Source organism: Salmo salar, chromosome 15 (assembly GCF_965601325.2).
Source record: "Salmo salar chromosome 15, fSalSal1, whole genome shotgun sequence".
In the NCBI taxonomy this organism is placed as follows: domain Eukaryota; kingdom Metazoa; phylum Chordata; class Actinopteri; order Salmoniformes; family Salmonidae; genus Salmo; species Salmo salar.
In genome coordinates this window covers 31,126,142-31,198,230 of record NC_138305.1, presented here as the reverse complement: position 1 = coordinate 31,198,230, position 72,089 = coordinate 31,126,142, and the positions used below count along the sequence as shown (strand labels likewise).

Here is a 72,089-nt window from a genome sequence, read left to right as displayed (position 1 = left end):
TGCAGAGCATTCGATTTGCATGCTGGGGGACAAGGAGTCCCCCAGCTCCACTAAAACCATAAACAACTGCATGCCGTTTTCAAAAGATTGTTAAAAGAATTGTACAAGCAGCTATGGTTGTAACACGATCAACCCTTGAAGAGTAGTCACAACTACTAATTTACGATTATTTCATTTAGCTCTATCAACAGAGTTATTCAGCAACTAACGGCATGCTTTTAATGATCAGTAAACATCAATTGATCATGTATTTTCAGATATATGAGTGTAGCCTATCCATTTGGCATGTAGCTAACTAGCTAAGCAAAGACTTTTTGTTTTTTATCCAAGCTTCATCAGAGATTAGGTTTTTGGAAAGAGCTTGACATCAGCAAATATGTCAAAACTCATCCTGGTAAAGCTGTCTGTCTGACTACTGTCATCACCCCTATATATGGCAAGAAACTTGTTAACTAGCCAAATTGACGTGATCTGTCATTAGCTAGCTAGCTAGCCAATTTGATGTGGTCCTCCAATTAATGCAACCATTTACATGTCTTTCAAACACTCTAAAATTATGTTTAAAGCTATGGTTCTGTCGGTAGCTAGAAACTTTGTACAGTTGGCTAAACATAGTGTGTCCCTTTTTCTCCAACAAACGTACCTAAGTTAGCTAACATTATCCCCTTTTTGTGAGTTGAGACAACTTTTAGATTGGAAGCCATGTTAGCGCCTTTGAGCATTGCATTTATCCATTCATCAAGAGAATTTGGAATCTTGTGCATATCATTGTTTAATATTCAAAAGATTCTGTGAACTGCTATTGGTCAATATTGACCATGGGGAGCTAACATGGCATGTCATGTAAATGCATCATAATGCAGAAACCTCAAAGTTCTAAATCTCTAAATATATGGCTCTAGCTACCGGTAGCTTGCAAAAATGATCAGCTTGCTAGATATTACATGGGCAAATGTTTACTACCATTTTATTTGGGCATTTTTATTGTTCAGAAATGTGGTGGGTACTCTCTTCGTTTGCAGGACTTTATCCTGCTAACTGTTCCAAATGTTCGAACTGAATTTGGTAAAAGGGCTTTTATGTACTCTGCGCCATCGGCTTGGAACGCCTTACAAAATACTTTTAAACTGGAAGAACTTGTCCCAATTGGTGTTTTTAAATCATTGATGAAGGATTTTGAGGCTGATTCCCTGACCTGTCTGTTTTTAATTTATGATTTTGTTATACTCTTGTGAATTCTGTTTTTTTTTACTAGATTACCTGTAGTTTTTCATGTTGTCTGTCTGTAATTGTGTAATGACTTGGTGCTGCCTATCTTGGACAGGACACTGTTGAAAAAATAGATTTCAAGTCTCAATAAGCCCTTCTTTAAATAAATATTAAATAAATCAATAAAAATGGGCAAATGCGTTCTTATGCTGCCTGACAGGCAGAACTTATAAAGGATGGAAAATGAACCTAAATCACACATACTTTTTCAGGTACAGGACATTTCATTTTATATCACAAATATCCAAATAATGGTGGCCAACATTAAGAGACGGTGTAATCTAGTTGTGTTTCTGGGCTGTAATGTCTGCCCTCCAGCTGGGAATGAAATGTTTGAAATGGAACAAAACGTGACATTGTTGATAACAACATATTAGGTCAAACATAACCCAAAACAAACTGTAAATACATCCACAGAGTTTGCAGAGTCACAGGCTTGATGTAGTTATTGTGTGCTAGAAATATGGGACCAAATACTCAACTTTTGAGTAATTGAATACTGAATATTGTGTAAATACGTAGGACTTTTTCACTAGATATATAAAGTGCTTTGCTAAACGAATAAACAGTTATGTATGAAAATACCCTCAAATAAAATGTGACATTTTGTACTGTCACCTAATATGAAACATTTTTATCTCAAATCCAGAAGGCTGGAGTATAGAGCCAAATTAAAAAATGTAACTTCACTGTACAAATACATTTGGAGGGGAGTGTACATACCTACACAGGCATGGAAGGTTTGGGTGTACGCATGCGTGCTCTCTAACACTCTCACTCTCTCGTTCTCTCGCTCTCTCCCTTTCTCACTCCCTCACCCAACCACTCACAAGTTTCATTCATGCCATCTTCTGTCTCTATACACAGATAGATCCTCTCTCTACTGACCATATCTCAGTCACATGGGTATCATGAGGCCCATCTCCTAACGAGAGAGGACACACACACACACACACACTCACAGACACACACACACACACACACTCACACTCACGTTGTGCAATATTCATGGCCATTGCGCTGCAGGGCTCATACTCACAAAGCGTCTCAGAGTCGGAGTGCTAATCTAGGATCAGTTTAAATCATATTGAATAAGGGGAGCCTGTGTGAACACACACACACAGTACAGTCAAAGATGAGTGCAAAACCAGAAACACATAACAGTGTGGGAGAGATGTGTCGTGGGAAAGACGTGTAAATTAGTTTCCGGGCAGCATGTATTTCCTTTACCTCACTTCACACATGCAGACGGAGGCTCGATGAAAGCTACACAGCCTAAACTCTCATAAACATTTTGACAGCGTGAACACTTCAGTGACGCAGACACAGACACAGACACAGACTCAGGCAGACGCAGATGCAGAGACAGACACAGATGCAGACACAGACGCAGAGACAGACACAGACACGGAGACAGACACAGACGCAGGCACAGACGCAGACACAGACACAGACAGATGCAGACGCAGAGACAGACACAGACACAGGCACAGACACAGACACAGACGCAGGCACAGAAACAGACACAGGCACAGACACAGACGCAGGCGCAGGCGCAGAGACAGACTCAGGCAGACGCAGACGCAGAGACAGATGCAGACACAGACGCAGAGACAGACACAGACACAGACACGGAGACAGACACAGACGCAGGCACAGACGCAGACACAGACACAGACAGATGCAGAGACAGACACAGACACAGGCACAGACACAGACACAGGCACAGACGCAGGCACAGAAACAGACACAGGCACAGACACAGACACAGACACAGACTCAGGCAGACGCAGATGCAGAGACAGACACAGACTCAGACACAGACTCAGGCAGACGCAGACGCAGACACAGACACAGATGCAGACACAGACGCAGAGACAGACACAGACAGATGCAGACGCAGAGACAGACACAGACACAGACACGGAGACAGACACAGACGCAGGCACAGACGCAGACACAGACACAGACACAGACTCAGGCAGACGCAGACGCAGAGACAGACACAGACACAGACTCAGACACAGACTCAGACACAGACTCAGGCAGACGCAGATGCAGAGACAGACACAGATGCAGACACAGACGCAGAGACAGGCACAGACACAGACACGGAGACAGACACAGACGCAGGCACAGACGCAGACACAGACACAGACACAGACACAGACTCAGGCAGACGCAGACGCAGAGACAGACACAGATGCAGACACAGACGCAGAGACAGACACAGACGCAGGCACAGATGCAGACACAGACACAGACACAGACAGATGCAGACGCAGAGACAGACACAGACACAGGCACAGACGCAGGCACAGAAACAGACACAGGCACAGACACAGACGCAGGCGCAGAGACAGACTCAGGCAGACGCAGACGCAGAGACAGACACAGATGCAGACACAGACGCAGAGACAGACACAGACACAGACACGGAGACAGACACAGACGCAGGCACAGACGCAGGCACAGAAACAGACACAGGCACAGACACAGACACAGACACAGACTCAGGCAGACGCAGATGCAGAGACAGACACAGACTCAGACACAGACTCAGGCAGACGCAGAGACAGACACAGATGCAGACACAGACGCAGAGACAGACACAGAGACAGACACAGGCACAGACGCAGGCGCAGAGACAGACACAGATGCAGACACAGACGCAGAGACAGACACGGAGACAGACACAGGCACAGACGCAGGCGCAGAGACAGACTCAGGCAGACGCAGACGCAGAGACAGACACAGATGCAGACACAGACGCAGAGACAGACACAGACACGGAGACAGACACAGACGCAGGCACAGACGCAGACACAGACACAGACACAGACAGATGCAGAGACAGACACAGACACAGGCACAGACACAGACACAGGCACAGAAACAGACACAGACACAGGCACAGACGCAGGCACAGAAACAGACACAGGCACAGACACAGACGCAGAGACAGACACAGAAACAGAGAGTGGCACAGACTCAGACACAGACTCAGGCAGACGCAGACACAGACGCAGACACAGATGCAGACACAGATGCGGAGACAGACACAGACGCAGGCACAGACGCAGACACAGACACAGACACAGACAGATGCAGACGCAGAGACAGACGCAGGCACAGACGCAGACACAGACACAGGCACAGACGCAGACGCAGAGACAGACACAGACGCAGAGACAGACACAGAAACAGAGAGTGGCACAGACACAGACACAGGCACAGGAGCAGGCACAGACACAGACACAGACGCAGGCACAGACGCAGACACAGAGACAGACACAGGCGTAGGCACAGACACAGACACAGACACAGACACAGACGCAGACGCAGAGACAGACACAGAAACAGAGAGTGGCACAGACACAGGCAGGCGCAGACTCAGGCGCAGACACAGACACAGACACAGGCAGGCGCAGACGCAGGCACAGACACAGACGCAGGCACAGACGCAGAGACAGACACAGACACAGACACGGAGACAGACACAGACGCAGACACAGACAGATGCAGACGCAGAGACAGACACAGACACAGGCACAGACACAGGCACAGACACAGACACAGGCACAGACACAGACACAGACGCAGAGACAGACACAGAAACAGAGAGTGGCACAGACACAGACACAGGCACAGACACAGACACAGACACAGACGCAGAGACAGACACAGGCACAGACACAGGCACAGACACAGAGACAGACACAGACACAGACACAGACACAGAGACAGACACAGACACAGACACAGACACAGACACAGACAGACGCAGACGCAGAGGTTCTGAGAACAATTTACTCTGGTTCCTTGAAAGTTTTCCTGGGACGTTTTCTAAATGTTCTGAGAACAGAAGTGAACATTTTGTCTGTTCTGGGAACATTTATATTTAGGTTGCAGGGAGGTTCTGAGAACAATTTACTCTGGTTCCTTGAAAGTTTTCCTGGGACGTTTTCTAAATGTTCTGAGAACAGAAGTGAACATTTTGTCTGTTCTGGGAACATTTATATTTAGGTTGCAGGGAGGTTCTGAGAACAATTTACTCTGGTTCCTTGAAAGTTTTGCTGGGAGGTTTTATTAACGCTCTGAGAACGGAAATGAGAGGTTATTTGGAGGTTTTTGTAAAACTTCACTTCCACTGAATGTTTCATTAACACTGCTCACTTATTTTGGGTTAACTGTCTTGAACTCCAAGCACAGATAAGAAATGAATTTATTTTCTCTATCCATGGACTTTGTCCACTGCACCACCATGATGGAGCTAGCGTGCCATGTTTTTTTACTCATACAAACCCGTTCATTTTAGTCTATTCTAACAGACCCCATTTCAAAGGAAACAAGCACTCATCACATGCTGTTTCTTAATGTTCGTGGAACAATTTGAAAACAGGACTTTAAACAGAACCATGAGGAAACTTGTAGGAAATGTTATGCAGAGGTACTGAAATTCCCACAGAAGAGTGTTTCTTAATGTTCTCTGAATTATTTGAGAACATTCCCAATGTCAAAACAGTTGGAGAACATTTCTAGAACATTACCAAAATTAAATTAAATGTAACCATGTTTGAACTTTTAGGAAACGTTCTGTTAAAGTAATAAAATACAAAGAAAATAATGTTTTTTTTCTCAAGTTCCTTATTAAATGTGCCGTGAGTGTTCCAAAGCCAAGACATTATCCAGAACGTTTTGGGAAGGTTGCATGCAAAATAACCATAGGACAACCACACTCTCACCAAGCTCTAGGAAACATATGGTTCTCAGAACATTATGTGCTAGCTGGGTGACTACTGCAGCATGTGTTTCCCTTACTTCACTTGAAGCAGACAGGACATGAGATCAAGGGAATGGGTCAAGAGCCAAAGAATGAGCATTCAGTCCATCTGCCAATCAAAATCAATGTAGCACTAAAAATAACATAAGTTAGGACAAAAACACACGAGAAGTAAAAATAAGAAGAGCACGATGAAGTAAGAAGCTATATACAGGGTAAGTTCCAGTACCATATTTACAATGTGCAGAGATACTGGAGTGATATAGGTAGATATGTATAGGGGTATGGTGACTAGGCATCAGAATATTTTATAGACAGTTTAGCAGCAGCATAAATGATGATTGTATGTGAGTGTGTGTGTAGAGTCAGTATAAATGTGTGTGCATGTTATGTGTGTGTTGGAGTGTCAGTGTGCGTGAGTCTGCATAGAGAATTTTAACAAAATAATAAAAACATACAAAGGTCAACTCAGTCCTTGTAGCCACTCTGTTAGCTATTTATCAGTCTTGTGGCTTGGCGATAGAAGCTGTTCAGGAGCCTGCTGGTGTCAGACATGACGCTCCAGTACCGCCTGCCGTACTGAAGCAGAGAGAACAGTCTATGACTTGGGTGGTTGGAGTCTAACGATTTTCCGGGCCTTATTTTCACACAGTATGATACAGAGGTCATCTCTGCCTTTCTCTCTCTCTCTGCCCCTCTCTCTCAGACCCACTCTCTCTCTGCCCCCCTCTCTTTCTCGCGCTCTCTCTCTCTGCCCCTCTCTCTCGCTCTCTCTCTCTCTCTCTGTTTCCCTCTCCCTGTCTCTCTCTCCCTCTCCATGTCTGTCTCTCTCTGTCTCTCTTTCCCTCTCCCTGTCTCCGTCTCGCTCTCTCTCCCTCTCCCTGTCTCTCTCTCTGTCTCTCCCTCTCCCTGTCTCTCTCTCTGTCTCTCTCCCTCTCCCTGTCTGTCTCCCTGTGTCCTCTCTATTCATTTGTTGATGGATGTACATGTGACAAGTGTGAGGATATGATCCAAGGGGATTCCCGTTTCCCTGAGGCCTTTGAGAGGACGAGGCAGGAGAGAGAACCACCACTACGTAAACAAAGCGACCTGCACTTCCTGCTCTGTAAAGTGTGTGTGTGTGTGAATCCTCCTGCAATGTGAGATTGCTCCATTAGGCCTGGCTGCTAGACAGGGGGGAAGGGGACGGGGTGTGTGTGTGTGTGTGTGTGTGTGTGTGTGTGTGTGTGTGTGTGTGTGTGTGTGTGTGTGTGTGTGTGTGTGTGTGTGTGTGTGTGTGTGTGTGTGTGTGTGTGTGTGTGTGTACAGTATGTGAATGGAAAATATTTTAGAGACAAAACATGAAGAAATGTAGAGGAGGACATGGAAAGGCAGGGGGGGGGTGGAGGATGGAGGAAGAGCCCTTTCCCTCTCAGCTGCGCCTCCACTTCCTGTACGGACAGGAAGTCCCTCGTTGGACCACTGATCTCATTCTTGGCTGCGAGCCTTTTCCGTCCGGTGTGGGGCGGCCACTTTGAACCCAACAACCAGAGGATGAGTGTGGAGTGGTAACACACACACACACACACACACACACACACACACACACACACACACACACACACACACACACACACACACACACACACACACACACACACACACACACACATACACACGCACACACTCCCTCACTCACATGTACGCTCACAGTGCACACATATAAATCACACACACACACACACACACACACCCTTCCAACCACCCACTCATCCACTGCTTTCCCCTTCACGACCCAAGTTCGGACACGTTTTTCTGTACAACCCCTCCCCCTCCTTAAATCCTACCCGCTATTTGAAATACATTAGGCTTAAATTGCCTCTCTCTTCCTTGCACCCATCATGTTGACAGACAGGCCAACAGTTACCGTTTTCCCTCTCTAATCTGTAGTAGTAATACAGTAGAACTAGCTAGCAGTACCAAAGGGGCCAAGGAAGTCTGCTCAAGGAGGCCATGGCTGCTTAATTTACGGAACCATTACAGTTAAGAGATGGCAGGAACAGAGCTACCATTATGTCCAAGTTCACTTCCCAGTCACAAGCTGTATGTGCCAATCAGGGGGATGCAAAGAGGGGACTTTTTATAGAATCTAGGGTTAGGGGTTAGGGTTATGGTTAGATAGGCATCTGACATTACCTGAAACGTGGAAAAGATAGAGGAAGGCGAGATCAACACTCAATGGGTCAACTGTTAGAAATTTCCTAAATGCATTTTTTTTTTTATATAGATGTTTTGGGCCTCAAGTACACTATGTTCCGACCAATTCTATGTCTATGATTCCTATATAGATGCACATAGATGCCTGTGGCCTCTGTCTTTCTCTCTCTCTCGCTCTTTCTCTCTCTTCACCAGGAAGTGTCTGTCCTTATCTAAGCAAACAATCCCACTGGACAGGCCTGTCTGTGAAGGGTCAACCCTGGGTAAACTTTGTCTCTAACTTTGAAAACAATTTTTTTTGTACCCGTTGCTTGATTTATGAAGGTCAACAACCATTTGTCTCTTTTCGTTTGTGAGTTCCTTGCCTTTTCCCATGGTGATGGATGACATATTACCTTATTACCTCATTTTGTACCCCAGTGAAACAGGAAGCCATGGAAGGCCACAATACAATTGCTTAAAATGAGATTAACTTAATTTTGTTTGATTTTATTTATCTTTATTTATCTTAATAATTGTTTATATTTTTGAGAACAAAATATTCATTGTTAAACAAAATCTTTTTCTCTGACCAATTGTATTAGTATAAAATAATATATACACTGCTCAAAAAAATAAAGGGAACACTTCAACAACACAATGTAACTCCAAGTCAATCACACTTCTGTGAAATCAAACTGTCCACTTAGGAAGCAACACTGATTGACAATAAATTTCACATGCTGTTGTGCAAATGGAATAGGCAACAGGTGGAAATTATAGGCAATTAGCAAGACACCCCCAATAAAGGAGTGGTTCTGCAGGTGGGGACCACAGACCACTTCTCAGTTCCTATGCTTCCTGGCTGATGTTTTGGTCACTTTTGAATGCTGGCGGTGCTTCACTCTAGTGGTAGCATGAGACGGAGTCTACAACCCACACAAGTGGCTCAGGGAGTGCAGCTCATCTAGGATGGCACATCAATGCGAGCTGTGGCAAGAAGGTTTGCTGTGTCTGTCAGCGTAGTGTCCAGAGCATGGAGGTGCTACCAGGAGACAGGCCAGTACATCAGGAGACATGGAGGAGGCCGTAGGAGGGCAACAACCCAGCAGCAGGACCGCTACCTCTGCCTTTGTGCAAGGAGGAGCAGGTGAAGCACTGCCAGAGCCCTGCAAAATGACCTCCAGCAGGCCACAAATGTGCATGTGTCTGCTCAAACGGTCAGAAACAGACTCCATGAGGGTGGTATGAGGGCCCGACGTCCACAGGTGGGGGTTGTGCTTACAACCCAACACCGTGCAGGACTTTTGGCATTTGCCAGAGAACACCAAGATTGGCAAATTCGCCACTGGCGCCCTGTGCTCTTCACAGATGAAAGCAGGTTCACACTGAGCATGTGACAGACATGACAACGTCTGGAGACGCCGTGGAGAACGTTCTGCTGCCTGCAACATCCTCCAGCATGACCGGTTTGGCGGTGGGTCAGTCATGGTGTGGGGTGGCATTTCTTTGGGGGGCCACACAGCCCTCCATGTGCTCGCCAGAGGTAGCCTGACTGCCATTAGGTACCGAGATGAGATCCTCAGACCCCTTGTGAGACCATATGCTGGTGCGGTTGGCCCTGGGTTCCTCCTAATGCAAGACAATGCTAGACCTCATGTGGCTGGAGTGTGTCAGCAGTTCCTGCAAGAGGAAGGCATTGATGCTATGGACTGGCCCGCCCGTTCCCCAGACCTGAATCCAATTGAGCACATCTGGGACATCATGTCTCGCTCCATCCACCAACGCCACGTTGCACCACAGACTGTCCAGGAGTTGGCGGATGCTTTAGTCCAGGTCTGGGAGGAGATCCCTCAGGAGACCATCCGCCACCTCATCAGGAGCATGCCCAGGCGTTGTAGGGAGGTCATATAGGCACGTGGAGGCCACACACACTACTGAGCCTCAATTTGACTTGTTTTAAGTTCAGTACATCAAAGTTGGATCAGCCTGTAGTATGGTTTTCCACTTTAATTTTGAGTGTGACTCCAAATCCAGACCTCCATGGGTTGATAAATTGGATTTCCATTGATTATTTTTGTGTGATTTTGTTGTCAGCACATTCAACTATGTAAAGAAAAAAGTATTTAATAAGATTATTTCTTTCATTCAGATCTAGGATGTGTTGTTTAAGTGTTCCCTTTATTTTTTTGAGCAGTATATAAAAGATTACATATAAAATAATATATATAAAATAATATATATACAAAAGTATATATAAAAGAATACATATAAAATAATATATATAAAATAATATATATACAATAATATATATAAAATATATTAAATATTACATATAAAATAATATATATAATAATATATATATAAAATAATACATATAATATATATAAAAGATTACATATAAAATAATATATATAAAATAATGAATACAACATAGCTCAGTATTTGTATTGTTTATTTTATACAGTATTTTTTTGCTCACCTTTATCAATGCTGACAATACTTTTGGATGTGACTGTATGTTCTCTTCTGGTCAATCCATTAACTCTGGTCAATGGAAATATACAATGTAGCGCAATAAAAAGAGTTCCTGTTTTTTAATGTATATTCTGTTCTGCTCTGTGTTTCCCAGGAGGAGCTATTTCTATGTGACGCAGCCCTCGGTCTCTGTGATTGTGAACCAGCTGAACTCTCCAAGGGGTAGATCTTCTGCCTGTCCCCATTTCTAAATTTTTACCATATCATTTGATTGAAATATCTGGACTTTCAAGACATCACAGTTGACCTATTCATCTCTCTCTCTATCACTGTATGACTCTCTTTCTCTCTCTCTCTTTCTCTCTTTCTCTCTCTTTCTCTCCCTCCGTCAGACTAATTGTCTGTCTGTCTGTCTGTCTGTCTGTCTGTCTGTCTGTCTGTCTGTCTGTCTGTCTGTCTGTCTGTCTGTCTGTCTGTCTGTCTGTCTGTCTGTCTGTCTGTCTGTCTGTCTGTCTGTCTGTCTGTCTGTCTGTCTGCCTGTCTGTCTGCCTGTCTGTCTGTCTGTTTCTGTGTTTGCCTGTCTGATTCTGTGTCTGCCTGCCTGTCTCTGTGTCTGTCTCTGTGTCTGCCTGTCTGTCTGATTCTGTGTCTGCCTGCCTGTCTCTGTGTCTGCCTGCCTGTCTCTGTGTCTGCCTGTCTGTCTGTTTCTGTGTCTGCCTGCCTGCCTGCCTGCCTGTCTGTCTGTCTGTCTGTCTGTCTGTCTGTCTGTCTGTCTGTCTGTCTGTCTGTCTGTCTGTCTGTCTGTCTGTCTGTCTGTCTGTCTGTCTGTCTGTCTGTCTGTCTGTCTTTGTCTCTCTGCCTGTCTGCATGCCTCTATGTATGCCTGCCTGCCTCTCTCTATCCCCTTCCCTCTCTCCCTCCGTCCATACCTACATCCCTGTAGTTGGAGCGTGTATACAGATGTAGGATCTTCTTGCACAGCAGGAAATGCAAACGTGTAGTATATTCAAGTTTTAAAAAGTCTTCTGAAGTTTGTAATTTCCTGCTAACGAAAAATGTATCAACTTCTAAAAAACATGTCCATTAATTATAATCCACATAATAACTCACATTTCCTGTTGCTGCAGGATTATTGTCTTGCTTTAGCAAACTGACTCAAATTAAGATCCTACATCTGTAGGCCAGGTCAGCAGCAGGCAGCAGCAGCCTGGGTGGCAGGTCTGAGGGGCTGGCGGTCTGGGTCTGCTGTGGCTCTGTGGCTGGAGGAGCTAGCCCAGGCTAATCACGTTGATTGTTTGCGATTACAGACCATTTCCCCCCAGAGTTGCGCTCCGCTCCTACTTACAGCCCCCTGTGCTCTGTACAGGAAGTCCTGGTCGCCATGGGCGATCTGTCTTCCTGTCCTGCTCTGTTCGCCTCCTCGTGGTGGTGGTGGGGGTGGGGGGGTGGGGGGGTCTCAGGGGTCATGCTCCGCTCAAACACAATTGGTCCCCAAGGTAACCAGGGAAAAGTTTCCTCATCCAGTTGCTGCACAAGTCACGACATAAAACTGATCTGCCATTGAAACTCAGTATGTCTGTAGCTACAGTTTACAGTATGCTATACTCTAAACACAATGCATGGACGCGTGCACACACACACACACACACACACACACACACACACACACACACACACACACACACACACACACAGGTGTTTATCATGTTGTTATCTCCATGCTGTTGCTTCTAGCCACATACATTAGGCTACGTTGCCTTATCTTACATTAGCAGAAACAAGGGCCAGATAAGTAACTCGTTTATTCCCTGTGTGGGCCTGATACCCTCTTAGCCCCCCAACTTTAAATGTAGTGCACTGATAGCTGAGGGGGATTACCAGTGTGATTATGTAAATCATACAGGACACACACATAGATGCATGTGTGCATACACACAAACACAGGTGTTTCTTCAAACCTCTCCTCGCCTCTCTCCCTCCGCCACTTCACCTGCTATTCCGATACACCTGATTTAACCGTTCAACTAATCGTCAAGCCCTTGATTAGTTGAATCAGGTCTGCTTGTAATATAAAGAGGATTGCTCAAACAAGAGGAATGGTTATAGGTACTCAAGGAGATATTGTTGGTTCTTGAATTGAAACAATCCCAATCTCTCATAGGGCATCGCCATGGGAACCCCGAGACCCCCCCCCCCCCCACGGGATCAGACTTCAAAGGTCTGAACCCAACCCCCGCACTCCCTCTCCTCCCTCATCCCTGCCTCAGTCATTTACATGTCATTAGGGATAGAGGGATTAGGAGGAGGGGGAGGAAGAGGAGGGGGGCCCAGCAGCCTTTTAACAGCGAGGTGTTACATACACACTTTCGTCCACTCAATCACACACACTCATGGACGTGTGGTTCTGTGCTAATGGAGAATGGCATGTACAAAAGGTATTATGCATTCCATTCAGTAACGGCTTCCCTAAAACACACTCAGTTTCTTTAACACACACATGTAGAAGCATGAGCACACAAAGCACAATTAAGGTCACACATGCAGTGTGTGTTCAAGATGTGACACACCATAAGGGCTAAAATTATGACCGGAAGTGCAGTCCTTCAGGCTGTGAATACCAACCACACTGAGAGGTGTAGAACAGGAGGAAGGGATCAGTCAACACACAGACAAATGGATCCCCTGACCAGCGATGATAACTTAGGGCACAATGGCCGGCCATTTTGGCTTTTTACTGCCTCACCACTTCCTGTTTAGGCCAGGGTGCAGCCAATCAACAGAGATACCATTCAAACGGTGCCAACAGCACTCCATCCTGTCAACTGAAACATCCCCCTCGTTAATTTATTGACTTTCCTCTCACTCACTCTCTCTCTCTCGCACTCTCTCTCTCTCTCTCATTAATTATTTATTCTCTCTATCTCCCCCCCACTCTCTCTCTCTTTCATGATTTATTAATTATCTCTATCCCCCCTCTCTCTCTCTCTTTCTCTCGCGCTCTCTCTCTATCGTTTAATTTCTAACCTTTTCAAAAAAAATATCTTCTAACTGCACATTGATGATGTCATACTTGATTTATCGACCAGAAGGCTGGGAACAACCCAACCCTCTTTGTGAGGAATGCATGTTGAGTGCCACCACGCCATGTCTCACACACACACACAAGCATGCGTGAACGAACGAAAGCACACACGCACTACACACTAAAGGCTTTCCGGCCATGAGGGCCGGGGGCGGCAGGTAGCCTAGTGGTTAGAGCAGGTAGCCTAGTGGTTAGAGCGTTGAGCCAGTAACTGAAAGGTTGCTAGATCAAATCCCTGAGCTCTGTCGTTCTGCCCCTGAACAAGGCAGTTAACCCACTGTTCCCCAGTAGGCTGTCATTGTAAATAAGAATTTGTTCTTAACTGACTTGCCTATTTAAATGAGGTATCGAAATGCCAGTTGAGAGTAACAGTTCTCTTCTTTCACTGTCGGCCTGCAGGGACAAGGGGACTGACAAATGGATGTGTTGAAACATATTAACCATCTCCCCCTTTGTGAGCAAACATTTAGATGGGCTAATGATCCCAGAGGACCAAAATAAACACACAGAGATAAAGGTGGGGGAGGGAGGGCCCATTGACCTCTCTGAGGGCTACCTAGGGTTCACAAAGGGTCAAAGGGTGGTGTGTGGAAGGGTGGTGTGTGCGTGTACAGTGCCTTCAGAAAGTATTCACACATTTGAGTTGTGTTACAGCCTGAATTTAAAATGAATTATATTCAGATTTTTTTGTCACTGGCCTACAGACAATACACCATAATGTCAGAGTAGAATTATGCATTTCACATTTTGTTCAAGTTAATTAAAGACTAAAAGCTGAAACGTCTTGAGTCAGTAAGTATTCAACCCCTTTGTTATGGCAAGCCTTAATACGTTCAGCAGTAAAAATGTGCTGAACAAGTCACATAATAAGTTGCATGGACTCACTCTAAAAAGATTGGGGGGGGGCTGTTTTGTTAAACTTCAGTGCGCCTTTTGACATTATCGAGCATAGTCTGCTGATGGAAAAAATTTTGTGTTATTTTAACCAGTCAAGTCAGTTAAGAACAAATTCTTATTTACAATGACGGCCTACACCAGCCAAATCCAGATAATGCTAAGCCAATTGTGCGCCGCCCTATGGGACTCCCAATCACGGCCAGTTGTGATACAGCCTGGATTCAAACCAGGGTGTCTGTAATGATGCCCCTAGCACTGAGATGCAGTCCCTTAGACCACTGCGCCACTCTGGAGCCCACAATGGCTTTACACCCCCTGCTATACTGTGGATAAAGAGTTACCTGTCTAAGAGAAGAAGGTGTTCTTTAATGGAAGCCTCTCCAATATAATCCAGGTGTCTACTTTTCTCAATCTTTACTAATGACATGCCACTGGCTTTGAGTAAAGCCAGTGTGTCTACGTATGCGGATGACTCAACACTATACACGTCAGCTACTACAGTGAGTGAAATGACTGCAACACTTAACAAAGAGTTGCAATTAGTTTCAGAGTGGGTGACAAGGAATAAGTTAGTCCAAAATATTTCTAAAACTAAAAGCATGGTATTTGGGACAAATCATTCACTAAACCCTAAACTAAATATTGTAATAAATAATGTGGAAATTGAGCAAGTTGAGGAGACTAAACTGCTTGGAGTAACCCTGGATTATCAACTATCATGATAATCCAGGGTAGTTTTGTCGCACCTGGACTACTGTTCAGTCGTGTGGTCAGGTGCCACAAGAAAGGACTTGCAATTGGCCCAGAACAGAGCAGTACGGCTGGCCCTTAGATGTACACAGAGAGCTAATATTAATAATTTGCCTGTCAATCTCTCCTGGCTCAAAGTGGAGGAGAGATTGACTTTATCACTACTTGTATTTATGAGAGGTTGTTCCCTGTGGCTCAGTTGGTAGAGCATGGTGTTTGCTACGCCAGCATGGTGTGTGCAACGCCAGGGTTGTGGGTTAGATTCCTTGGGGGGCCAGTAGAATTTTATTTTTTTATAAAAAAAATAAAAATATGTATGAAATATATGCATTCACTACTGTAAGTCGCTCTGGATATGCACCGAGCTGTCTGTCTAAACTACTGGCACACAGCTCGTACACCCATGCATACCCCACAAGAAATGCCACAAGTGGTCTCTTCACAGTCCCCAAGTCCAGAACAGACTATGGGAGGTGCACAGTACTACATAGAGCCATGACTACATGGAACTAACTGATGCAAGCAGTAAAATTAGATTTAAAAAACAGATAAAAATACACCTTATGGAACAGCAGGGACTGTGAAGCAACACAAACATAGGCACACACACACGATAACATACGCACTATACACACACATACACCTGGATTTAGTACTGTAGATATGTTGTAGTAGAGTAGTGGCCTGAGGGCGCACAGTGTGTTGTGAAATCAGTGAATGTATTGTAATGTTTTCAAACTGAATTTAGCTGGACCCAGGAAGAGTAGCTGCTGCCTTAGCAGGAACTAATGGGAATGCATAATAAATACAAATACAAATACTCTGTGTGCAATAATAGTGTGTTTGAATGACTGTTTGAGCATGGTGAAGTGATTAATTACACTTTGGATGGAGTTTCAATACACCCAGTCACTACAAAGATACAGGCTTCCTTCCTAACTCCGTTGCCTGAGAGGAAGGAAACATCAAAAAAAATTCAACATGAGGCCAATGGTGATTTTAAAACAGTTACATAGCTTAATGATTGTGATATGAGAAAACTGAGGATGTATCCACAACATTGTAATTACTCCACAATACTAACCTAATTGACAGTGAAAAGAAGGAAGCCTACACAGAACAAAAATATTCTAAAACATGCATCCTATTTGCAACAAGGCACTGAAGTAATACTGCAAAAAATGTGACAAAGCAATTAACAGTTGGTCCTGAATACAAAGTGTTATGTTTGAAGTCAATCCAATATAACAAATTACTGAGTACCACTCTCCATATTATCAAGCATAGTGGTGGCTGCATCATGTTATGGTTATGGTTGTAATCGTTAAGGACTGGGGAGTTTTTCCGGATAAAAAAGAAACGGAATGGAGCTAAGCACAAGCAAAATCCTAGAGGAAAAAACTCCCCAGTACTTAACGATTACAAGCATACCCATAACACGATGCAACACGATGTGTGTCGTTGAAGAAAATGTGTGTGTGTGTGTCTGTCTACGCACACATGCATGTGTGTGTGTCAAACTGATATGCTGATTCATAGAGATATTTGGATACTGTGGAAAGTAGCTTATAGAAGACTCTCAGTATTCTGAATTCAAATAAAATTGTCTCCATCCCCCTCCAGGTGTCCCCGATCTTCCCCATTATCCCCTGTGTATTTATACCTGTGTTCTCTGTTTGTCCGTTGCCAGTTCGTCTTGCTTGTCAAGTCAACCAGCGTTTTTGTTATCAGCTCCTGCTTTTCCCAGTCTCTCTTTTTCTCACCCTCCTGGTTTTGACCCTTGCCTGTCCTGACTCTGAGCCCGCCTGCCTGACCACTCTGCCTGCACCTGACCCTGAGCCTGCCTGCCGACCTGTACCTTTACCTCACCTCTGGACTGTTGACCTCTGCCTACCCCGACCCTGAGCCTGCCTGCCGACCTGTACCTTTACCCCACCTCTGGTTTACTGACCCCTGCCTGCCTTGACCTGTCTATTGCCTGCCCCTGTTGGAATATTAAACCATTGTCATTTCGACCTGTCTGCATCTGGGTCTTACCTTGATTCCTGATACCCATACCTTAACCCTTACCTTCACCATTCAGAATGAGTGACTAAACTTAATGTTTTAACCCTATCCCAAACCTTAACCCTTACCTCCATTCAGAATGAGTGCCTAAACTTAACCCTTCACTTCTAAATTTGACGTTTGGAGAAAGTGGATGAACGTCTAGTTCTTCAGTGAGACTGTGAGACCTTGTTGACTAATAACCACCATCTGTGTACATTTTGATATTTTACTACAATTTAAGATTCATTGTTATTTTTTTGATTTTGAAGATGTTTTTTTGGGGGGGGGAATATTTATTTATGCTTATATATATTCATCCCATTAATTTGCTCAAGACTTCTCCGATTCCCTGAAGAGTGTGAGGTAATCGTGAGGTAATCGTGCAACTTTCCTGTTACTTGGATCACATTACATGTTATGGATCCGGTCTGTCTGGGAATCGAACATAAATCAATAGCAGTGGCCCTGAAGGTGAACGTCATTAGACCGCCCGGTCTACCATCTATAGGACATGAATAACTGTGATTGATTAACACCCCAGACAGGAGCAATCACCATCGGATACAGTTGTATCAGACCTTACCAGACGCTTCCGGATAATTTAGGATCACATTTATTCACCATGAAAGAGCCAGCCTCTCGATCAGCTTTTCACAAGTTGGCTAGTCTTAGTTAGACATCATATCACTGAGAAATATGTTAAACGTCCTTCTAACTGGAAGAAACATTTCAACTGATTGTTTAAACTGTTGCGTGTAAATACTGCATGGGAAGAGACAGTTTTACAAGCCTATTGTTGCCATTTATAAAACATTGAGACTTTGGTGAGTTTGTGGGGTCATGAATCAGGACGACGACAGCACGGTTGACGTGTGTGTGTGTGTGTGTGTGTGTGTGTGTGTGTGTGTGTGTGTGTGTGTGTGTGTGTGTGTGTGTGTGTGTGTGTGTGTGTGTGTGTGTGTGTGTGCGTGTGTGTGCGTGTGTGTGTGCGTGCATGCTATATGCGTGCGTGTGTGTGTTTGGGAGGTCACTAACTCAGACAGCAGTGCTGCCGGTGCCTGGTAAACACGCGCTAATGGACACATGCTGAAATGATCACCTCTGTGTGTGTTTCTTGGGGCTTAGTCATGTGTTTGTCCTCCGCAACACTTCACAGCAATGGAAAAGCAGAATGAAGTCTTCAACCCCGTTTTGCATCTTATCAGCAAAGTTGTTATGGAATGCACTAATTGACAAACAAACTCCAAAAGTCAGTCCTACATACATTTTAGACACACACACACACACACTCACAGAAACACACACACTGCAGCTGGCCCAGAACAGAGCGACATGTCTTGTTTTTTATTGTAATTAGAGGGCTAATATTAATACTATGCGTGCCAGTCTCTCTTGGCTAAGAGATGAGGAGAGACTGACTGCATCACTTCTGCTTTTTGTAAGAAATATTAAGGTGTTGACAATTCCAAATTGTTTGCATAATCAACTTATACACAGCTCTGACACACACACACACACACACACACACACACACACACACACACACACACACACACACACACACACACACACACACACACACACACACTTACCCCACCAGACATGCCACCATGTGTCTTTTCACAGTCCCCAAATTCAAGACAGAGTGTAGTATTATATACTCAGTGTACAAAATATGAAGGACACCTGCTCTTCCATGGTGTAGATGGCCAGGTGAAAGCTATGATCCCTTATTGATGTCACCTGTTAAATCCACTTCAATCAGTGCAGATGAAGGGGAGGAGACAGGTTATTAAAGAATTTTTAAGCCTTGAGACATTTGAGACATTGATTGTGTATGTGTGGCATTCAGAGGGTAAATGAGCAAGACAAAAGATTTAAGTTCCTTAGAACGGGGTATGGTAGTAGGTGCCAGCCGCACTGGTTTGTGTCAAGAACTGCAACGCTGATGGGATTTTCACGCTCAGCAGTTTCCAGTGTGTTTCAAGAATGGTCCACCACCCAAAGGACATTTAGCCAACTTGACACAACTGTGGGAAGCATTGGAGTCAACATGGGCCAGCATTCCTGTGGAACGCTTTTGACAACTTGTAGAGTCTATGCCCCGACAAATTGGGGCTGTTCTAAAGGGCAAAAGGGGGTGCAACTCAATATTTGGAAGCTGTACTTCCAAAAACCGGATAAAGCAAAACCTCAGTGCACAACGCCTCACCCCTTTTTGACCTATATATTTTGTGTGTATGTATTGATATGTAGGCTGTGTGTGCCGTTTTTAAAAGTATGTAGTTCTGTCCTTGAGCTGTTCTTGTCTATTAGTCTTCTGTATTATGTCGTGTTGTGTTTTGTGTGGACCCCAGGAAGAGTAGCTGCTGCTTTCACAATAGCTAATGGGGATCCTAATAAAATAAAAACACACACACACACACACACACACACACACTACTTGACCACTACTTGCCGGCCTGGTTTCTCACCAAGTGTATTCAGCCCAAAATACACTTGATTTGATGGGAAAATAACATCGCAAAATAAACTAGATGGGAAAGCAACATTTTTCAGCATCTATGATATCTATCAGGGGTTGAAACCGCTTCAAGGAACAGAACCGAAAACCGGAAAATATCATAATTATTTGAGGAACAGAACCCAAACTGAAAACTAAACTGATCTATAATGTTCCAGAACAGAAACGTTATTTTAAAATCATGGGAACCGGGTAATAACGTTATTTTATCTTCCAGGCATTTTTTTCTAGTCCCACAAAATGTGCAACAAAGCGCCTATGCAAAGCACTCACTCTGTCAGTCAGAAACTTATTCCATCATCTGCCTGCCAGCTGGAAATCTTTGCCAGTGTGTGCGCGTGTGTAGGCTACCAGCCCCTCCCCCTCTGAAGCATAGGTTACTGTAGCCCCTCCCCCTCTGAAGCATAGGTTACTGTAGCCTACTGACTATGTTACAAGCGTAATTCAGGAAATTAGGTGTTAGGTGTTAAATTAGAAAAGAATGGATTGACTTTTTCAATGCTAGTTAAGGATACTGTAGTTATCACTTTTCACACAGTCGTGTGTATTCATGGATGCCAAGGGAAGCCAGACTTGCCCAAATATTTGAACAATAAATACATGAAAAATATATTTTTTTAATTTAAAAAATCCCCAAGGGAGGCCAGCTTGGATTTGGCTTCAAACCAATGAAATCCCTTCCTTTGCAAAATGTAATTTTCAGAAAAATGTGTCTGTTTCTGGTCAGCTTGTGTTGATATCCTGCAGAAGCTAGCTTGCTAAATCGTCCCTTTCCTAAGCCATGGATGGAGATGGGGATTTTGTGGTTGTGGTTTTGACTTCATTCCCTGTACAGGCTAATGATTATGATGGTGATTCTGATCTAACCATGAATGAATATGTTATGCCAGTGGCCTGAGACGATTGAAGTTAAATATGTAGCATAGATGTGGCCTAGTAGCCTCACATTAACTAGCTAGCTAGCTGATTTACCTGGTTCATTGTTGCCCATGCGAGGAAGTCAGGCTAGCAAGAAAGAGAGGAGGATGGCATTGGTCTTCAACTAGTCTACAAGTACGGTGAGTCAACATTTTTTGTTTTACTTGCGCACACACACACACACACACACACACACACACACACACACACACACACACACACACACACACACACACACACACACACACACACACACACACACACACACACACACACACACACACACACACACACACACACACAAATCAGTACCATGGATAGTGACATGATATTTAGCAACATTGATTGAAGTAAATTGTTTTTGGTATCTTTAAGTTTGTTTTCAGTGTATTAAACCAAGCATATATACAGTGCATTCGGAAAGTATTCAGACTCCTTCCCTTTTTCCAAATGTTGTTACGTTACAGCCTTATTCTAAAATTGATTACATTTTCCCCATCAATCTACTCACAATATCCCATAATGACAAAGCGAAAACAGTTTTTAGAAATGTTTGCTACTTTATTAAAAATAAAAAACAGACATACCTTATTTACATAAGTATTCAGAACCTTTGCTATGAGACTCGAAATTCAGCTCAGGTGCATCCTATTTCCATTGATCATCCTTGAGATGTTTCTACAACTTGATTGCAGTCCACCTGTTGTAAATTCAATTGATTGGACATGACTTGGAAAGGCACACACCTGTCTATATAAGGTCCCACAGTTGACAGTGCATGTCAGAGCAAAAACCAAGCCATGAGGTTCAAGGAATTGTCCGTAGAGCTCTGAGACAGGATTGTGTCAAGGCACAGATCTGGGGAAGGGTACCAAAAAATCTGCAGCATTGAAAGTCCCCAAGAACACAGTGGCCTCCATCATTCTTACATGGAAGAAGTTAGGAACAACCAAGACTCTTCCTAGAGCTGGCCACCCGGCCAAACTGAGCAATTGTGGGAGAAGGGCTTTGGTCAGGGAGGTGACCAAGAACCCAATGATCACTCTGACAAAGCTCCAGAGTTCCTCTGTGGAGATGGGAGAACATTCCAGAAGGACAACCATCTCTGCAGCACTCCACCAATGAAGCCTTTATGGTAGAGTGGCCAGATGGAAGCCACTCCTCAGTAAAAGGTACTTGACAGCCCGCTTGGTGTTTGCCAAAAGGCACCTAAAGGACTCTCAGACAATGAGAAACAAGATTCTCTGGTCTGATGAAACCAAGATCGAACTCTTTGGCCTGAATGCCAAGCGTCACGTCTAGAGGAAACCTGGCACCATCCCTACAGTGAAGCATGGTGGTTGCAGCATCATGCTGTGGGAATGTTTTTCAGTGGCAGGGACTGGGAGACTAGTCAGGATCGAGGGAAAGATGAAAGGAGCAAAGTACAGAGAGATCCTTGATGAAAACCTGCTCCAGAGTGCTCAGGACCTCAGACTGGGGCGAAGGTTCACCTTCCAACAGGACAATGACCCTAAGCACACAGCCAAGACAACGTAGGAGTGGCTTCTGGATAAGTCTCTGAATGTCCTAAAGTGGCCCAACCAGAGCCCGGACTTGAACCCGATCGAACATCTCCGGAGAGACGTGAAAATATCTGTGCAGCGACACTCCCCATCCAACCTGACAGAGCTTGAGAGGATCTGCAGAGAATAATGGTAGAAACTCCCTAAATACAGGTGTGGCAAGCTTGTATCATCATACCCAAGAAGACTCAAGGCCGTAATCACTGACAAAGGTGCTTCAACAAAGTACTGAGTAAAGGGTCTGAATACTTATATAAATGTGCTATTGCATTTTTTTTTATATATATACACTACCGTTCAAAAGTTTGGGGTCACTTAGAAATGTCCTTGTTTTTGAAAGGAAAAAAAAATTCCCCCATTAAAATAACATCAAATTGATCAGAAATACAGTGTAGACATTGTTAATGTTGTAAATGACTATTGTAGCTGGATACAGCTTATTTTTAATGGAATATCTACATAGGTGTACAGAGGCCCGTTATCAGCAACTATCACTCCTAGAAACTGCCAAGAAACTGAAGATCTCGTACAACGCTGTGCACTACTCCCTTCACAGAACAGCCCAAACTGTCTCCAACCAGAATAGAAAGAGGAGTGGGAGGCACCGGTGCACAACTTTGCAAGAGGACAAGTACATTAGAGTGTCTAGTTTGAGAAACAGACGCCTCACAAGTCCTCAACTGGCAGCTTGATTAAATAGTACCCGCAAAACACGAGTCTCAACGTCAACAGTGAAGAGGCGACTCCGGGATGCTGGCCTTCTAGGCAGAGTTCCTCTGTCCAGTGTCTGTGTCTTTGCCCATCTTAATATTTTATTTTTATTGGCCAGTCTGAGATATGGATTTTTCTATGCATCTCTTTGTGCTGACTTGCGGTAACTCTGTGATTCTAAATCAGTAGATGTTAAGTAAACTGTCGACAACATTAACTTGCTTGACCATGCTGCAGGTGATATAACTGTTTGTATACAATATTTGCTTTGTGGACTTCACTGGACAGATGCTGCTCTCCGGTTTTGTGATGAAACATTTGTGTGTGTAGTTGAATTAATTCCACCACTGTCTGACTGGTGTCTTTTTGTTGTCAGGGCCTTATTATATATCATGGTGGTGTATGAACAAATGGGTTATAGAGTAAACAACGCAGTTATCACAACATAGGTTGTAATATGGCCTTTTTACTGGCATGACTTCCTCAGGGATTTTACCCACACACCGCTACTGGTTTCACATTGAATTTATTATCTACAAAAAGGTAAGACGTGTTTTTAATTCTATTGCTGCTCTACAAGGTTGTTAGCTAGTTTACGTTTGCTCTGGTTCGACGTTAAACCAACTCAGAAGTTCAAAGAAATTCAAAGTTCCTCCATGAAAGCTGCTCCTCCGTAGGTATAACTCTGGGCGTAATTCAGATAATACACGTCATAGCAAGATGCCCAGCGCTTCAAGGCAAGCTTCCTCTTTCCTCTCTACTCACCCTCAAAATGTCAGTTGCTTCTCGCACCCTACACTATAACACTGTGAGTGTGTTTGTCTTTCATTATGATTCAAACATGCTGTTATGGCAAAATACAATTGGCTCTTAATGACTTTCCTATACAGATTAAATGGCTTACCCGCTCCATAGCAAGCTGCTCTATCCACAATGATTGGTGAAGTCATTTAATGTTGAGCTAAATGTAAAAAAGATTGATATTTCAGAAGTTTAAAAAGGAACAGAAAGCAACAATATTTAGTTTATTTGGCTGGTCGGAACAGTGGAACGGAACGAAAAAAAATAATGCTTCTGCTCAGAATGAAACGATTGGAAAATATTTTTGGTTCCAAATCCTGATATCTACCATATAAAATATGTCCACAAGCAATAGTGTACTATATAGGGCCTCTGAAATGTGATATTAAACGTCAAACACCTCCGCCAAACTGGATTCCTAGGAAGATGGTCATTGAAAAAACAAAAGCAATGTCAAAAGTGTGAAAATCATTCGAAAAGCTAAATATTTTACGAAAACGGTTTGAGACCAGGTTGCCTAAGAACCGCACATTATTAGGTAATGATGATGAAGAAGAAACGTTCTGCATTTTGGTGTTTGTGTTTGTTTGCGTTCGTGCATGTGTGTGTGTGTGTGTGTGTGTGTGTGTGTGTGTGTGTGTGTGTGTGTGTGTGTGTGTGTGTGTGTGTGTGTGTGTGTGTGTGTGTGTGTGTGTGTGTGTGTGTGTGTGTGTGTGTGTGTGTGTGTGTGTGTGTGTGAGGCAGAAATCAAAAGTAATGCACGATTTAGGGAATAGGGTGTTATGGAATAGGGTGTTAGGGAACAGGGTGTTAGGGAACAGGGTGTTAGGGAATTTGGGAAGCCCCCTCGGTCTCTCTTTCTTCTTATCATCCCAGCCGTATGACAAGTCATTGGCTTTTTTTTTTTTTTTACCTTCCAAACACGGTGACTTATGAGTCTTTTACCCAAACTGGCCCAATTGCTTAACCATCCATAAGCACAAGCCAACCCGCCCTCTATCCACTCTCTAAACCCTGAGCAATAATGCTGCTCACAAACATGGCCAGTGTCTTAGTCTCTGTCTGGACATAACTGGCCAGTTCCACTTGGTTAGAGAATTATATTAACATTCAATATGGAAGTGTTTCTGTTTATTTTAATTATTTATATGTTTAGTGTGTGTTTGTGCCAGATGGACACAACTGGACCAAAGTTGTACCATATGAAACATGTAACTTTATTTTACTTTCTGATTATTTACTCTCTCCCTCTCATCTCTCCCTATCTCTCCCTCTCTTTCTCTCTTCTCTCTCTGCTCCCTCTCCCTCCCTCTCTCATCTCTCCCTCTGTCTTTCTCTCTTCTCTCTCTCTCTCTGCTCCCTCTCCCTCTCCCTCCCTCTCTCATCTCTCCCTCTCTCTTTCTCTCTGCTCCCTCTCCCTCCCCCTCTCCCTCTGTCTTTCTCTCTTCTCTCTCTCTCTCTGCTCCCTCTCCCTCTCCCTCCCTCTCTCATCTCTCCCTCTCTCTTTCTCTCTGCTCCCTCTCCCTCCCCCTCTCCCTCTGTCTTTCTCTCTTCTCTCTCTCTCTCTGCTCCCTCTCCCTCTCCCTCCCTCTCTCATCTCTCCCTCTCTCTTTCTCTCTGCTCCCTCTCCCTCCCCCTCTCCCTCTGTCTTTCTCTCTTCTCTCTCTCGCTCTCTGCTCCCTCTCCCTCCCTCTGTCTTTCTCTCTTCTCTCTCTCGCTCTCTGCTCCCTCTCCCTCCCTCTTTCATCTATCTGTATTTACAATGGTGTTTGTTCTTCACTGGTTGACATTTTCTTGTGGCAACAGGTCACAAATCGTGCTGCTGTGATGGCACACTGTGGTATTTCACCCAGTAGATATGGGAGTTTATCAAAATTGGGTTTGTTTTCGAATTCTTTGTGGATGTGTATAATCTGAGGGAAATATGTGTCTCTAATATTGTCATACATTTGGCAGGAGGATAGGAAGTGCAGCTCAGTTTCCACCTCATTTTGTGGGCAGTGTGCACATAGCCTGTCTTCTCTTGAGAGCCAGGTCTGCCTACGGAGGCCATTCTCAATAGCAAGGCTATGCTCACTGAGTTTGTACATAGTCAAAGCTTTCCTTACGTTTGGGTCAGTCACAGTGGTCAGGTATTCTGCCATGGTGTACTCTCTGTTTGGGGCCAAATAGCATTCTTGTTTGCTCTGTTTTTTTGTTAATTCTTTCCAATGTGTCAAGTAATTATCTTTTTGTTTTCTCATGATTTGGTTGGGTCTAATTGTGTTGCTGTCCTGGAGCTGTGTGGGGTCTGTTTGTGTTTGTGAACAGAGCCCCAGGACCAGCTTGCTTAGGGGACTCTTCTCCAGGTTCATTTCTCTGTAGATGATGGCTTTGTTATGGAAGGTTTGGGAATCGCTTCCTTTTAGGTGGTTGTAGAATTTAACAGCTCCTTTCTGGATATGGATAATTAGCGTGTATCGCTAAGTTGATGTTCCTTTTGATGGCATAATAGGCCCTTCTTTCCTTGTCTCTCAGATCGTTCACAGCTTTGTGGAAGTTACCTGTGGCGCTGATGTTTAGGCCGAGGTATGTATAGTTTTTTGTTTGCTCTAGGGCAATGGTGCCTAGATGGAATTTGTATTTGTGGTCCTGGCGACTGGACCTTTTTTGGAACACCATTATTTTTGTCTTACAGAGATTTACTGTCAGGGCCCAAGTTCTGACAGAATCTGTGCATAAGATCTAGGTGCTGCTGTAGGCCCTCCTTGGTTGGGGACAGAAGCACCAGATCATCAGTAGACATTTGACTTCAGATTCTAGCAGGGTGAGGCCTGGTGTTGCAGACTGTTCTAGTGCCCACGTCAATTCATTGATATATATGTTGAAGAGGGTGGGGCTTAAGCTGCATCCCTGTCTCACCCCACAGCCCTGTGGAAAGAAATGTGTGTTTTTTTTGACAATTTTAACCACACACTTGTTGTTTGTGTTCATGGATTTTATAATGTTGTATATTTTTCCCCCAACACCACTTTCCTCTCTCTCCCTATGTCTTTCTCGCTTCTCTCTCTCGCTCTTTGCTCCCTCTCTCCCTCCCTCTCTCATCTCTCCCTCTCACTCCCTCTGTCTTTCTCTCTTCTCTCTCTCGCTCTCTGCTCCCTCTCACTCCCTTTCTCATCTCTCCCTCTCTCTCCCTCCCTCCCTCCCTCTCTCTCCCTCCCTCCCTCTCTCTCTCATCACTCCCTTCCTCCCTCTACCTCCCTCCCTCCCCATCTCTCTCTCCCTTTTAGTTTCTCCCTCCCTCCCTTGCCCATGTCGCTCTCTCTTTCTCTAAGTTATTACTCCCTCTCTCACACACAGGAAGCAGTTCCTATGGGTCACAGGAAAACAAGGGCGAACATCTCATCCCAGCTCCCATCCAGTTTTCCTTGTCCCAATCCCAGGGAACCGGTGTAGGTGGTATTGGTATTCCCAGGAAACGCCCTGCCCCTCCCAAACAGATCCCAGTTCCAACTCTTCTTGCTCTGATAGCAGCTGCTGGTCTTTACCATCCCTCCCATCTTCCACCACTGGTTCTGATAACAACCCGTCAACAATATCAACGCTTGACTTGACTGCATGGGATTATAGTCTAGTAGTAGTAGGACTGCTCGGTGGTTTAAAAGAGAAAATAAAGATATGTAGGCCTGTGAACATGTCTTTTTCTGGAATCACATATGGAAAGGTCTTTTACTGCTTCTGATTAAAAACCTATCCACTAATTAAAAGCTTGACTGCATAGGACTCGTTTCACAGTGACTTTATAGGACACAAAAGACATGTAGACCAATTTACATTTATTTTTCGATATCCTCTTTGTGATTTCGGTTAGAACAAACATGTTATAGAACAAGTGCTGTGTCATTTCGTTTGGTTGTAAACAGAACAGTTTCTCTCAATAAGTCGATAGGGAATATACTGTATCTGTGCCCGTGCCAATGCGGAGCCCGTGCGCGTAATTACAGATACATTTCCGTCAAACCTGTTATTAGAGTAAGGGAATGGGATGACTGCAGGCTACATTAACCGCTGCCAGTGGAGTTACGTTACAACCCCTGAGCGCAGCTGATTCTGCTCGCCCTGGACATGTGTAGACAAAGAAGACAAAGAATAGTATAATGGTAGGTTTAAAGCCTATCAACTCAATGTGTGGATGTGTTTAATCAGTAGCATATAATGATAGGTTTAAAGCGTAGCCAATCAACTCAATGTATGTATGTGTTTAATCAGTAGCCTATAGTAGTTATACATAACAGCTTCATACTTTATCTTCATTATAAAGAACAACTCATTGTTCGACAATTCACCGCAGATAACATACAACAGCGATTCATGTATTGATGCGTTCAACCTCCTATTATCCTGTGTCCGCGTGAGGGCGCAGTGATACCGACTCTTTGATGATGCTATGCGGGTACCTCAATGCCCCCAGACAATAGTGAGAGTTGAGTTCAGCTCTAGCATTGAGTAATGCGCCAAGCCATCGTGACTTTCCTAATAACAAGATAGTATAAGCCGTGCTTCTACATCTGCTTTGCTTGCTGTTTGGGGTTTTAGGCTGGGTTTCAGTAAAAACACTTTGTGACATCGGCTGATGCAAAAAGGGCTTTATAAATGCATTTGATTGATTGAGTATAACAGCTGATATGATTATCTTTAAACAAATAGCAGGCCTACTTCCATCAAAACGCTATGTTAAAGGTTGCTGGGTAACAAATCATTATGCCATATATTAGTGGAGCCTTTATACATAAAATAAAGTCTATATCCTATGCATTTGTCTACAATTTTCCCCAAACAGTTTCTGAAAAGGGAAAGAAATTCGCCATAATGGAGGCTCGGGGATGATAATGTAATATCTATTCTTTGGGGAGGTAATGGAGCCCGTTGCAGGCTATATGAGGGTTTTCACTAGTTACCACAACCACAAATTCATGAAAATTAAATGTGCTTTTTTGTCTTAATTTAAGGTTAGGTTTAGGTATACGGATAGAAGTGTGTTTAAAGTAAGGGTTGATGTTAGGGTTAGGTTTAAAATCGCATTTTAAGAAGATAAATTGTTGATATTGCGGGGTTTATGACTTTGTGGGAGTGGTAACTAGTGCCGACCCTATAGGAGCCTACACAGCGTCCGCCTCACGCCGCAGCGCTGCAGTCTAGCACACTCACCCCGCCCCTCCGTGGGTGGAGTCTTCCCTCCAACTCAGAGAGAGATTTGAGTCTCGGCTATAACACTCCAGAGCCCAGCACAATGCGTGTCAGAGATCTGTCTGTGCGACACTACACTACATGTCTGCTCCTAATCTAGTTTATCACTGAACTGCGAGAGAGATTCGAGAAAACACGACTCACACCACAACCTCAGTCAACGCGAGGTGAGCATCTTTCAATATTTGGGTGAAAGTGTCGCTTACATTATTTGACTCCGTTTTTTTTCTCTCTATTTTGACTGCAAAATGGTCATCCTTAAAACGAATTGAATTGTCATGTGACTTTAACATAGATATTTGTTTTAATAGTTATTATAATTGCTCACTGTGGTATTATTGTGTGAATAATACCAAGAATAGTGGAAAGATGACTTTCCACACATTTTACGCGCACTGGCCTCTGTGCTTTCCAATGGATTTGTAAGACTTTTAGGACTGACTGTAGAATGTTGTGCATAAGGTGTTAGTTATCTGGTCTTTTCGATAGGAACTTTATGTAGGTGTGTATCTTATTCCATTGTGTCTAAACTATCCCTCTTTGCAGGCTTTCCAAGTGTGGGATAAAATGCCGGCGATTGTAAGTAAAAATTCCGACATGGAGTTCGACTCTCTACAACCCTGCTTCTACCCGGGTGAGGATGACTTCTATTTCTGCGGTCCCGACTCTGCGCCACCCGGAGAGGACATCTGGAAGAAATTCGAGTTGCTGCCCACGCCGCCCCTCTCCCCGAGCCGAGCGGCGCTACCGGGGGAGCTGGCCTTTGCGTCCGGGGGGGACAGGGGCGACTCGGCAGCAGGTTCCATGGGTTTTGGATTAGGCGACCCGCTGGGCTGCGACTGGGCTTCAGAGCTCCTGTTCCTGCCCGAAGACGATATTTGGGGCGCGTCGGACGGAGACCTGTTCGGCGGCTGCTCCGCTTTGGATAGTAACCCCAACTCCATTATCATTCAGGACTGTATGTGGAGCGGCTTCTCGGCCAGGGAAAAGCTCCAGAGGGTGGTCACAGAGAAGCTAGGCAAAGCCATCTCCACCGCGACTGCCTGTGGAGTTAGTAAAAATGTCACTACCGCCGCCGCCATCACAACCAAGGCGCCGGAGCTGAGTGTGGACCCGACAATAGTCTTCCCTTTCCCCATCAACAAAAGAAACGGTAGCAGCAGCAGCAGATGTCCACCTGGGACGGCCCCCGCCACTACTGCCCACTGTAGCGCAGAGGAAACTCCGAGCGACTCCGGTAAGCAGATACCTTTGGCGAGGATGAATGCGCACAATAGCTTTTGTTTTCGTTACGGTGCCTACAGTACAACAGCAGATAGCCTAATAACACAATACTCATCCACAAACCCAGTTTTATTTGGTTGAATTGACGTCATTCTGCCACATTATTATTATTGTTATTATTATTAATTTTAGGCTAGTGCTAATTGTGGTGATTGAAAGTTCATATGACAGGCACAGAATCGGATTACGTAGTTAGGTTCCACATGCCGGCAGTAAATGGAGGTGACAGTGCGCGAGAGGGTTTATGTAATAGGCAGGCGCTTCATCCGGCAGAGAGCTGTAAAATTGGGGGATTGTGTGCATTACTAACTTAGACCCAGTTGGCATCCAACAAAAAGACACCGAACAACTAGACATACGGGTTGTAAAGGGCAATGAAGGCTCTACTTGACTCCTCGGCGCAGGCGGACAGACAGAAGTAAACGGACTTATTGATAAGGTTCGTTGGAGGCTATGATTAAGCACTTTACGTAAGGATTTGGAAATAACTAGGGCTCCATAGGTGTGAAATTGCTTAGGCCTATTCAATGTTCAACCCGGGTAAACTAGACGTCATTTTGTAAAATGCCATTTATAGCGACTATTGTGTTCGGTGTTGAGGATGTGCGTGGGTGTGGTTTGTAAAGGGGGTCGGTCGATAACAACAAAGTGGACAATAAAACCTTTGTAATAACAGGATAATAGGTTCTTCGAACATTCTTAAATGCTCCATCTATCGTTGAGCATACATGTATCGTTTGGCAACTACCATGGAAGTCTGGTGGGACTTACGAAAAACCCACGTGAGTCTTTACTATAGTTCTTTGTGGCGCGTCTGTGAAACGGTAGTGAAAAAAGAGAAAGACTTCCAACTTGGCAGCGCCGCCTCGAGGCTCGAGCTGTAGTGCCTTGCCAAAACACACCCCCTTTGACCGGCCCGCGGGCGGAAGAAAGAGAGCTGGAGAGAGGAGGAGGAGGGCCCATTTTCTTTAGGGGGCTGACAGCTTTGAACAGGCGCTCCCATCTCGACAGCTGTCTCTCTGGCGCCGCTCCACCGCCTCCCCCGCTACCCCGCCAGCCTGGAGATAAAAAACATTTGCCCTCTTCTGACGCGGGCAGTGTTAAGTCGCGTCTCCCTCTCTTTTATCCGAGCTTACCTCACCATAAAATAGAATAGCAGACACACCGCGAAAGGCATATATAGACGGTGTCAATATAGATACAATCAGATATCCTATCCATGTTAAATACCTATAGGCACAGAGTAGGCCTCCTGCATTTGGCCCCCAATATAAGATAGAGGAATGACTCTAGAATCAAATGCTGACACATAAAACACATATGATAGCCTGTAGTATGATAGCCTGCAGTATGATAGCTTACAGTATGATAGCTTACAGTATGATAGTCTACAGTATGATAGCCTTCAGTATGATAGCTTGCAGTATGATAGCTTACAGTATTATAGTATACAGTATGATAGCTTGCAGTATGATAGCTTGCAGTATGATAGCCTGCAGTATGATAGCCTGCAGTATGATAGCCTACAGTATGATAGCCTACAGTATGATAGCCTACAGTATACCTGGAAGCCAAAGGCACTTGTGACATGTGTATCTGTACATTATTCATTGACACCAATGAAGGATACATGTCAATAGTTTAAAGTGGCTCGTCTTCATCTGCACTGATCTTTTGGAAAACCAGGTGTTGGCTTTCACCAGACCAGCTCCTTCAGATCAATGCAGGATGAGGAAAGGAGATGAGGAGAGGATGCCACTTTATACTATTGACATCTACCCCTAGAGATAGACTCACTAGTACTATCTACCCCCTTTCCCTCTGAGCCAAATATCAAATTGCCCAGGCTGTCTCAGCTTCACAGGTGGTCTGTCTAGAGAGAGAGTGGGAGAAAATAGAGAGAGAAAAGAGGAGAGGAGAGAGGGAAAAGAGGAGGAGAGGGAGGGAGGGAAAAGAGGAGAGAGAGAAAAGAGGAGAAAGAGAGAAAATAGGAGGAGAGGGGGGGAAAAGAGGAGGAGAGGGAGAAAAGAAGAGGAGAGGCCAGACATCCCCATAACCACCCAGCTGAGAACCTGTGGTGTGGTTGTGTTTTGATTCCCGTGCCAACTTCTCAGTGTGTGTGTGTGAGAGAGAGAGAGAGAGAGAGAGAGAGAGAGAGAGGGAGAAAGAGACTGCCTCCCTTCTCAGTGTGTGTGTGTGTGAGAGAGAGAGACTTCCTCCCGAGGGTTTGGCCGTGAGAAGTGGGTTACAGTAAGCTGTAAAATGCCTCACTGCTTTATGAACGACTTAGCTGATAATGATAGCTGTTTTCACAAAGGCATTTTAACTGGGGCTGCCGTCCTCAATCACCTGCCGCTTCACGATCCGCCACTTCCTCGTTCAGCTTCAAAGAGGCCTGCGTAAGATTATTTCTATTAGTTTATTTGTATTATATGATAAGTCTTCTGATAAGTCACGGCTGTAATGTCTTAGCTCAGGTTTACTAAAGATAAAGAAGCCGGTAAATATTGAAAAAGGTCAACTTACTTTTCTGAAACACCTCAAGATTAAACTGATCAGGAATATGACTGTTAAATGCTTTGCATATCTCGTTTCATCATCAGTAACTGCCTAACTGGGGATGTCAGAACCTTTTCAAGAGAGAGTGAACAGGGACACAACTCAGACATTCAAACTGTAGAGGGCAAAGATTAGCAGGAATGGCCTGAAAAACAAGAAAGAATCCAGCTCGTCTACAAGATGAAGCATGTAAAAAGCCTGTGGGCTAGATGAGTGACTGACGGTCAGCAATAAGAGTACTCTCTAGAGCTGAGAGTTGAGCAATGCTCTCACTTTTCCCCCACGCAAGCACACACACACACACATCATTACCCATCTCATATGTATATACTGTATTCTATACAATCTATTGCATTTTAGCCTATGCAGCTCTGATATTGCTCATCCATATATTTATATATTCTTATTCCATTCCTTTACACAGGTAGAATTGTTAGATATCACTTGTTAGATATTGCCGCACTGTCGGAACTAGAAGCACAAGCATTTCGCTACACTCACATCTGCTAACCATGTGTATGTGACCAATTCATTTCATTTGACCTGTCACCTGTAAGCACACATAGGTGACATAGTTCCCGCAGTTGGTGAGTCAAAACGATTAACCAACTCACACTTCTCGTTTCCTTTCCCAGAAGAAGATGATGAAGATGATGACGAAGAGGAGGAGGAAGAGGAGGAGGACGATGACGACTCAGACGGCGAAGAGATCGATGTGGTCACTGTGGAGAAGCGGCGTGGCTTGTCGCCCATGGCGACTGGCACGGTCACCATCTCGGTGCGGTCGAAGACGGGCACCGCTTCAGGGGCCGTGGCCTCATCTGGTGTCGTGAGCCGATTCGTCAGCAACCGGGGGTCTGCGGGGTCAAACTGTCACGGGCAGGAGTTGATCCTCAAGCGGAGCTCGGTCCACCAGCAGCAGCACAACTACGCCGCTCCCTCGCCGTACGCCTCTGACGACGACCACGCGCCCCCCTCCAAGAAACACAAGTCCTCTAATGCTCCTCGTCAATACTCCCGTGCCCCCTCTTCATCATCGCCATCATCCTCGACATTCTGCGGCTCCCTGACTGTGCCATCATCAACAATGCTGGGTTCTAGATCCAAACGCCACACCAGCGGTGCCAGTAGCCCACGCGGCGGCTCCTCCGGTAACTCCGACTCCGAAGACTCCGAACGGCGGCGAAACCACAACATCCTGGAACGCCAGCGGCGCAACGACCTGCGCTCAAGTTTCCTCACGCTCCGCGATCATGTGCCCGAGCTGGCGAGGAACGAGAAGGCGGCCAAGGTGCTGATCTTGAAGAAAGCGGCGGAGTATGTGTCGTCGCTGGAAACGGACGAACTGCAGCTGACTCAGGAGAAGGATAGGCTGCAGGCGCGGAGGCAACAGCTGATGAAGCGACTCGAGCAGGCCAGGACTTGCTAAGACTTTTTAGTGGCACATGACGCATACATATACACACAGACATAGACACACACACACACACACACACACACACATATATATACACACAGACATAGACACACACACATATATAAAAAATGCTTTTCTTAAAACTGCATTGTTGGTTAAGGGCTTGTAAGTAAGCATTTCACTGTAAGGTTGTATTCGGTAATACCTGTTGTATTCGGCGCATGTAACAAATAAAATTTGATTTGATTTGATATATTTGATATATACACACGGACATAAACACACACACACACACACACACACACACACACACACACACACACACACACACACACACACACACACACACATATATATATACACTCAGACACACCCAGATGACCCCCCCCCCCTCGCTTTGTCTCAACTTATATATATGTATATACACACACACACACACGCGCGCACACACACACACACAAACATGTGAGCGACAAATGACGGGGTGGACGGGACATTCACTGACGCCACTTTTTTTGCACATTTGTTGACGTTAAGAATGTTTAGGGTTCTACGTTTTTCAATCCGGTCACATTGAGAAGAAGGAAAGAAGAGAATAGAACGAGGGAGGAGAAGGAAAGAAGAGAGGGAGCACGCTCCTCTTGGTCCTATCTCTATTTCTTCTTGTTTCTTGTTGTACTCAATGTGACACTTACAGCCCTAACCCAAACCAGGTGACTTTCAAAGGGGTCATGTTCATGAGGGCACATCGTGGCAAAATGTTTTGCAACGGAAAGTGAAAATAAGCATTTCTCAATGGACACGATCAGGTATTCCCTCTCTGTTTCAGTCCGTTTTGCTCCATTGTGTGCCTAATGAATACACACTGGGCATAGCGTCAGAGCTGGTTGGAGAGTTCAAAGTTCACACTTAGTAGCAGAAAATGCTTTCTACGCCTTCACCACTGCAAACGGAAGACACTAGTACACCAGGAAACCACGGTATAATGTGCACCTTGCTAGCCGACACTTTTGTAAATAACAGTACTGTAAATAACAGACAAATACACTCAGAATCTGCCTTGTTTTATATACATTTTTATCTTTGAGTTTTTATACATTTTATGTCCAAAAGCTGCCAATAACTAGACTGGAAACTTTATTAAAAAAGTACTGCAATGCCTCGAGGGCAACAAAACTTTGTAATATAAAAGTTTTTTTTTCTCTTCCTGCTTTGTATTGTACAATGATTCTAATTCTATACCTTTATTACCCTTTAGTGTGACTGTGATACATACTAAATTTGATAGTTATATTTTCGTACGGAAAATGAGTTCTCGGTAGATATCTCTTTATCGCGTCCTTTTTTCTTCCTCTATCAAAAATTTCTCTTTATTTCTCTCCATTTGTTTAAATATTTGTAACTGTCGGGTGCATAGAACTTTCTGGGTGAACGGATATAAGATGTATTTTTTTTCATTCATATAATTTACATGTAGTGCTCCAACTCAGCACTTTGAAATACCTCATTTTGACAAATAAATATACATTGAAAATAAACCCCTCTGTGTGTGGACATGAATCATTCATCGTCACTGATACTGTGAACAACACATCAGGGGAAGTATTTCAATATCTCTGTCTCTCTGTATGTCTCTCTTTCTGACTGTCTCACTCACTCACACTTTCAATTCAAGAAGCTTTATTGTCATGAAAAATGTGAGAAGTAACATTGCCAAAGCAACCGTAGTAGAATATAAATCAATGCCAGGTTTGTGTACTGTTTCTCTCTGTCTGCCTGTCTGCCTGTCTGCCTGTCTGTCTGTCTGTCTGTCTGTCTGTCTGTCTGTCTGTCTGTCTGTCTGTCTGTCTGTCTGCCTGTCTGCCTGTCTGTCTGTCTGTCTGTCTGTCTGTCTGTCTGTCTGTCTGTCTGTCTGTCTGAGTAGGGGTTGTATTATTAAAGGTCAACTCCACCACTTTTCAACCTCAGTTTCATCATCTCCATCACAATACCAGTGTCAACATATGTGAAAACAGCGCATTTCTACATTTTGTAGAAAGAAATATAAAGAAATGAAAGAATTTGAAAAACAATGATTTTTAAAAACTATGAGATACGCGGGGACGTGGGGAGCAAGAAAATACCCTCCCTCGATCTAGAAACTAGTTGTAGGTTTTGAAAATCATTGTTTTTCTTACTTTTAATCCTACCCTGTGATGTCACAGAGAAGCATTTTTTTAGGACTTTTCTTCTTCTCTTTTTAACCACAGATCATAGAATCGCCTAGTTTTCACGTGTAGACACTGGTGTGGTGCGGGAGATAATGAAAATTGGTGGAATTGCCCTTTAAGAGCCCCATCCAGCTCCTGTCTTACCCATCTCTGTTTATTTGACTGCCCTGACAGACTAGTGTCTGTCTCTTAAAGGGAAAAGAGCTGAGTCCTTAAAATCCATTGCCTCAGCAATCTATATAAATCTCACCAGAACCACTCGCACACACACTTCAAGTGGATATGAACACACACACTCTGCTCTTCCAACATCTTTCGCCACCGTTGCCATGGAAACTGGCTCAGCTGCGGAGTGGCAGGCAGCGAGCGTGAGTGAGTGTTTTGATTTATTTGTGTGTGTGTGTGTGTGTGTGTGTGTGTGTGTGTGTGGTGTGTGTGTGTGTGTGTGTGTGTGTGTGTGTTTCGGTGTGCATGTGTGTATTTCTCTGTTTTAGTGTGTGCGTGTGATTTCTGTGTCCCTGCCGGTCTACTGATCTCCCTTCCCTCCTCTCCGCTACAATACCAGAGCAACGCTGAATACTATTTACTAACATCAACCACATGGCTCTCATCCCCTTCTCTTTCCTCCCCCTTCCCCACCCTCTCCTCTCGCCCATCCATCCTCTCACCACGCTCTACTTCAGCCAGCCACGTGTCACACACACCTCTCTCTGGAGTCTGGTCTACACCCTTTCTCTCTGGAGTCTGGTCAACACCCTTTCTCTCTGGAGTCTGGTCAACACCCTTTCTCTCTGGAGTCTGGTCAACACCCTTTCTCTCTGGAGTCTGGTCTACACCCTTTCTCTCTGGAGTCTGGTCAACACCCTTTCTCTCTGGAGTCTGGTCAACACCCTTTCTCTCTGGAGTCTGGTCAACACCCTTTCTCTCTGGAGTCTGGTCAACACCCTTTCTCTCTGGAGTCTGGTCAACACCCTTTCTCTCTGGAGTCTTGCCAACACCCTTTCTCTCTGGAGTCTGGTCAACACCCTTTCTCTCTGGAGTCTGGTCAACACCCTTTCTCTCTGGAGTCTGGTCAACACCCTTTCTCTCTGGAGTCTGGTCAACACCCTTTCTCGCTGGAGTCTGGTCAACACCCTTTCTCTCTGGAGTCTGGTCAACACACTTTCTCTCTGGAATCTCCATCCCAAAGAGGGAGGCAGATTTTGAGGGCCACTGTCATAAAAAAGACATGTCTACATTGTATATTTATTTGTGGCTTTGTGTACTCGCTCTGTGTCAAGTTATCTTTCTTTGACTAGAACTGAATGTTCTTGTTGAATTCCTGAAAAGAGAGTGCATTATGGGGACAAATGACTTAGTTTAGGATTCCACCATGCTGGGATTGAGACACCTGGAGTTGGGGGGGGGTCTTACTGTCTGATGGATTACATAACAGGGGTCTGGTGTCTTTGTGTGTGTGTGTGTGTGTGTGTGTGTGTGTGTGTCCTCAGGGAGTCATCCCGTACCATCTGCTAATGGTTTATATCTTATCCTGCATGGTTTTAAGGGTTAAGGTTAAGAGTTAGGCCTGGCTGGGCTTATATCTTATCCTGCCTGGTTATAAGGGTTAGGGTTAAGGGTTAGGCCTGGCTGGGTTTATATCTTATCCTGCCTGCCTGGTTATGGGTGAAAACAACCTTTTTGGGCAATAACACATACAATTGTATGAGACTGTATGGATTATGAAAAACAATGATTTACATTTGAGAATACAGATGTGAGGCTGGCATACATGTCCTAAAATGTTATGTACACACACACACAGTACCCTCACACTTGTGTTACAGTAAAGCTGCTCTTCTTCCTGACATGAGGCTAATTGTTTATGTTGTGAAGCTGAAGTCTCTGGCCAGCAGTCTCCTGCATTAAGCAGACATATGGCCTGGGCTTCTCCCTGATTAATACACATTATCCCCCTCCCTACCAGCCTGTCTGCCTGCCTGCCTGTCTGTCTGTCTGTCTGTCTGTCTGTCTGTCTGTCTGTCTGTCTGTCTGTCTGTCTGTCTGTCTGTCTGTCTGTCTGTCTGTCTGTCTGTCTGTCTGTCTGTCTGTCTGTTTGCTTGTCTGTGTCTGCCTGCCTGCCTGTCTCTCTCTCTCTCTCTGCCTGCCTGCCTGTCTGTCTGTCTGTCTGTCTGTCTGTCTGTCTGTCTGTCTGTCTGTCTGTCTGTCTGTCTGTCTGTCTGTCTGTCTGTCTGTCTGTCTGTCTGTCTGTCTGTCTGTCTGTCTGTCTGTCTGCCTGCCTGCCAGCCTGCCAGGAACATCTACATTTAAAAAAGTCTAATAAATTCATGTGATATAGTACACCTTCACAATAAATCCATTATTTATTTTAGACAGGTCTAAAGAAACATGATATGAAGAAAATGTTGTCTTTTTCAGAAGGACAGAATAGCATACTCTGAGTTGTCCTTATGTTAGGTCCTGATCTGGCTATGCCATATGACTGTGGGCTACACTAGTTCATTTAGCAGACAAGGTTTGCTTAGAATTCCGTGGCATTATTTTATAGTATGAAGAATACAATTTAACAAAGCTGAATAAAATACAAAGGATATTTTCTCCAAATTATTTGAGGGAGTGCGCATGGCTATTCTGTCTTGAGCGGTTAACCAAGAAATAGGTATTCCTATATGCTTAATTTAGAGTTACTAATATAACTTTAGTTGTTCTACAAATGTTGGTCTATATGTTTAGATGTTTAATACATTGTAAGGCTGCATGATGCAACTCTAATGATGATTTAAAAAAGTTGCTTGAAAGGCATGAGCTCTGCTTTGTTTTTTGCGCAGGCTGTACACACTATATCAGTCTCTCATTCACAAATTGACCAGCACTTGATAATGTCTAGAATTTCACAGCGGCATCCCCTTTGTGTGGCCGTGATGCACCCTAAAACAAATCCATGCCTTTTGCGGCCAGTGGCCTTTGTGCCCTTCTCCCTGAGTGCTGCGTGCTTCATCACGTGATTGGGTCTTTCTCACAGGCTACAAGGGAAGACAGGCGCATCGGGGATGCAACTGCTAAACTATTAGGCTATTTCTTCACATTAGAAGCGCAGCACTGCCCACATGGTAGGAGGTTATAAGCCTGAAAGTTCCATTAGCGGAAAACAGCATTATCAAAAGTGACCGCAAATGCAATTATGCATGTAATGCTTTTATTATAAAGGTGCATTTTTTAGGTTAAAATTATCTTCCCCAAACTTGAACCTCAAGCGCTGCTTATGTATGTAGTTAGGCTCTACTCCCCTTGTAAAGCGGATTAATGTGCTTCATTTTAAGAAGTTATTTGACCACTTTAGTTGTGATACAAACCTTATTAAAACATATATGCCTATGGGCTAGTCTACATGAGGTGTGCGACTATGATTCAAACAAGTTGCAAAAAAAGCCATTGTTTCTTATGCTGGGCACAAGTGATAATATATTAGTTACAAGTGATAGGGTAATATTGTCACCCATCAGACTATTAATCTTCTATTTACATATACTAAATTATACATGTGTGAAATTTGTTTTGATTTAGAATGGACACCTATCATGCACTTGTCTGGAAACAGGGGCAGCGGAAAAAATAAATGTCATCTATGTACTTAAATAGCGAATGGAGGACGCTTTTCCCAGTGGTTTATTTTCATGCCAGCCAGGTAGGCTATACACCTGTTGTAAATATAAGCAATGTGCTTAATATTAGGAAAGTTGAGAAATGAATACATTAGGCCTAGCCTATAGAAAGCTGATGGGATCCTTCTCTTTTTAGTAGAGGCCATCAATCTGTTTTCTTGCGCAATTGCATAGCCTATTGAAATGTTGCACAACATAAGCTCATGGGCTCTCATGAAGTGTTTGATTAGATTTTCGAATACATTTGAGTGGATGTCAGAATGATTAAAGGGACAATAGAGTGCTGAGTACCAGGCAGTTAGCAAGTTTAGTAGGCTACTAATGACCATCAGCAGCATCAGAGCTTGGAGAAGCCTAATTACTGTGACTAAACGGTGCATGAAAACACACACAGCGTGCCAGGGTAGTTACTTTGCGTGTGTTTGTGTATCTTACAGGTCCATTTGATACCATTACAACTAGCACCACTGACAACACTGTTTATGTAACCGGTGTGAAATGGCTAGCTAGTTAGCGGGGTGTGCGCTAATAGCGTTTCAATCGGTGACGTCACTCGCTCTGAGACCTTGAAGTAGCTGTTCAAAGGGCCGCAGCTTTTGTGGAGCAATAGGTAACAATGCTTCGTGGGAGGCAGTTGTTGATGTGGTTCAAGCCCAGGTAGGGGTGAGGTAAGGGACTGAAGCAAAACTGTTACATCACTGCTATTGTACTGGAGAGACATGCAATCTGTATACAGCATGTTAACTGTATACAGCTTGTTAACTGTATTCAGCGCGTGTGTGTGTGTGTGTGTGTGTGTGTGTGTGTGTGTGTGTGTGTGTGTGTGTGTGTGTGTGTGTGTGTTGTAATACGCGAAACGTGGCCAACCTCTGCCTAGACAAAGCATGCCCAATGTGCCACAACTGCCTCTGTTTGCTGAGGGCCTTGCCATTGATACCAGGGGGCCAACCATCTGGTGTGGGTCAGGGAAATATAGTCACAGGTGCTGGGGGAGTGTGTGTGTGTGTGTGTGTGTGTGTGTGTGTGGTGTGTGTGTGTGTGTGTGTGTGTGTGTGTGTGTGTGTGTGTGTCTGCGTGCGTGTGCGTGTGTGGGGGGGGGGGGGTCGTGGAAGGATAAGCAGAACAGTGTTAAGGGGTGTGAGGAGAGGTTGTTTGGGGGAGTGCTTTGGGGTGAGGGCTGAGAGGAGAGCTTTGGGGTAAGGGAATGGACACTGTGTGGTGAATCAGGGGGGAGAAGGGAGGTGGGGTTTATTCAAGGATTGCCGGCTGCTGTAGGGGGTAATATGTGGCCCACACAAAGGGCAGTGGAGCTCCAGTAATTACTGAGAACACAGAGGAGAGAGAGAGAGAGAGAGAGAGAGAGAGAGAAGAAGGGTGGGTGACTGAGAGAAAGAGAAAGGGAGAGAGAGGGAGGGAGGGAAAGAAAAGAGTGGGAGGTAGAGAGAGAGAAAAGAAGAGAGGGATGGATGGAAAGAGAGAGGGAGGGAGGCCACTGAGCGTTTGATCAAAATTGACCAGAGTCTGAGGAGATTAGCATACAGATGGTACTGTAGTACAGCCACCAAAACAACGTTCTCCCTTTCTCTTTTCCCCCCACTCTCTCTCTCTCTCTCTCTCTCTCTCTCTCTCTCTCTCTCTCTCTCTCTCTCTCTCATACACACACACATGCAGAGGGGATTCATTGAAAAATCCTTGAATAGCCTTTCAAGTGGATGTTTTGAAGGGAAAAAAGATGGCCTTGGCAGAGAGAGAAGGAGACAGAGAGAGAAAGAGAGAGGGAGAGAGAGAGAGACTGCATGCAGAATTCTGCAAAAATATCCTCTGCGTACATCGTAAATCACCAAATAATGCATGCAGAGCAGAATTAGGCCGATACCCGCTAATTATCAAAATCCAGAAAAGAGCCGTTAAATTCTACAACCACCTAAAAGGAAGCGATTCCCAAACTTTCCATAACAAAGCCATCACCTACAGAGACATGAACCTGGAGAAGAGTCCCTTAAGCAAGCTGGTCCTGGGGCTCTGTTCACAAACACAAACAGACCCCACAGAGCCCCAGGACAGCAACACAATTAGACCCAACCAAATCATGAGAAAACAAAAAGATAATTACTTGACACGTTGGAAAGAATAACAAAAAAACGGAGCAAACTAGAATGCTATTTGGCCCCAAACAGAGAGTACACAGTGGCAGAATACCAGACCACTGTGACTGACCCAAACTTAAGGAAAGCTTTGACTATGTACAGACTCAGTGAGCATAGCCTTGCTATTGAGAAAGACCGCCGTAGACAGACCTGGCTCTCAAGAGAAGACAGGCTATGTGCACACTGCCCACAAAATGAGGTGGAAACTGAGCTGCACTTCCTAACCTCCTGCCACATGTATGACCATATCAGAGACACATATTTCCCTCAGATTACACAGATCTACAAAGAATTCGAAAACAAACCCAATTTGGCATCTTACCCAATATCTGGAACCAAGGACTGATCACACCAATACACAAAAGTGGAGACAAATTTGACACCAAAAACTACCGTTTTTTTTAACCAAATTGCCATACGACAGATGACGTATTCACCCTGCACACCCTAACCAAAACACCCTAAACCAAAACAAAACAAAGGCAAAGTCTTCTCATTATTTGTTGATTTCAAAAAAGCTTTAGACTTAATTTGACATGAGGGTCTGCTATACAAATTGATAGAAAGTGGTATTGGTGAAAAAACATTATAAAATCCATGTACACAAACATGAAGTGCACATTTAAAATTGGCAAAAAACACACACATTTCTTTCCACAGGGCTGTAGGGTGAGACAGGGATGCAGCTTAAGCCCCACCCTCTTCAACATATATATCAACAAATTGGCGAGGGCACTAGAACAGTCTGCAGCACCAGGCCTCACCCTGCTAGAATCTGAAGTCAAATGTCTACTGATTGCTGATGATCTGGTGCTTCTGTCCCCAACCAAGGGGGGCCTACAGCAGCACCTAGATCTTCTGCACAGATTCTGTCAGACCTGGGCACTGACAGTAAATCTCAGTAAAAATAGGTCCAGTTGCCAGGACCACGAATACAAATTCCATCTAGACACCGTTGCCATAGAGCACACAAAAAACGATATATTCCCCGGCCTAAACATCAGCACCACAGGTAACTTCCACAAAGCTGTGAACGATCTCAGAGACAAGGTAAGAAGTGCCTTCTATGCCATCAAAAGGAACATAACATTCGACATACCAATTAGGATCTGACTTAAAATACTTGAATCAGTTATAGAACCCATTGCCCTTACGGTTGTGAGGTCTGGGGTCCGCTCACTAAGCAAGAATTCACAAATGGGACAAACACCAAATTGAGACTCTGCATGCAGCATTCTGCAAAAATATCCTCTGTGTACAATGTAAAACACCAAATAATGCATGCAGAGCAGAATTAGGGCAGTACCCGCTAATTATCAAAATCCAGAAAAGAGCCGTTAAATTCTACAACCACCTAAAAGGAAGCGATTCCCAAACCTTCCATAACAAAGCCATCACCTACAGAGACATGAACCTGGAGAAGAGCCCCCTAAGCAAGCTGGTCCTGGGGCCAGTGGTCAGGCACGCAGGCTCAGGGGCAGGCAGAGTGGTCAGGCAGGCGGGCTCAGAGTTAGGGGCAGGCAGAGTGGTCAGGCAGGTGGGCTGAGAGTCAGGACAGGGTCAAAACCAGGAGGGCAAGAAAAAGAGAGACTGGGAAAAGCAGGAGCTGAGACAAAACACTGGATGACTTGACAAACAAGACGAACTGGCAACAGACAAACAGAGAACACAGGTATAAATACACAGGGGATAATGGGGAAGATGGGCGACACCTGGAGGGGAGTGGAGACAAACACAAGGACTGGTGAAACAGATCAGGGTGTGAAACTATGTACAGACTCAGTGAGCATAGCTTTGCTATTGAGAAAGGCCGCCGTAGGCAGATCTGGCTATCAAGAGAAGACAGGCTATGTGCACACTGCCCACAAAATGAGGTGGAAACTGAGCTGCACTTCCTGTGACCATAAAAAAATTGAAAACAAATCCAATTTTGATAAACTCCTATATCTATTTGGTGAAATACCACAGTGTGCCATCACAGCAGCAAGATTTGTGACCTGTTGCCACAAGAAAAGAGCAACCAGTGAGGAACAACATTGTAAATACAACCTATATTTATGTTTATTTATTTTCCCTTTTGTACTTTAACTATTTGCACATCATTACAACACTGTATATAGACATAATATGACATTTGAAATGTCTTTATTCTTTTGGAAGTTCTGTGATTGTTATTTCACTTTTGTTTATTATCTACTTCACTTGCTTTGGCATTGTAAACATATGTTTCCCATGCCTATAAAGCCCCTTAAATTGAAATTGAGAGAAAGAGAGGGAAGTAGAGAGAGAGAGAGAGAGAGAGAGAGAGAGAGAGAGAGAGATAGAGAGAGAGAGCAGGTTCAAGGAGAAGATCAAAATGGGGATGTAAGGCCCTAGAAGTAGAATTACTAGAAGGGACAAAGCCTATTCTATGGGACTCTTCCTTCATCCCACTAGTATTAAGTATCTTTATGACTCTCCAACTTCAATCAAGTTAATCACAAAAGATAAACCTAATTTCATGTAAAAAAAATAAAAGCTTCTCAAACCCATCTGTATAAGGCCTTCACAAATGGGTTTAAAGGGCATGTATCAACTAGTATCTCTGAACGACTATAATAAATAACATAGCATGTTTATTTAGAACCATCCACCTGTCCATTGGTGCATTCAGGTATTCTATCGCTTGTCCCAATGGGCTTCGAATGCCATTGTTGTACTGCGCCGATCGCGTGAGCGGCATCCTCTCATGCTAGCCCGGCTATGCTTTGAAGCCATTGTGTGAGGTAAAGCTAATAGCTGTTAAGCGGCTGGGCTAAGTGTCCCTCAAACTGTGTGTCACTCCCCGAGCTCCTGTGGGACATGACATCCAATGATTGCGTTTCATCTCTTAGGTTTCTTGACCAGTGATAATAATGTGTCATTGTCATTGTTAGTCGCTATGGCTGCGTCACAAATGGAACCATAGTCAATATATCGTGCACTACTTTTGACCAGGGCCCATAGGGTGTTATTTGTGACGCAGACTTAGTGACTGTTGCTGCCAGACAGCTGTGCAGTACAACTATGACATTAACATGCATTATCTAACATCTTGTAGGTCAGGACTTTTCAACAACAGCCCTGGAGGACTGAAATACTGCTGATTTCCCTTCTATGCTTCTAATCAGGGAAGTGGCACAGCAAGGCACACCGGTAGCAAAACACTTTGAAATGGAAAAATAACAATTAGTGTATCTTATTAGACACGTTCAGGTGGTGCCTCCCTGTTTCAGTCTGATCGGTGCCTGAGGAACATGACCCATGTTTGTGTACTGGCTGGCCAAATGAATTGCCAGAACACAGCACTCATGGGTAGAAGGGTGGCAGTTAAATACTCCTGTTACAGGCCATTTCTTCCAGGAAACTATCATTGCAACTGTATTTTTATGCTGGCATTTAGACCACTTCAAGGTAACCATAGGAAGCATTTCACGGTAAGGTCTACACATGTTGTATTCGGCGCATGTGACAAATACATTTTGATTTGATTTGAATGTATAGTATGGTTTTACAGGATACTGAATGTATTGTGGTCAGCATAAAACCAGTTGTAGTCTGTCGGGGTTTGCGTTTGGATGAAGGATAACTTGACACAGGATAACTTGACACATCTAAACTCTCAAATGTAAATCATTGTTTTTCACAATCCATACAGTCTCATACAATTGTATGTGTTATTGCCCAAAAAGGTTGTTTTCACCCATAACCAGGCAGGATAATATATAAAACCAGCCAGGTCTAACCCTTAACCCTAATCCTTATAACCAGGCAGGATAATATATAAACCCAGCCAGGCCTAACTCTTAACCCTAACCCTTATAAGCAGGCAGGATAAGATATAAACCCAGCCAGGTCTAACCCTTAACCTTAACCCTTATAACCAGGCAGGATAAGATATAAACCCAGCCAGGCCTAACCCTTAACCCTAACCCTTATAAGCAGGCAGGATAAGATATAAACCCAGCCAGGCCTAACCCTTAACCTTAACCCTTATAAGCAGGCAGGATAAGATATAAACCCAGCCAGGCCTAACCCTTAACCCTAACCCTTATAAGCAGGCAGGATAAGATAGAAACCCAGCCAGGCCTAACCCTTAACCCTTAACCCTTATAACCAGGCAGGATAAGATATAAACCCAGCCAGGCCTAACCCTTAACCTTAACCCTTATAAGCAGGCAGGATAAGATATAAACCCAGCCAGGCCTAACTCTTAACCCTTAACCCTTATAAGCAGGCAGGATAAGATATAAACCCAGCCAGGCCTAACTCTTAACCCTTAACCCTTATAAGCAGGCAGGATAAGATATAAACCCAGCCAGGCCTAACCCTTAACCTTAACCCTTATAACCAGGCAGGATAAGATATAAACACAGCCAGGCCTAACCCTTAACCTTAACCCTTATAACCATGCAGGATAAGATATAAACCATTAGTAGATGGTACGGGATGACTCCCTGAGGACACACACACACACACACACACACACACACACACACACACACACACACACACACACACACACACACACACACACACACACACACACACACACACACACACACACACACACACACACAAAGACACCAGACCCCTGTTATGTAATCCACCAGACAGTAAGACCCCCCCAACTCCAGGTGTCTCAATCCCAGCATGGTGGAATCCTAAACTAAGTCATTTGTCCCCATAATGCACTTTCATTTCAGGAATTCAACAAGAACATTCAGTTCCTGGTCAAAGAGGGGTAACTTGACACAGAGCGAGTACACAAAGCCACAAATAAATATACAATGTAGACATGTCTTTTTTATGACAGTGGCCCTCAAAATCTTCGCAGCATGTCTGTCTAGTGTGGTCACCATAGGTTCCACAGGCTCAGGGCTATAATCTATATAATCTATAACGCAAACTGGCCAGTAAAAGAGAGAGAGTGGAAACTATTCTCTCACAGAGTAATGAGCTGTGTGTGTGTGTGTCTGTGTGTGTGTCCACATGTGCGTGTGTACTTGTGTCTGTGTGAGTGAATGTGTATGTACTCTCATGTGTGTACATGAATGTGTACTTATCCCATTGTGTGTGTGTGTGTGTGTGTGTGTGTGTGTGTGTGTGTGTGTGTGTGTGTGTGTGTGTGTGTGTGTGTGTGTGTGTGTGTGTGTGTGTGTGTGTGTGTGTGTGTGTGTGTTATTTTCAGTGATCACATTGCTGCTTCTGTGTTTGTACGTATGTACTTTGATTCATGGCTGTGTCTCAGGAGGAAACCTAAAACAAATAGTCCTCCGGCCCATTAAACACAGTCAGTAAGTAACTCAATTGGTCCCAATACCCATCCTTGAGGTACGCCTCGGGTGTGACCTGGCATGAGAAAATAAATGGACGGCTATAAAACCTTAGAGGGAGAACCCGGTGAGAGACACATTGATTGAGGGTTAATTGTGCTATACTGGTCACCTCTAGCCCAATGTGCAGTCTAGACTCCCTTGTGGTTTACATTACCAATCAATGACCGCACCAGCAGTTTACGTTTGAACTGGACCGCGTTCGTCTACCGCATGTTTCAAACTGCTACAACTGACCCTGATCCACAATCATTCAATATTGTCACTCCCAAGCCTTTCTTTAAGTTTAGAGAGTTAGAGGGAGGGACAGGCAGGCCCCCCTAAACTAGCCAATTCACCATGAAGGGACACAGAGCAGGAGGTTTGTTTGTGTGTCAGTGTGTGTGTGTGTGAGGGTCTTCTACAATTATAATGTCTTGCTCCTCGCTGTTACTCGTCGTGATGTTATAGAGATTTAATGGTCATTACGGTGTCCAGTGGGGGCCATATCAACGTTTGATCTCTCCTCCGGGGCTTGTGAAGACTGTGACATCTGACCCCTATCTGAGACTAGGTGACAGGGACGGGTAGGGTAGCCGGGTGGGGTTGGGGGGTATATGAACGGCCAAACGGACAAGGATCTAAGAAATTATATGAAACCCCTAGTGCATCCAATCTAGCATCGACCCTTTCAAACACCCTCATTCCTGTTCCCCTCTATTTATCCCTCCCTCCATCCATCCCTCCCTCTACCCCTCCATCTCTCCATCCATCCCTCCTTCTACCCCTCCATCTCTCCATCCATCCCTCCATCTACCCCTCCATCTCTCCATCCATCCCTCCCTCTACCCCTCCATCTCTCCATCCATCCCTCCCTCTACCCCTCCATCTCTCCATCCATCCCTCCATCTACCTCTCCATCTCTCCATCCATCCCTCCCTCTACCCCTCCATCTCTCCATCCATCCCTCCCTCTACCCCTCCATCTCTCCATCCATCCCTCCATCTACCCCTCCATCTCTCCATCCACACCTCCCTCTACCCCTCCATCTCTCCATCCATCCCTCCCTCTACCCCTCCATCTCTCCATCCATCCCTCCCTCTACCCCTCCATCTCTCCATCCATCCCTCCTTCTACCCCTCCATCTCTCCATCCATCCCTCCATCTACCCCTCCATCTCTCCATCCATCCCTCCCTCTACCCCTCCATCTCTCCATCCATCCCTCCTTCTACCCCTCCATCTCTCCATCCATCCCTCCATCTACCCCTCCATCCCTCCATCCATCCCTCCCTCTACCCCTCCATCTCTCCATCCATCCCTCCTTCTACCCCTCCATCTCTCCATCCATCCCTCCATCTACCCCTCCATCTCTCCATCCACACCTCCCTCTACCCCTCCATCTCTCCATCCATCCCTCCCTCTACCCCTCCATCTCTCCATCCATCCCTCCCTCTACCCGTCCATCTCTCCATCCACACCTCCCTCTACCCCTCCATCTCTCCATCCATCCATCCATCCCTCTACCCCTCCATCTCTCCATCCATCCCTCCCTCTACCCCTCCATCTCTCCATCCACACCTCCCTCTACCCCTCCATCTCTCCATCCATCCATCCCTCCCTCTACCCCTCCATCTCTCCATCCACACCTCCCTCTACCCCTCCATCTCTCCATCCATCCCTCCCTCTACCCCTCCATCTCTCCATCCATCCCTCCCTCTACCCCTCCATCTCTCCATCCATCCCTCCTTCTACCCCTCCATCTCTCCATCCATCCCTCCATCTACCCCTCCATCTCTCCATCCACACCTCCCTCTACCCCTCCATCTCTCCATCCATCCCTCCTTCTACCCCTCCATCTCTCCATCCATCCCTCCATCTACCCCTCCATCTCTCCATCCACACCTCCCTCTACCCCCCCATCTCTCCATCCATCCCTCCCTCTACCCCTCCATCTCTCCATCCATCCCTCCCTCTACCCCTCCATCTCTCCATCCACACCTCCCTCTACCCCTCCATCTCTCCATCCATCCATCCATCCCTCTACCCCTCCATCTCTCCATCCATCCCTCCCTCTACCCCTCCATCTCTCCATCCATCCATCCCTCCCTCTACCCCTCCATCTCTCCATCCACACCTCCCTCTACCCCTCCATCTCTCCATCCATCCCTCCCTCTACCCCTCCATCTCTCCATCCACACCTCCCTCTACCCCTCCATCTCTCCATCCACACCTCCCTCTACCCCTCCATCTCTCCATCCACACCTCCCTCTACCCCTCCATCTCTCCATCCACACCTCCCTCTAACCCTCCATCTCTCCCTCCATCCCCCCTTCTACCCCTCCATCTCTCCATCCACACCTCCCTCTCTCCCTCCATCTCTCCATCCATCCCCCCTTCTACCCCTCCATCTCTCCATCCACACCTCTCTCTACCCCTCCATCTCTCCATCCAACCCTCCCTCTACCCCTCCATCTCTCCATCCATCCCTCCTTCTACCCCTCCATCTCTCCATCCACACCTCCCTCTACCCCTCCATCTCTCCATCCATCCCTCCTTCTACCCCTCCATCTCTCCATCCATCCCTCCTTCTACCCCTCCATCTCTCCCTCCCTCCATCCCTCCCTCTACCCCTCTATTTCTCCCTCCACACCTCCCTCTACCCCTCCATCTCTCCATCCATCCCTCCTTCTACCCCTCCATCTCTCCATCCATCCCTCCCTCTACCCCTCCATCTCTCCATCCACACCTCCATCTACCCCTCCATCTCTCCATCCACACCTCCCTCTACCCCTCCATCTCTCCCTCCATCCCTCCCTCTACCCCTCCATCTCTCAATCCACACCTCCCTCTCTCCCTCCATCCCTCCATATCTCCATCCACACCTCCTCTACCCCTCCATCTCTCCCTCTACCCCTCCATCTCTCCATCCACACCTCCCTCTACCCCTCCATCTCCATCTCCCCATCCACACCTCCCTCTCTCCCTCTACCCCTCCATCTCTCCATCCATCCCTCCCTCTACCCCTCCATCTCTCCATCCACACCTCCCTCTACCCCTCTATCTCTCCATCCATCCCTCCTTCTACCCCTCCATCTCTCCCTTCCTCCATCCCTCCCTCTACCCCTCTATTTCTCCCTCCACACCTCCCTCTACCCCCCATCTCTCCATCCATCCCTCCCTCTACCCCTCCATCTCTCCATCCACACCTCCATCTACCCCTCCATCTCTCCCTTCATCCCTCCCTCTACCCCTCCATCTCTCCATCCACACCTCCATCTACCCCTCCATCTCTCCCTCCATCCCTCCCTCTACCCCTCCATCTCTCCATCCACACCTCCCTCTACCCCTCCATCTCTCCCTCCATCCCTCCATATCTCCATCCACACCTCCCTCTACCCCTCCATCTCCCCATCCACACCTCCCTCTCTCCCTCCATCCCTCCATCTCTCCATCCACACCTCCCTCTACCCCTCCATCTCTCCATCCACACCTCCCTCTACCCCTCCATCTCTCCATCCACACCTCCCTCTACCCCTCCATCTCTCCATCCACACCTCCCTCTACCCCTCCATCTCTCCATCCATCTCTCCCTCTACCCCTCCATCTCTCCATCCACACCTCCCTCTACCCCTCGGCCCCCAAATCTGTCCATTCATTAATTCATTCATTAATTCATTCGCCCAGGCATCAGTGAAGCTGTGTACTCTACAAATCCCCATGGACAAGGCCTGCGGGTGGGAGGGGGTGGAGGGTATGGGGGATATGGGAAAGGGGTAGGTAGAAAAGGGTGGGAGGGCCATTGTTTCACCAAGCAAACTCTCTCCATGTCATGCCGATTTAGCACTTGTCCATATCTCCCAATTTCTCCACATCCGAACTAACGAGGACATCCATCCAGTCAAGTGAGTTTAGAGTCGGGGTGTCTAACTCATTTTGCCCCATGGGCCATGTTCAGTGTTCAGCTATGTCTGGAGGGCCGCGCTGAAAATGGGTTATATTTCCTTGCTGTCAGAATTTGCAATTTTTTTTCAATGTTTCCTGACTGTCTACATTTCATTTCAGTGAAAATCAGCAAGCTGGACACAGTCAAGAAACTATATGAATGTAGGTCCAATAGAATTTCTACACAGTTTACATTTGGTTTGAGTACTTTTGAGGTATTTTGAGTTTGTTTCCCAAGGTATATTGGACCCCTTCATGAGCCAGATTCGGCCTGTGGGTCGTATGTTTGACATCCCTGGTTCAGGGGAATCATTGTGTGGAGTAGAAGGTGTTGATCATTTTAGAAAGGAGTTGTGGGAGGGGAGGGGACACAGGGGGTTGTCGACATTTTGGGCTGACCTTGGCCTTCGACAGTTATCTGTCGGTTTGATGGTCGATAGCGATGGACGTAGCGGCGGCAGGGGTGGGGGGGGTGGGTGGAATCTCCAGTGGGCGCAGGGCTGGGCTGACATGTGGGACAGAGCTCAGTGGAAATCTGATTAATGAAAAAGAGAGGGGGGACACGGCAGGATACTCGTCTTTCAATACTCCCCGTCCCCCCCCGTCATTATCAGTTGGGCCGGCCGGCTCTCATTCAGACAGGAGAGTACACTCCACTGGATAGGCTGGGGAAGGGGGTGTGGGCGTGTAGCGGATGGGATTCAAACAAAAGCTTGAAGTTGTTATGTTGGGAATAAGACACGTGTTATTGTGCCGCTGTGTTATTATGTCCTCAATGATGTAGCCCATGTGTCTAACTAGAGATGTTTTGTCCACAAAACAGTCCTCAAGGCTCAGAAAGTTACCAAACATTTCAAACAGACAAGATAGCACTTGATCTAAAATAAGTTACACGGAACAAGGTAACGGCAGCTACTGCATCAACTTCAACACCCAATAAATAATCATCACCTTCAACACCCAATAAATAATCATTACCTTCAACACCCAATAAATAATCATTACCTTCAACACCCAATAAATAATCATTACCTTCAACACCCAATAAATAATCATTACCTTCAAAACCCAATAAATAATCATTACCTTCAACACCCAATAAATAATCATTACCTTCAACACCCAATAAATAATCATTATCTTCAACACCCAATAAATAATCATTACCTTCAACACCCAATAAATAATCATTACCTTCAACACCCAATAAATAATCATTACCTTCAACACCCAATAAATAATCATTACATTCAACACCCAATAAATAAACATACATTCAACACCCAATAAATAAACATACATTCAACACCCAATAAATAATCATTACATTCAACACCCAATAAATAAACATACATTCAACACCCAATAAATAAACATACATTCAACACCCAATAAATAATCATTACATTCAACACCCAATAAATAAACATTACATTCAACACCCAATAAATAATCATCTCCTTCTAATGGACATCCTTCCTGCTGCAAAATTGCGAGTAATAAGATACTAGCAGAGTTCAGTAGTGTTTTGCTGACAGATATTCTCAGTTACATCTCATTAAATGAGTAGTGTGTGTGTGTGTGTGTGTGTGTGTGTGTGTGTGTGTGTGTGTGTGTGTGTGTGTGTGTGTGTGTGTGTGTGTGTGTGTGTGTGTGTGTGTGTGAGTATGTCTGTGCACTTATGTAAGTACGCCTATACATACAATATGCCTATGGCTAAGTATGCATGACAGGGTGGATGTGTGACAGCGTGGATGTGTAACAGGGTGGATGTGTAACAGGGTGGATGTGTGACAGAGTGGATGTGTAACAGGGTGGATGTATGACAGGGTGGATGTGTGACAGGGTGGATGTGTGACAGAGTGGATGTGTAAAAGAGTGGATGTGTAACAGGGTGCATGTGTGTGTAACAGGGTGGATGTGTAACAGGGTGGATGTGTGACAGGGTGGATGTGTCACAGGGTGGATGAGTGACAGGGTGGATGTGTGACAGGCTGGATGTGTGTGTAACAGGGTGGATGTGTAACAGAGTGGATGTGTGTGTAACAGGGTGGATGTGTAACAGGGTGGATGTGTAACAGGGTGGATGTGTAACAGGGTGGATGTGTGACAGGGTGGATGTGTGACAGGCTGGATGTGTGTGTAACAGGGTGGATGTGTGACAGGGTGGATGTGTGACAGGGTGGATATGTGTGTGACAGGGTGGATGTGTGTGTGACAGGGTGGATGTGTAACAGGTTGGATGTGTGTGTGACAGGGTGGATGTCTGTGTAACAGGGTGGATGTGTAACAGGGTGGATGTGTGACAGGGTGGATGTGTGACAGGGTGGATGTGTAACAGGGTGGATGAGTGACAGGGTGGATGTGTGACAGGGTGGATGTGTAACAGGGTGGATGTGTAACAGAGTGGATGTGTGACAGGGTGGATGTGTGACAGGGTGGATGTGTCACAGGGTGGATGAGTGACAGGGTGGATGTGTGACAGGCTGGATGTGTGTGTAACAGGGTGGATGTGTAACAGAGTGGATGTGTGTGTAACAGGGTGGCTGTGTAACAGGGTGGATGTGTAACAGGGTGGATGTGTGACAGGGTGGATGTGTGACAGGCTGGATGTGTGTGTAACAGGGTGGATGTGTAACAGAGTGGATGTGTGACAGGGTGGATGTGTAACAGGGTGGATGTGTGACAGGGTGGATGTGTGTGTAACAGGGTGGATGTGTAACAGGGTGGATATGTAACAGGGTGGATGTGTGACAGGGTGGATGTGTGTGTAATAGGGTGGATGTGTAACAGGGTGGATGTGTGACAGGATGGATGTGTGACAGAGTGGATGTGTAACAGGGTGGAAGTGTGACAGAGTGGATGTGTAACAGGGTGGATGTGTGACAGGGTGGATGTGTGACAGGGTGGATATGTGTGTGACAGGGTGGATGTGTGTGTGACAGGGTGGATGTGTAACAGGTTGGATGTGTGTGTGACAGGGTGGATGTCTGTGTAACAGGGTGGATGTGTAACAGGGTGGATGTGTAACAGGGTGGATGTGTGACAGAGTGGATGTGTAACAGGGTGGATGTATGACAGGGTGGATGTGTGACAGGGTGGATGTGTGACAGAGTGGATGTGTAAAAGAGTGGATGTGTAACAGGGTGCATGTGTGTGTAACAGGGTGGATGTGTAACAGGGTGGATGTGTGACAGGGTGGATGTGTCACAGGGTGGATGAGTGACAGGGTGGATGTGTGACAGGCTGGATGTGTGTGTAACAGGGTGGATGTGTAACAGAGTGGATGTGTGTGTAACAGGGTGGATGTGTAACAGGGTGGATGTGTAACAGGGTGGATGTGTGACAGGGTGGATGTGTGACAGGCTGGATGTGTGTGTAACAGGGTGGATGTGTAACAGGGTGGATATGTAACAGGGTGGATGTGTGACAGGGTGGATGTGTGTGTAATAGGGTGGATGTGTAACAGGGTGGATGTGTGACAGGATGGATGTGTGACAGAGTGGATGTGTAACAGGGTGGATGAGTGACAGAGTGGATGTGTAACAGGGTGGATGTGTGACAGGGTGGATGTGTGACAGGGTGGATATGTGTGTGACAGGGTGGATGTGTGTGTGACAGGGTGGATGTGTAACAGGTTGGATGTGTGTGTGACAGGGTGGATGTCTGTGTAACAGGGTGGATGTGTGACAGGGTGGATATGTGTGTGACAGGGTGGATGTGTGTGTGACAGGGTGGATGTGTAACAGGTTGGATGTGTGTGTGACAGGGTGGATGTCTGTGTAACAGGGTGGATGTGTAACAGGGTGGATGTGTAACAGGGTGGATGTGTGACAGAGTGGATGTGTAACAGGGTGGATGTATGACAGGGTGGATGTGTGACAGGGTGGATGTGTGACAGAGTGGATGTGTAAAAGAGTGGATGTGTAACAGGGTGCATGTGTGTGTAACAGGGTGGATGTGTAACAGGGTGGATGTGTGACAGGGTGGATGTGTCACAGGGTGGATGAGTGACAGGGTGGATGTGTGACAGGCTGGATGTGTGTGTAACAGGGTGGATGTGTAACAGAGTGGATGTGTGTGTAACAGGGTGGATGTGTAACAGGGTGGATGTGTAACAGGGTGGATGTGTGACAGGGTGGATGTGTGACAGGCTGGATGTGTGTGTGACAGGGTGGATGTCTGTGTAACAGGGTGGATGTGTAACAGGGTGGATGTGTGACAGAGTGGATGTGTAACAGGGTGGATGTATGACAGGGTGGATGTGTGACAGGGTGGATGTGTGACAGAGTGGATGTGTAAAAGAGTGGATGTGTAACAGGGTGCATGTGTGTGTAACAGGGTGGATGTGTAACAGGGTGGATGTGTGACAGGGTGGATGTGTCACAGGGTGGATGAGTGACAGGGTGGATGTGTGACAGGCTGGATGTGTGTGTAACAGGGTGGATGTGTAACAGAGTGGATGTGTGTGTAACAGGGTGGATGTGTAACAGGGTGGATGTGTAACAGGGTGGATGTGTGACAGGGTGGATGTGTGACAGGCTGGATGTGTGTGTAACAGGGTGGATGTGTAACAGGGTGGATATGTAACAGGGTGGATGTGTGACAGGGTGGATGTGTGTGTAATAGGGTGGATGTGTAACAGGGTGGATGTGTGACAGGATGGATGTGTGACAGAGTGGATGTGTAACAGGGTGGATGAGTGACAGAGTGGATGTGTAACAGGGTGGATGTGTGACAGGGTGGATGTGTGACAGGGTGGATATGTGTGTGACAGGGTGGATGTGTGTGTGACAGGGTGGATGTGTAACAGGTTGGATGTGTGTGTGACAGGGTGGATGTCTGTGTAACAGGGTGGATGTGTGACAGGGTGGATATGTGTGTGACAGGGTGGATGTGTGTGTGACAGGGTGGATGTGTAACAGGTTGGATGTGTGTGTGACAGGGTGGATGTCTGTGTAACAGGGTGGATGTGTAACAGGGTGGATGTGTAACAGGGTGGATGTGTGACAGAGTGGATGTGTAACAGGGTGGATGTATGACAGGGTGGATGTGTGACAGGGTGGATGTGTGACAGAGTGGATGTGTAAAAGAGTGGATGTGTAACAGGGTGCATGTGTGTGTAACAGGGTGGATGTGTAACAGGGTGGATGTGTGACAGGGTGGATGTGTCACAGGGTGGATGAGTGACAGGGTGGATGTGTGACAGGCTGGATGTGTGTGTAACAGGGTGGATGTGTAACAGAGTGGATGTGTGTGTAACAGGGTGGATGTGTAACAGGGTGGATGTGTAACAGGGTGGATGTGTGACAGGGTGGATGTGTGACAGGCTGGATGTGTGTGTAACAGGGTGGATGTGTAACAGAGTGGATGTGTGACAGGGTGGATGTGTAACAGAGTGGATGTGTGACAGGGTGGATGTGTGTGTAACAGGGTGGATGTGTAACAGGGTGGATATGTAACAGGGTGGATGTGTGACAGGGTGGATGTGTGTGTAATAGGGTGGATGTGTAACAGGGTGGATGTGTGACAGGATGGATGTGTGACAGAGTGGATGTGTAACAGGGTGGATGAGTGACAGATTGGATGTGTAACAGGGTGGATGTGTGACAGGGTGGATGTGTGACAGGGTGGATATGTGTGTGACAGGGTGGATGTGTGTGTGACAGGGTGGATGTGTAACAGGTTGGATGTGTGTGTGACAGGGTGGATGTCTGTGTAACAGGGTGGATGTGTAACAGGGTGGATGTGTGACAGGGTGGATGTGTGACAGGGTGGATGTGTAACAGGGTGGATGAGTGACAGGGTGGATGTGTGACAGGGTGGATGTGTAACAGGGTGGATGTGTAACAGAGTGGATGTGTGACAGGGTGGATGTGTGACAGGGTGGATGTGTGACAGGGTGGATGTGTAACAGGGTGGATGTGTAACAGAGTGGATGTGTGTGTAACAGGGTGGATGTGGGACAGGGTGGATGTGTGTGTAACAGGGTGGATGTGTGACAAGGTGGATGTGTGACAGGGTGGATGTGTGTGTAACAGGGTGGATGTGTGACAGAGTGGATGTGTGACAGAGTGGATGTGTGTGTGACAGGGTGGATGTGTGACAGGGTGGATGTGTAACAGGGTGGATGTGTGACAGGGTGGATGTGTGACAGGGTGGATGTGTAACAGAGTGGATGTGTAACAGGGTGGATGTGTAACAGAGTGGATGTGTAACAGGGTGTATGTGTGACAGAGTGGATGTGTGACCGGGGAGATGTGTGTGAAACAGGGTGGATGTGTAACAGGGTGGATGTGTGACAGGGTGGATGTGTAACAGGGTGGATGTGTAACAGGGTGGATGTGTGACAGAGTGGATGTGTGACAGGGTGTGTAACAGGGTAGATGTGTAATAGGGTGGATGTGTGACAGGGTGGATGTGTAACAGGGTGGATGTGTGTGTAACAGGGTGGATGTGTGACAGGGTGGATGTGTGTGTAACAGGGTGGATGTGTGACAGGGTGGATGTGTGACAGGGTGTGTAACAGGGTAGATGTGTAACAGGGTGGATGTGTGACAGGGTGGATGTGTGACAGGGTGGATGTGTAACAGGGTGGATGTGTGACAGGGTGTGTAACCGGGTAGATATGTGACAGGGTGTGTAACAGGGTGGATATGTGACAGGGTGGATGTGTAACAGGGTGGATGTGTGACAGGGTGTGTAACAGGGTAGATGTGTGACAGGGTGTGTAACAGGGTGGATGTGTGACAGGGTGGATGTGTGACAGGGTGTGTAACAGGGTGGATGTGTGACAGGGTGGATGTGTGACAGGGTGGATGTGTGTGTTATACCTCTGTCTTGCATCACTGATTCCTCTTTCTGAGGGCTATATGTTACACTAGCTTGCTCACAGACTACGCCATCTGGCCCAGGCCCTGGACATGTATTCTCTAGAGGCGCAGGACAGGACACTACTGGGGTGTAGGGTGAGGGGGGGATTAGGGAAGAGTATTGTAAGTATACTCCTCCCCTAGCCCTCTGGTATGACGGAGAGGAGGGTGACAGAACAAACAGATGTCCCCAGCCATTATCAGTGATGGATGAACCCCCAGTCTACAGCATCAATGACATGCCCGGTGCTCACTCACCGCTCAGTGTGTGTGTGTGTGTGTGTGTGTGTGTGTGTGTGTGTGTGTGTGTGTGTGTGTGTGTGTGTGTGTGTGTGTGCGTGCATGTGTGCGTGCGTGTATATATGTGCATGTGTGTGACTGTGTGCGTGCATATGCGTGTGTGTGTGGAATGTGTGTGTGCACATGTTTGTGTTTGTCTGTGCTTGCATATGTGTGTGTGTGTGTGTGTGTGTGTGTGTGTGTGTGTGTGTGTGTGTGTGTGTGTGTGTGTGTGTGTGTGTGTGTGTGTGTGTGTGTGTGTGTGATGTGTGTTTGTGAAACCAAGCAAAAATTCTAAAGACACACTCATGTGCCAGTAGAAGCACTTCATTCATCTAAAGCAGGGGTCTTGTAACTTTTCATGTCCAGGGACCCCCGCCCAGGCAAACCGACGACCCAGAGACCCCCATCATATGTTAGCAAAAAGTAAAGTCTTGTCTTGTCATTATGCGAATGATAATGGCAAGTAGAAGTAATCAACATTTAAAAATGAACAGATTTGGTACAGTTTCATTATTTTGACCTCCCCACAGTTCATTTGAAGAGGAAGTGTAAATTCTAACATGGTCTATTAGCTCGAAAGTTTCCTTGAAAGTGTAGAGAATATTTTGCTGTTGTTAGGCAAATTTTTGGCAATTCTACAAAGTTTTTCAATGAGCTGAGATACATATTTTTTTAGTTTAATGCACATTTTCAGCAATTCTACCCAGTTTGCCATGGATCCGAGAGACAATTGTGCAGTTTTAAAGCTAATTTCCTATAATTGTATGCATTTTACCATGGCTAATCATGTGTTCCTCTGATCAAACATGTCAACAAAATCGATGCGTATGTGCCTGCAATACCTGTTTGATTTCTTTTCGATTTTTCTCCCTGACTGTTTAACTTTTATTTGATTGTTAGATCTCGAATATGGTATTTTTTTATATATATACTGCTAAAAAAAATAAAGGGAACACTTAAACAACACAATGTAACTCCAAGTCAATCACACTTCTGTGAAATCAAACTGTCCACTTAGGGAGCAACACTGATTGACAATAAATTTCACATGCTGTTGTGCAAATGGAATAGACAACAGGTGGAAATTATAGGCAACAAGCAAGACACCCCCAATAAAGGAGTGGTTCTGCAGGTGGGGACCATAGACAACTTCTCAGTTCCTATGCTTCCTGGCTGATGTTTTGGTCACTTTTGAATGCTGGCGGTGCTTTTACTCTAGTGGTAGCATGAGACGGAGTCTACAACCCACACAAGTGGCTCAGGTAGTGCAGCTCATCCAGGATGGCACATCAGTGCGAGCTGTGGCAAGAAGGTTTGCTGTGTCTGTCAGCGTAGTCTCCAGAGCATGGAGGCGCTACCAGGAGACAGGCCAGTACATCAGGAGACGTGGAGGAGGCCGTAGGAGGGCAACAACCCAGCAGCAGGACCGCTACCTTCGCATTTGTGCAAGGAGGAGCACTGCCAGAGCCCTGCAAAATGACCTCCAGCAGGCCACAAATGTGCATGTGTCTGCTCAAACGGTCAGAAACAGACTCCATGAGGGTGGTATGAGGGCCCGACGTCCACAGGTGGGGGTTGTGCTTACAGCCCAACACCGTGCAGGACGTTTGGCATTTGCCAGAGAACACCAAGATTGGCAAATTTGCCACTGGCGCCCTGTGCTCTTCACAGATGAAAGCAGGTTCACACTGAGCACATGTGACAGATGTGACAGAGTCTGGAGACGCCGTGGAGAACGTTCTGCTGCCTGCAACATCCTCCAGCATGACCGGTTTGGCGGTGGGTCAGTCATGGTGTGGGGTGGCATTTCTTTGGGGGTCCGCACAGCCCTCCATGTGCTCGCCAGAGGTAGCTTGACTGCCATTAGGTACCGAGATGAGATCCTCAGACCCCTTGTGAGACCATATGCTGGTGCGGCTGGCCCTGGGTTCCTCCTAATGCAAGACAATGCTAGACCTCATGTGGCTGGAGTGTGTCAGCAGTTCCTGCAAGAGGAGGCATTGATGCTATGGACTGGCCCGCCCGTTCCCCAGACCTGAATCCAATTGAGCACATCTGGGACATCATGTCTCGCTCCATCCGCCAACTCCTGGACAGTCTGTGGTGCAACGTGGCGTTGGTGGATGGATGGATGGATGCTTTAGTCCAGGTCTGGGAGGAGATCCCTCAGGAGACCATCCGCCACCTCATCAGGAGCATGCCCAGGCGTTGTAGGGAGGTCATACAGGCACGTGGAGGCCACACACACTACTGAGCCTCATTTTGACTTGTTTTAAGGACATTACATCAACGTTGGATCAGCCTGTAGTGTGGTTTTCCACTTTAATTTTGAGTGTGAGTCCAAATCCAGACCTCCATGGGTTGATAAATTGGATTTCCATTGATTATTTTTGTGTGATTTTGTGGTCAGCACATTCAACTATGTAAAGAAAAAAGTATTTAATAAGATTATTTATTTCATTCAAATCTAGGATGTGTTGTTTAAGTGTTCCCTTTATTTTTTTGAGCAGTGTATATTTATATATAGTTCAATATCTTTTCTGCTTACTTACTATCTGGTTTTGGACGTTTAAGTTGACACTGAAACAGTTTTTCCATCCTGAAAATGACTGCTTAGATGGCCCACCTAAGAATTTTCTGTACAAAATAAAACTCTGTAATTAGCTCCAATGACTGTAATTTCCTCCATATTATAGGGATAATTTCAGAAAAATATTATTTAAAAAAAAAACTATGAAAATTAATGCAGACTCCCTGCAGTACCTCAATGGACACCTAGGGGGCCACGGACCCCAGTTTGAAAACCCCTGATCTAAAAGACAAATTGAAGGATAGCCTTTAAAGTGTTTACATTTGAAGAGAAAGAAAGTTGGCACAGTTGTTTTATCAGGTGTTGGCAGGATGAGTAAAACGCAGGGTGGATCTCAACAGTCAAAAGTGTCTTCCTCTCCTTCATCTAAACAGATCTGTCACCAAAGGAAAGTTGAAAGCCATGTTGTGAATAATTAAATATAATGTAGTATTTGCTGTCCCCTGTTCGGGTCTTTTTACCACAGGTATGAAGGAAAGGAAACAAGGAGTCATGTTAGACCATTGAGATCCCCAGTTGTTCCAGAGGGCAGGCATTGTTTATACAGTGCATTTGGAAAGTATTCAGACCCCTTCCCTTTTTCCACAATTTGTTACATTACAGCCTTATTCTAAAATGGATTCAATAAATACAAAATCCTCATCAATCTACACACAATACCCCATAATGACAAAGCGAAAACAGGTTTTTAAAATTGTTCCTGTTTCCATTGATCATCCTTGAGATGTTTCTACAACTTGTTTCTACACACACACACACACACACACACACACACACACACACACACACACACACACACACACACACACACACACACACACACACACACACACACACACACACACACACACACACACACACACACACACACACACAAAAACGTTTTTGCTTTGTCATTATTGGGTATTGTGTGTAGATTGATATGGAAAAAACAAACAATTTAATACATTTTTGAATAAGGCTGTAACATAACAAAATGTGGAAAAAGTCAAGGGGTCTGAAGACCTTCCAAATGCCCTGTATCTCCCTATGGGCTTCCAGGAGGAACTAATACCCAAAGCCTCAGCTTGACTATTAGAAGGAAAAGGCCTAGATGACCTTAGATCCGTGAAAAGGAAAAACCTCCTCCTACTCCGTTCCACCCAGCCAGGTAAAACCTCACATTCTGACAGTTCACTACCTTTGAAACTCTGCTTGCATGGAACTGAATAATTGCCTGTCAATCACAGGGGTTAATTTGTATGGGACAAAATAGGAATTTTGCATACCTGGTATGCAAACAAAATAATTTCTTTAAATAGAAAAACTACTGACTGGCATTTGAGGATGGAGGAGGATGGCAAAAAAGAGGAGAGGAAGGACGGTTGTTACAAACCCCCAGATGGGACTTGAATGCACTGGCTGGTCTAGACATTTGTTTGACAAAGACCAATGCACTGGCGGATTGTACCCGAAGGGGGATCAAATTAAACTGGTTCCCCTGCACACCCACAGCTACTACACCTATTACAGAAATCAATGTTACGGCTGAGGTAGCACCTTCCTCGCTAGATACAGTCTGTCGGCTAACCGAGATTCAGTCACTCACCACTTCATTCAAATCAAGGCAGCCATGTCTGAATACCATTACCCCTGCAGATAGACAAAGCAATTATCGCCTTCAATCTAATTCCATGCTAATTAACCATGTGTGTAATCCAGCAAGTTTGCTGACTGCTGTCCAAAACACTATAACGCAATTCGCCCAGCAAGGTTTGTTTCATTATTAGATTAGCAGTGTGCAGTGACTTATATTCCACACAATAGCGGTGTCTGACTCAACAGCTGTCAAAGCAGCGAGATTTCGCATAAGCGTCCTAATTCATTATAATAATTTATTTATCCTCAGATTGAATTATGAATGCGAGAGCTCTGGATCCGAGGGCTAGTCAGGCTAGTCCATCATCTAATTTGTCCAATTTCCATCGTTAATTGATGACCCCTCTGAATTGTCTGGGGCACGTGTTTTGTCAGCACTCCTTGGGTGGAGTGGTTGATGGGTGTTGTGGGGCAGAGTTGGATTGTGGGTCTAGACTGAATCTGAATGGTGAGTGGGGCTATAGTAGAAACAGAACAGTGTGATGGGTGTTTGTTTTTATAGGGACAGTGCACATTAAACAACGTTTCAGTAAAAGTTATGGTTTTAGCCAGCCGGCTAATTTTCAGCTGCAGTCCCTGGGCAGGTTATTAAAAACAATTACAATTACAATAACAATACAGACAAACAATAAGCAGTGAGCACATGCAGAGTAACAGTGAACAAGCAACATGTAGCATGCAGACAGAGAAACATAGAACAAGCAACACGTAGCATGAAGACAGAGTAACAGTGAACAAGCAACACGTAGCATGCAGACAGAGAAACATAGAACAAGCAACACGTAGCATGAAGACAGAACAACATAGAACAAGCAACATGTAGCATGCAGACAGAGAAACATAGAACAAGCAACACGTAGCATGAAGACAGAACAACATAGAACAAGCAACACATAGCATGCAGACAGAGAAACATAGAACAAGCAACACATAGCATGCAGACAGAGAACATAGAACAAGCAACACGTAGCATGCAGACAGAACAACATAGAACAAGCAACATGTAGCATGAAGACAGAGAAACAGTGAACAAGCAACACGTAGCATGCAGACAGAGAAACAGTGAACAAGCAACACGTAGCATGAAGACAGAGAAACAGTGAACAAGCAACACATAGCATGCGGACAGAGAAACATAGAACAAGCAACACGTAGCATGAAGACAGAGAAACAGTGAACAAGCAACACATAGCATGCAGACAGAGAAACATAGAACAAGCAACACGTAGCATGAAGACAGAACAACATAGAACAAGCAACATGTAGCATGCAGACAGAGAAACAGTGAACAAGCAACACATAGCATGCAGACAGAGAAACATAGAACAAGCAACACGTAGCATGAAGACAGAACAACATATAACAAGCAACACATAGCATGCAGACAGAGAAACATAGAACAAGCAACACGTAGCATGCAGACAGAAAAACTGTGAACAAGCAACACGTAGCATGCAGACAGAGAAACATATACAAGCAACACGTAGCATGAAGACAGAACAACATAGAACAAGCAACACGTAGCATGAAGACAGAAAAACAGTGAACAAGCAACACGTAGCATGCAGACAGAGAAACATAGAACAAGCAACACGTAGCATGCAGACAGAACAACATAGAACAAGCAACACGTAGCATGAAGACAGAGAAACATAGAACAAGAGTCACATAGCACACAGACAGAGCAATAGCACAAAAAGCAACAAAACAAAATACATAAAAGCAACAGTGTTTCCACACCTCACAAGCTACAGACAACATAGAAAGCAGCAATACACAGCTAGGGATCATGTTCACAAATCTGATTGTGGGACAGAGTTGGAGTATGGGTCATGAGTCAATCTGAATGGTGTGTGGGTCTATAGTAGAAACAGAATACTGTGATTTATATTGGTTTTAGTTGGTGTAACAGAAGGTGGTGATTCAATGGAAAGGAGGAGGAAGAGAGGAGGATGAGAGGAGGAGGAGGAGAAGACGGAGAGGAGGAGGGTGAGAGGAGAGGAGGAGGAGAAGGAGAGGAGGAGGAGGAAGAGAGGAAGAGAGGAGGAGGATGAGAGGAGGAGGAGGTGAGGAGGAGAGGAGGAGAGGGAGGAGGAGAGGAGGTGGAGAAGAAGGAGAGGAGGAGGAGGAGGAGAGGAGGAGAGGAGAAGGAGGAGGAGAGAAGGAGGAGAGGAGGAGAGGGAGGAGGAGAGGAGGAGGAGAAGAAGGAGAGGAGGAGGAGGAGGAGAGGAGGAGAGGAGAAGGAGGAGGAGAGAAGGAGGAGAGGAGGAGAGTAAGAGAGGAGAATGGGGAGGAGAAAAGGAGGAGAGGAAGAGAGCAAGGAGGAGTAAGAGAGGACGAGCGTAGGAGGAAGAGAAGGAGGAGAAGGAGTTGAAGAAGGAGAGGAGGAGGAGAGGAGGAGGAAGAGAGGAAGAGGAGGAGGAGGAGAAGGAAGAGGATGAGAAGAAGAGGAGAGGAGGAGAGAAGGAGGAGGAGGAGAAGAAGGAGGAAGGGAGGAAGAGGTGGAGAGGAGAGCGTAGGAGGAAGAGAAGGAGGAGGAGGAGGAGGAACAGGAGGAAGAGGAGGAGTCTAGGAGGAGGAACAGGAGGAGGAGGAGGAAAAGGGAGGAGGAGGAGGAGGATGAGGATGAGAGGAGAATTCAGTCTGTAAGTAACTGATCCATCAGAGAGACATGACATGCCTGGAATGGACCAGACTCAGAACAAGCTAAGCAAAACGCAAAAGTAGGGTAGGACAAACACACACACACACACACACACACACACACACACACACACACACACACACACACACACACACACACACACACACACACACACACACAGGCCTATGGATGTTTAGACTGGAGGTAATGAGATCACAGATGATCTGATTTGTTTTTACATGATGGTAGCAGGGACAAGAATAGAAAAGGCAGGGCATAGACATGTCTGGTGAGGGGAGCATAGATCTCACTCACTCATTCAGTTCGTTCTTGGGTTTGTGCCAAATACAGTTGAAGTCGGAAGTTTACATACAGTTAGGTTAGAGTCATTAAAACTCGTTTTTCAACCACTCTACAGATTTCTTGTTAACAAATTATAGTTTTGGCAAGTCGGTTGGGACATCTACTTTGTGCATGACACAAGTAATTTTTCCAACAATTGTTTACAGACAGATTATTTCACTTATAATTCACTGTATCACAATTCCAGTGGGTCAGAAGTTTACATACACTAAGTTGACTGTGCCTTTAAACAGCAGAAAATGATGTCATGGCTTTAGAAGCATCTGACAGGCTAATTGACATCATTTGAGTCATTTGGAGGTGTACCTGTGGATGTATTTCAAGGCCTACCTTCAAACTCAGTGCCTCTTTGCTTGACGTCATGGGAAAATCAAAAGAAATCAGCCAAGACCTCAGAATTTTTTTTTTAGACCTCCACAAGTCTGGTTCATCCTTGGGAGCAATTTCCAAATGCCTGAAGGTACCACGTTCATCTGTACAAACAATAGTATGCAAGTATAAACAACATGGGACCACGCAGCCGTCATACCGCTCAGGAAGGAGACGCGTTCTGCCTCCTAGAGATGACCATTCATTGCTGCGAAAAGTGCAAGTCAATCCCACAACAACAGCAAAGGACCTTGTGAAGATGCTGGAGGAAGCAGGTATAAAAGTATCTATATCCACAGTAAAACGAGTCCTATATCGACATACAGTGAGGGGAAAAAGTATTTGATCCCCTGCTGATTTTGTACGTTTGCCCACTGACAAAGAAATTATCAGTCTATAATTTTAATGGTAGGTTTATTTGAACAGTGAGAGACAGAATAACAACAACAAAAAATCCAGAAAAACGCATGTCAAAAATGTTATAAAATGATTTGCATAATGACCATTGTTATGTTTGGAGGAAAAAGGGGGAGGCTTGCAAGCTGAAGAACACCATCCCAACTGTGAAGCACGGGGGTGGCAGCATCATGTTGTGGAGGTGCTTTGCTGCAGGAGGGACTAGTGCACTTCACAAAATAGATGGCATCATGAGGTAGGAAAAGTATGTGGATATATTGAAGCAACATCTCAAGACATCAGTCAGGAAGTTAAAGCTTGGTCGCAAATGGGTCTTCCAAATGGACAATGACCCCAAGCATACTTCCAAAGTTGTGGCAAAATGGCTTAAGGACAACAAAGCCAAGGTATTGGAGTGGCCATCACAAAGCCCTGACCTCAATCTTATAGAAAACTTGTGGGCAGAACTGAAGAAGTGTGTGCGAGCAAGCAGGACTACAAACCTGACTCAGTTACACCAACTCTGTCAGGAGGAATGGGCCAAAATTCACCTAACTTATTGTGGGAAGCTTGTTGAAGGCTAACCGAAACGTTTGACCCAAGTTAAACAATTTAAAGGCAATGCTATCAAATACCAGTTGAGTGTATGTAAACTGCTGACTCACTGGGAATGTGATGAAAGAAATAAAAGCTGAAATAAATCATTCTCTCTACTATTATTCTGACATTTCACATTCTTAAAAAAAAGTGGTGATCCTAACTGACCTAAGAGAAGGAATTTTACTAGGATTAAATGTCAGGAATTGTGAAAAACTGAGTTTCAATGTATTTGGCTAAGGTGTATGTAAACTTCCGACTTCAACTGTATACACTGTAGGCCCAGATTACGGCCTGTTAAATGTTTTATTTTATCTTTCAAAAAACCTTTTATTTTATCAGGATTACTGCCTTTTTCCATTATTCACCAGACCTTAATTTGAAAATATTTTCAGCAAAGTACACATGAACGAGAAGAAGGAAAATAAATAGTTTGGGCTCAGATTCATCGTCATCCCCCGACTCAACGTTATTCAATCAGCAGGTGATGTGGCTGGTGGAGACATCGAGAAACTCTATCCCCCACAAAATCCTAGTCTAGCCACACTCCATTCTATAAAAGACATCTGTCAGAAACACGAGCTTCCATTGCCTGCCCTGTTAAAGAAAAGCTTCCTCTAACTGAGAACGCTCTGTTTCCATCATCATTTTAAGACAAGACTTAAGAGACCAACAGGTACAATAGAATCAGAGTTTGTGTGTGTGTGTGTGCGTGTGTGTTTGTGTGTGTGTGTGTGTGTGTGTGTGTGTGTGTGTGTGTGTGGTGTGTGTGTGTGTGTGTGTGTGTGTGTGTGTGTGTGTGTGTGTGTGTGTGTGTGTGTGTGTGTGCATGTGCGATAGGTTTGGGACAGGTTTCCTTCAAAAGAACAGCAAGTTTGGAGAGAATAATAGCTAGTAAATGATTATAGTATATAGAGAATAGAATAATAGCTAGTAAATGATTATAGTATATAGAGAATAGAATAATAGCTAGTAAATAATAATAGTATATAGAGAATAGAATAATAGCTAGTAAATGATAATAGTATATAGAGAACAGAATAATAGCTAGTAAATGATAATAGTATATAGAGAATATAATAATAGCTAGTAAATTATAATAGTATACAGAGAACAGAATAATAGCTAGTAAATTATAATAGTATATAGAGAACAGAATAATAGCTAGTAAATGATAATAGTATATAGAGAATAGAATAATAGCTAGTAAATAATAATAGTATATAGAGAATAGAATAATAGCTAGTAAATGATAATGGTATATAGAGAATAGAATAATAGCTAGTACATAGAGAACAGAATAATAGCTAGTAAATTATAATAGCATATAGAGAATAGAATAATAGCTAGTAAATGATAATAGTATATAGACAACAGAATAATAGCTAGTAAATGATAATAGTATATAGAGAATATAATAATAGCTAGTAAATGATAATAGTATATAGAGAACAGAATAATAGCTAGTAAATGATAATAGTACATAGAGAACAGAATAATAGCTAGTAAATGATAATAGTATATAGAGAACAGAACAATACCTAGTAAATGATAATTGTATATAGAGAATAGAATAATAGCTAGTATATAGAGAACAGAATAATAGCTAGTAAATGACAATAGTATATAGAGAATAGAATAATAGCTAGTAAATGACAATAGTATATAGAGAATAGAATAATAGCTAGTATATAGAGAATAGAATAATAGCTAGTAAATAATAATAGTATATAGAGAATAGAATAATAGCTAGTAAATGATAATAGTATATAGAGAACAGAATAATAGCTAGTAAATGATAATAGTATATAGAGAATATAATAATAGCTAGTAAATTATAATAGTATACAGAGAACAGAATAATAGCTAGTAAATTATAATAGTATATAGAGAACAGAATAATAGCTAGTAAATGATAATAGTATATAGAGAATAGAATAATAGCTAGTAAATAATAATAGTATATAGAGAATAGAATAATAGCTAGTAAATGATAATAGTATATAGAGAATAGAATAATAGCTAGTAAATGATAATAGTATATAGACAACAGAATAATAGCTAGTAAATTATAATAGTATATAGAGAATATAATAATAGCTAGTAAATGATAATAGTATATAGAGAACAGAATAATAGCTAGTAAATGATAATAGTATATAGAGAACAGAATAATAGCTAGTAAATGATAATAGTATATAGAGAACAGAACAATACCTACTAAATGATAATTGTATATAGAGAATCGAATAATAGCTAGTATATAGACAACAGAATAATAGCTAGTAAATGACAATAGTATATAGAGAATAGAATAATAGCTAGTAAATGACAATAGTATATAGAGAATAGAATAATAGCTAGTATATAGAGAATAGAATAATAGCTAGTATATAGAGAACAGAATAATAGCTAGTATATAGAGAACAGAATAATACCTAGTAAATGACAATAGTATATAGAGAATAGAATAATAGCTAGTATATAGAGAATAGAATAATAGCTAGTACATAGAGAACAGAATAATAGCTAGTAAATGATAATAGTATATAGAGAACAGAACAATACCTAGTAAATGACAATAGTATATAGAGAATAGAATAATAGCTAGTATATAGAGAATAGAATAATAGCTAGTATATAGAGAACAGAATAATAGCTAGTAAATGATAATAGTATATAGAGAACAGAATAATAGCTAGTAAATGATAATAGTATATAGAGAACGGAATAATAGCTAGTAAATGATAATAGTATATAGAGAATAGAATAATAGCTAGTAAATGATAATAGTATATAGAGAACAGAATAATAGCTAGTAAATAATAATAGCATATAGAAAACAGAATAATAGCTAGTAAATAATAATAGTATATAGAGAATAGAATAATAGCTAGTAAATGATAATGGTATATAGAGAACAGAATAATAGCTAGTATATAGAGAATAGAATAATAGCTAGTAAATGATAATAGTATATAGAGAATAGAATAATATCTAGTAAATAATAATAGTGTATAGAGAATAGAATAATAGCTAGTAAATGATAATAGCATATAGAGAATAGAATAATAGCTAGAAAACCATAATAATATTTCTGTCTATAATAAAGCCCTTTTGTGGAGAAAAACTCATTCTGATGTCATGTATATAGTGTAGTATAGTGTCTCGTAGTATAGTGTAGTATAGTGTAGTCTAGTGTAATATAGTGTAGTGTAATATAATGTAGTATAGTGTAATATAGTGTAGTGTAGTTTAATATAGTGTAGTATCGTGTAATATAGTGTAGTATAGTGTAATATAGTGTTGTATAGTGTAATATAGTGTTGTGTAGTCTAATATACTTTAGTATAGTGTAATATAGTGTATTATAGTGTAATATAGTGCAGTATAGTGTAATATAGTGTAGTGAAGTGTAATATAGTGTAGTGTAATATAGTGTAGAGTAGTGTAATAGAGCGTAGTGTAATATAGTGTAGAGTAGTGTAATATAGTGTAGTGTGGTGTAGTGTAGTATAGTGTAATATATAGTGTACTGTAGTATAGTGTAATATAGTGTAGTATAGTGTAATATAGTGTAGTGTAGTGTAATATAGTGTAGTATAGTGTAACGTAGTGTATTATAGTATAATATAGTGTAGTATAGTGTAATATAGTGAAGTGTAATATAGTGTAGTATAGTGTAATATAGTGTAGTATTGTGTAATAGAGTGTAGTGTAATATATTGTAGAGTAGTGTAATATAGTGTACTGTATTGTAGTGTAATATAGTGTAATATAGTGCAGTGTTGTGTAGTATAGTGTAATATAGTGTAGTGTAGTGTAATATAGTGTAGTGTAGTGTAATATAGTGTAGTGTAGTGTAATATAGTGTAGAGTAGTGTAGGGTGGAGTGTAATGGTTGGTGTGGGTTTTCAGATATACAGGCTATAAGCATGAACAGACACATGCAGACAAACACACACACACAACATTTTGCCAAGAAAATATGCCAGGTCGGCTGAGTTTGGATAAGAAGACATGCCTCACCCTATTGTACCGATGTGTGTTGTTGAACGTTTACCTACTCCTTCTTGCCAGTCTCACTAGTAGGCCTATCTTGATTGATTTATTATAAGAAACACTTATACAGCCAACACCAATACAATGGGACCCATCAAATCAAATCAAGCTTTATTAAAAACAGAACATTTCAGAAATGGACTCCAACACAATGTGCTTCGCAGGAAAAAACCCCAGAATAAAAACAAAAAAAAATCAAATCTGAAATATTTACTACACAACAAACATTAGAGGATAAAAAACAAAATAATAGCAATAAAACTGAACTACAAAGCACCCTAAGGAAAAGCAAAGCTAGAAAGGTGTGTTTTAAGATCTCATTTAAATATGTCCACAGTTTCAGCCCCCCTCAGGTTCTCTGGTAGGCTATTCCAGAGGCTGGGGGTATAATAACTAAAGGCTGTCTCTCCATGCCTCTTGGTCCCCCTCAGGTTCTCTGGCAGGCTATTCCAGAGGCTGGGGGCATAATAACTAAAGGCTGTCTCTCCATGCC

At 44.4% G+C, this 72,089-nt stretch overlaps 1 protein-coding gene across 2 annotated transcripts; it reads left to right on the top strand.

Moving 5' to 3' along the window:
- Positions 1 to 29,237: 29,237 nt before the first annotated feature.
- Positions 29,238 to 36,026, top strand: mycn (MYCN proto-oncogene, bHLH transcription factor). Of its 2 annotated transcripts, none has more exons than XM_014143880.3 (3): positions 29,238 to 29,395; positions 29,775 to 30,465; positions 33,710 to 36,026. In XM_014143880.3, exons 2-3 carry the CDS (start codon positions 29,796 to 29,798, stop codon positions 34,498 to 34,500), a joined length of 1,461 nt encoding a protein of 486 aa, XP_013999355.1. In that variant the 5' UTR covers positions 29,238 to 29,395; positions 29,775 to 29,795; the 3' UTR covers positions 34,501 to 36,026. The 2 variants fall into 2 exon arrangements, with proteins under 2 accessions (XP_013999355.1, XP_013999354.1); XM_014143879.3 differs by having other exon boundaries at positions 33,707 to 36,026.
- Positions 36,027 to 72,089: the final 36,063 nt, after the last annotated feature.

What these genes read in the sequence shown, in the direction of transcription:
- mycn (XM_014143879.3), top strand. Translation starts at nt 29,796, where the DNA reads ATGCCGGCGATTGTAAGTAAAAATTCCGACATGGAGTTCGACTCTCTA. An exon ending in GGAAACTCCGAGCGACTCCG is followed by an intron (nt 30,466 to 33,706) that starts GTAAGCAGATAC and finishes TTCCTTTCCCAG; the next exon opens with AAGAAGATGATGAAGATGAT.